Below are 72,089 nucleotides of genomic sequence, written 5' to 3' on the forward strand. Positions count from 1 at the left end.
TTAAAGTTGTTATCATGATGCGGATGACATGTGCAAGTTTATGCAATTTTTATTAAAAGTTGACAAGAGCAATATGAAGCATTTGTCACCGTGGTGGAAAGGGAAAGGGGTGCCACGGCAATGTCCCGGTTTCCGGTAACTCGATTGAGATGCCGGTGCAAAAGGAAAAGTCTCGGGGGCGTGTCAAAAGATGGTGGGGCGCTCCCGGATTCCGGGTGTCCCACGAGTTGGCGACAAGGAAACGAATGATAATTTGGACATGGTGCAAACACGAGCATCTCAACCATCGCAAGCATTTGTTCACGGGCGTCTTCTTGAGGTTATACCTTCGAAGCGTGCAATTCCGGAACGAATCAAGTCGGCGTAGAGGAAGTAGGTGTCCTCGCGACGGCGGTAGTGGAAGTAGTCGCGCCCGCTGCGTAGATGTTCACACTCCGTAGGTGTTTGGGGTCAACAAGGAACTTGCCGTCCACGGGTCTTCGAGGGTTGACGGTACATGTTCTGAAGACATTCGGGGTCGTGGGTAGTTGAGCATAGTCGTTGTTGGACTTGCCGGATCCGATGCCTCCGGGCATAGTGGTACACGTTCACGGAGTAGGTCGTACACGTCGTCGGTAGATGTTCACTTGACGGCCTTCAACGGCGATAGTTGTTCTCATTTCGTCGTGGAACTTGGCGATTCCGGAGACGGCGGAAGACGAACTTGGCGGTCCTCGTTGACCTATTACTTGGTGTTTTTCGGCATTGGACGTCGAGGTACTTGGTGGATCCGTGGTGCTCGCGGTCCGTCATGGTACTTGACGGTCTCGCGCGGGGCAGCAACATGTAGTCGAACTAGGGTCTCGGTCCTAGCGATCAAAAGGGTACTTGCGGTCTTGATGAATCCGTAGTGGTACTGAGCGAGATCACGGCCACGGCAGTCTTTGAACTTGGTTTTCCTGTATAAGACTCCACGGGTCCTGGGAGGACTCGGCAATGGCCATGTCAAAGAGGCGACGATAGATGATGAAGCACGGAGCAACAGCTCGAGTCGCGGGAGCAGCAGCTGTCACAGGCGGAGGTTAGGCTGGAGCTCCTGGCTGCAGCGGTGCGGCGCCCGAGCAGGGTCCAGCGGCAAGGCAAGGCGATGAGGAGGAGCCTGCGAGGGACCCTGGCGGGGAGGCGGTGGAGGACAGTGCGCAGCTGAAGCGAGGCCGGCGGCGCCGTGAGCCGGCAGGGTGGAGCCGAGGAGGACATCCGGCAACGACCGTTGCTGGGGCTCCGGCGAGCTCTGGCCAAAACTGTTGGGACGAGCAGTGCGGGGGATCCTGCTGGCCGTGGAGGACGAAGGATGCGGGCACGGGAACGAGGTAGGGCTCGGTAGAGGAAGCGGGAGGCGGCCATGGCGCGCGGAGGATAAGCAGGAGGAAGGCCATGGCAACGAGGAGGGGCGCGCGGGATCGGGCGTGTGCGGAGACGGCGCAGGACGGATCGATGGGAGAGGGAGAGAGCGAGAGATGGGGATCGGGCTGCGGGGACTCCTGGCGGCGCGAGGAGGTGAACGAAGGGAAAAAGAGGACCGAGGGGGATCGGGCTAGGTTAGAATTGGTGGGGGTCGGCTGGGCCTATGGGCCGGCGCGGGAGGTCTACTGGCCTCGCTGCGGGTGGCCTAGGTGGGCTGGCGCGAGAGTCCCAGTGTGGAGGGCGTCGGCTGGGCCATAGAAGGAGAATGGGCCTGCTGCTCTCTCTCACTCCTCTCTAATTTGCTTTAACAAAAAAACAAATAGAGAGAAGAGAAAAAAAAAGAGAGGGTTAGGGAAAGAATATTTCAGAAAATAAAATATTCTTGCAGCGCCGGAACTTGGCACAAATAGAATAAAATGGTTTGGCAATATTTTAGAGAAAGAAAAATAATTCAAGTTTGAATTATATTCAAACTTGAGCCATTTTTGAATCCAACCAAAACAAGTCCAAAGGATGTGAAAATTGGAGGAGGTGTTCCTGGCACGGTCTAGAATTTATAGGAAAAGAATGGACATTAATAGAGAAGGGTAAAATGGGACTATCAAAAGACAGGAAATAGAAGGAAAGGAGAAGGAGATGATGCATGGGACGAAGGCATGAGGAAATATTTTTGCAAGTGTGTTCATGGGTGATTCCGAAAATGGAATATTTAATATAGCTCCCTAATATCGGGAGGATATGTTATAAAGAGAGCTCACCCTGTGAATTCCCTCGATTTAAATGGATCAGAGATCCATGCCATTTATTTAGTTGAGTTAAGAAAAGAAATGACATGATGGCATAATGACATGATGCAATGCACATGATGAAAAGAACCAAACAATTCACACGACGAAACCCAGAAATCCTGGAAGGCATCTGAAGCTCCGGTCTTGGGGTGTCACACCCCGAGGGAGAACTACTCCCTCCTCGTCATGGAGAGCACCGGGATGATGAAGATGGCCACCGGTGAGGGATTTCCCCCTCCGGCAGGGTGCCGGAACGGGTCTAGATTGGCTTTTGATGGCTACGGAGGCTTCTGGCGGCGGAACTCCCGATCTATTGTGCTCCCCGATCGTTTTAGGGTATATGGAGATATATAGGAGGAAGAAGTGCGTCAGGGGAGCCACGAGGGGCCCACGAGGGTGGAGGGCGCGCCCAGGGGGGTGGGCGCGCCCCCTACCTCATGGCTTCCTGGAAGCTTCCTTGACGTGGACTCCAAGTCTCCCGAGTTGCTTTCCTTCCAAAAATAAGTTCCGTGAAGTTTCAGGTCAATTGGACTCCGTTTGATTTTCCTTTTCTGCGATACTCTAAAACAAGGAAAAAACATAAACTGGCACTGGGCTCTGGGTTAATAGGTTAGTCCCAAAATAATATAAAAGTGTATAATAAAGGCCATAAACATCCAAAGTTGATAATATAATAGCATGGAACAATCAAAAATTATAGATATGTTGGAGACGTATCATGTAGCAGTACACCCCGCATGGTGTCAGGAAGGCTGTCTTCTCCACATCCTCCACCGCCATCTTGATTTGGTGGTATCCTGAGAATGCATCCAGGAAACATAGCAAGTCGCACTTGGCGGTGGAGTCGACGATTTGGTCGATGCGTGGAAGCGGGAACGGATCCTGGGGGCACACTTTGTTAAGGTTGGTGAAGCCGACGCACATCTGTTCCTTCCCGCCTTTCTTCGGTACCACGACGGGGTTCGCCAGCCATTCGGGGTACCGAACTTCTCGGATGGTACCTGCCGCCTCCAGCTTGCGTGTCTCTTGGACGATGAAGGCCTGCTTCTCTGTGGACTGTCGCCTTGCTCGCTGCTTCATGGGGCGTACGTTGGGGCACACCCTCAGATGATGCTGGATTACCTCGCTCGGGACCCCTACCAGCTGATTGGGCTCCCACGCGAATATCTCCTTGTTCGCGCGCAAAAACCTCACCAAAGCTTCTTCTTATCCCGGGTCAAGGCTGGTTCCTATGGTGAAGGTGGCTCTTGAAGACCCGTCCTTGTCGACCGGCACCTTCTTGGTCTCCGCCTTGTCTTGAGTGAAAGCTGCTTCTTCTTGGTGGGCACGGTTTCCTTGGCCTCGGGTGTACCAACGTCGGCTGGCTCTGCTACTGTCGCGGTCTTGAAGGCGAGCCTGAGCGCCGCCACGGCCTCCTTAGCGCCCCCCTTGATGGTGAGGATGCCCTTGCTCCCTGACATCTTCATGAGGTTGTAGGTCGGGTGAGTCGCCACCATGAACTGAGCGAGAGCCGGGTACCCGAGGATGGCATTGTACGGGAGACCGATGCAGGCGATGTCAAAGTCCACTAGCTCGGTGCGATAGTTGTCTCGCGTGCCAAAGGTGACAGGGAGGTGGATCTGCCCTAGAGGGTGAGCAGCTCCACCACCCACTCATGTGAAGGGCTTGCTGAGGCCAAGCCGTTCGGGCGGCACATGAAGAAGGCTGAAGGCTTCCACGGAGAGCAAGTTGAGGCCGGCGCCGCCGTCGATGAGGGTCTTGGTGACGGCCGCCGTTGCAGATGGTGGGCGTGCAAAGCATCGGGAGCATCCCGGAGCCGACGGTGGAGCCGGGGTGGTCTTCTGAGTCGAAGGTGAGGTCGGCCTCCGGCGCAGCCCAACCTGGCGGAGCCCCCGGGCGCTTGCAAGCTGCCCCAATCTAGCGGAAGAAAGGCTTGATGCGGCGATCTGAAGGAGGCGCTTGGGAGCCACCCAGCAGTGCCGCGACTGCGTGGTGTGCCGGCGCCGCATAGCGCGCAGCGAAGAGGTCGCGGAGTTCCCCCTAGGATGTCACCGTGGATCCCGGGAGGTTGAGCAGCCAAGCGCGCGGCTCGCCGGCGAGGGCCAGGGGGAACAAGTTTGCCATGATCTTGTCGTCGCCTCCGGCTTCGAGGACGGCATCCTCGTATGCTAGCAGGAACGGCGCCGAGTCTGCCACGCCATCGTAACGCGGCGGCATCTCCGGCCTGAACTTGGCCGGCCACTGCACTCGCGGTAGAGCGGGGGCCAGGGCTCGGTACCCAGACTCCCTGGTGTCGGCCGCAGAGGTTGGTGGCGGGGCACCTGCCATGGGAGCGTAGTGCGGCAGTACGGGGAGCTGGTTGGTGGAGAGAAGCCCCGGCGCACCCCTACCTGGCGCGCCAAATGTCGGATGTGGGGTTCCGGCAAACCCTTAAGGTTCGAACACCGGGGTGCGCGCGAAGTCTTTCCTTCCCACCAATCGACGCCCTAACTCACTAAGATCTCGCAGATGAACTCAACGAACTCGCAACACAGAAAGACACAAGATTTAGACTGGTTCGGGCCACCGTTGTGGTGTAATACCCTACTGCAGTGTGGTGGTGGTGGATTGCCTCTAGGGCTGATGATGAACAGTACAAGGGAAGAACAACCTCCTGAGGTTGAGGTGTTCTTTTGAGTAGGCTCTCGATCGGGTTGGATCAAGCTAAGATGAGATGCCTCTACGATGGTGGCTAGCTCTACTTATATAGGCCCTAGTCCTCTTCCCAAATATCAAGCGGGAAGGGGGCCAACAATGGAGGGCTAATTCAAAGGGGGACAATTAGTACAAGCTATCCTAACAAAAGTGGTCTTCGTCTGCCAAAGGCTCTGGTGGTGACGCCGTCTTGGGCTCCACGATGACCTCCGTCTTGCCGTCCTCCTCGTCTTGGTCTCGTTGCACCAATATAGCAACCTTTGCCTGATGCCTCGGTACTCTTCACCTGCGCTGGCCTCCTTAGCACCAAAGAGGAAACAAGGACACTGCGCGCGCTAGCGCCCGCCTGGTGTCGTGCGTCATGGCTCACATCACGAGGGTCTCGTGAGGTTTGCCCCGCCTTGATATCTCCGCTCCTCGTGAGCCTGCCTAGCTAGGCTACTCCCGAGGAGGTCTTGTGTCGTCCCCCTCGCGAGGCTTGTACCCTCGCGAGGGTCTTGGATGCTTTGCTGGCGAGGATGGGTCGTACGCCGCGGACCGCAGGCAGGCAAGTCTGGGGCCCCCATTCCCAGGACACCGACAAGATGTACCGGGACTCTTTGTTTATGGTCCTCTCTACAATGTGTGGAGAATCGAGACCTATTTACGGAGGTGCGTACACGATTGGAGGATATGGCGAGGGATACTTTTACCCAACATGGGTGGCAGTATGATCTTCGGATTGCCCCCCCCCCCCCTGCTTTAGGCGTTATACGGACTCTACATGTCTCTTTTTATTTCGCCTTTCTTATTTTTCGTTTCTATAAAAGGACCTTGTTTGACTGTGTACATCTTAGTTATGCAGAGGTCGGGTGCAACGCTTAAACCTTTTAAGTAATACAGTGCCTCTTTTTGAAAAAAAATTAGCACACCTACCACCATCAATCATCAACTTGCATGTTCTGCCCTTTGTATGAAACTGAGTTTGAAATAAAGTCCAACATTGACCTTTGTCAACTTCCATACAAGTGTCATCCCGTGCCTTCTTGAGTTGCACATTCAACCCACTCAATGTTGCAATCTCCTCTGCCTTGATTTCTGTGGATACTACCGTGGTTGGTGCAACCAAAATCGTGTTAATAATATTCTTCTCTGGGAAGTACTCAAGGGTGTTATTGCCTTGCTGTCCTTCTCCATCCAAACTACTGCCTTGTCCTTCTCGGATGATGAGGACATCACTACCATGGATACATCCATGACTACATTACTTACTGTACATTTGGTTAAGAAATGATAGAAAAACAAAGGGACATGATTATGTGATGTGCAAGGTCTCCACATGACCTTTGGCCCAACAGAACTTAGAGACCAAGTCCGTCTAGACATGGACTCAGATTCTAACTACACAGACATACCTGACCTCAAACATTTATAACTTTCACCCAATTTGGATATTTGTTCAGATCAAATGAATCTCGTGAACCTTTCAACCCAATTAGATTCATCTTCATATTCGTCTTAAGCAAACCGCTACTACCAAAATGGTTCGGTGCTATTGCAGAATCCGAGTAAAAAAATCTTGGTTAATAAGTTAAGTGTCACCTATACGACCTAGGGTTGAGTTTCGCTGCCTTGGGACGTGCGTCCACCCCATTGGTCGCCACCTCTCAGTCTTATAGAAGTAGATCAATCTCGTAGCATTTTCTTTGGGTTTTGTTAGTTACTACCTTTGTTTTGGTTTATTGGTCCCCATTGTATTCTATGCTAAATTTTGACCATAAGTTTAACTTACAAAATATTCATGCATGTCATATAAAATTATATTACTGAAAACTATGTTTAAATATAAATCCAACGATATAATTTTTGTTGGCATGTATTAACATATTGTTAGTTTAATATTTTATCAAAATTTAATACAAATTACAAAGGGGACCAACGAACCAGGACGGAGGTAGTAAAAGTTAGTGATAGTTATTGTTTGTTCTTCGTCAAGTTGATCATACTCCGACACGATCAATAACTTCTTAGAGTTGGCTTAATGATTGCTAAGACACGTTGTAGTCAGATAGTCAAAGTCTACTCCAAAATTGATAGTTACCATCTCATCGAAAGATATTAATCTTTGATAGGATCTACTCATCTTAAGTTGGACGTTTTTTTCTTTCTATTTTGCTATAAAACCATGCTTTATTTTTTGTTGTGTTGGACGTGTCGGATGTTTGTCTGTGTTATGCGGGCCGGGTTCAACTCGACATATCGATCGAATAAAGATGTCCTTTATCAAAGAAAAAAGAGAGCAATTTTTCGGTATTTGATCTGATCGTCACTACTGCGAGGTTCATCTCGCTATAACTCTTAGTATACAGCAAAGAACAACAAAGCAACTTCAGTATTTGATCTGATCATCATTACTGCGAACTTCATCTCGCTATAACTCGTAGCATACATCGAAGACTGATTCAAGCCCTACCACAGCCATAGAAAACAACAGCTAGATAGAAAAAGGAAATAGCATTAAGCAGGCACACGACAAATTGCCCAACATTAGTCAAAGGGATCTATACGTGGGTCATGCTCACTTGCCATTGCCATTCCCGTGCACAAGCATGTTGGGCACATCACCTGGAAATCACCGACAGGCATGAATTAAGATAGACTGTGTGCTCAAGTATGATAGACCATTTGGTTGTTTTTCTGCTGAATCTTCCAGAAAGCATCAAATCGAGTATTGTGAAAATAGACATAGATTAGACACCATACCTTCCCAGCTCCTGAACAATTGGAACAGCGTTCAGTTGTAGAAAGTGAAAAGCGTTTGGTGCCCAACAACATTTTGCTGGCAGAGCAACGGGCACATGGCAGGTATCCTGTGGTACGGAATCAAGTTTAGATAGGCAAATGAAGTAGAGTACAAAAAGCAGGGTCTTTGCTTATGTGCCAGATAGTTGAAAAGGAATATACTCATACCTGTCCCATGGCAATATGTGCATCTGTTCTTTTCTTGCTGCCTCACATTTTTCACTTCAACCAACATTAAGGCTGAAATTACACCAACTGCACCACCTGAAAAGGACGCCACTATGGGATCTACCTGACTGATGGACAGCCAAGAAGAAGTATCAAATTATTATTCTATAAACATCGCTGGATAATCCTGTAAGAGGACAAGTTTCTTTAAATCACCTTAACTGAAGAGGTAAATACATGTTCCGTATAAAATCTTCATAAGAGGTACCACCAAGCCCTAATTTCAGTTCAAGCTGCACCAAATAATCATTTTTTAAGAAGAGTTATTATTTCAAATTACCAACACAGTCTCTGGTTTTAAGAGGACAAGTAACAACAAATTTACAGAGAGATGAAGCTGGCACTTACTATTGGGGCTATTAAGCCACCAAAAATGATTATCCCAGATATGAAAGAGAATGATGTCAAGTAGAGTTGCTTCATTGTCTTTGGTGACTACTTCATACAAAACAAAAGAAATGAATATTACCAAGAAGAACTCAAAAGGCCATTTGCACATAAAATAATTCAGCGTCGGGGGTCGGTCACCGTATAAGGCAAAAACGGAATGGTAGATGGCATCTCCGGCATCTCATTTTCTTCACTGCTGGAACATCTGCTTTCAGCAGCTCTGATTCGCTGCTGCACCCGCAGTCGTCTGACCTGAGAACATTACTCATATTGAGGTAAGCTAAGTACGCTGTTAATTACCAAGCTAGAAAAAAACTACAAGTGCGGAAAACAGGCACCTCTTCCATCAAAAGGAATATTTTGCTGCGCCGACTCTTGATGTTGTCTTGAATCTCTTGTGATTGCATCTGAACGAAGTCTTGTATTGTCTCTGGGCCTTCAATAATGCAAAAACTAGAGAAGAGAACCATGAGTGAGTGGTCGTGGATCTAGCGGTTTCTTGTAAACTAAGTTTACAGAGAATGTTTGTAGATGTTAGTCTAGTACTCCCTGTGTCCCAAAATAAGTGTCTTGACCTTAATATAACTTTGTACTAGAGTTAGTATAAAGTTAAGACACTTATTTTGGGACGGAGGAATATAAGCATTCCAAAAGATGTACATAAGAGATAAGAAGTATATCTACCAGTTTGATGCAGAATTTTGCGCTTTAGCACACTAATCATACTGTATCCACTCACGAGTCAAAGATAAACATTGAAAACTTGTACTCCCTTCGTTTCTTTTTACTTCGCATATAAGATTTGGTCAAAGTCAAACTACACAAATTTTGACCAAATTTACGTAAAAAAATATGAACATCTACAATACTAAAACTGTATAGTATGAAAATACGTTTCATGGTGCATCTGATGATATTGATTTCATATTGTGAATGTTTATATTTAATAATATAAAGTTAGTCAAACTCTACAAAGCTTGACTTTGACCAATCCTTATATGCGGACTAAAAAGAAATGGAGGGAGTATATACTAGATCAGGAAGTTGTGAAATCTCAAGTACAAACCATGAATTGTCGTACAAAGCAGCAAGTACAGTACTAACTTAACAACCCTGTCATTCCATCAATTTTGTACACCGCAAATAAGGGGAATTTTGATTTGATGTGGAGGCTGATGTAAAAGGCAACCTGGATAGGCTGCCGTCTCCGGGCGCCCTGGAGTCGCCGGCGGGAGAGCACCTCCGTAGCATCGTTAGAGCCCGGGGGCCTTCACTCCTCCATACAGCGCAATGAGGCTCAACGGACCGCCAACGGGGAGGAGCGGCCACCGCAACAAACAGACGCTGGGCCGTAGGCCTTGACGCTGGCGGCGTCGCCGAGGACGCGGCGAGGCAAGACATCGCCGGTCTGCGACACGCAGTGCGGTGAGGGCGTAGGAAGAAGGCGGTGTTTGGATAAATGCCGGGCGGCTCGGGGAGACGGGCGGTTGTTTCGCGGTGGGATACGACGAGGCGAGCAGTAGATGACAAACGTGGAGAGACGAAGCATCTCTTCACTCCCCCGTTCACAGTGAAGGATGATTCTGCATAAAAGAAAGATTTGGCCCTACCGGTCAAATCACTATTCCATGGGAAATAAATTTAGATCCATTATAACTGAACGTCTTTCCAGCCATCTCAGTCTATTAGCATTTTCAGCCTTTAGATCAGCAGTTTGGGATGATTTTGGCCGTTAGATTTCCACTTAATCCCGTGCCACGTCACTTCGTTAGCTATCCTGAGCAGAATCTGTAGTGGGCCGCTACTCCGGTGACAATTTTCGAAGCCTAGTATGAAATTGGGCCTGGGCTTCTACCCAGCCAGAAAAGGTACAATAAGCATGACAAGGACAACCTTATTCACCCTTTCCGTTTCTTCATCCTTGCCACGACCAGTCGCTCATGATCTCGTGATTAGGGTTGTGTCTGCCGCCTAATCGGATCACAGCCGCGCCCCACGATCCCCTCTTGACCCGAGGGACAAATATCATCCTCCTCCTCCTCACCCCCGTTCCCGTGGGTAGAGCCGCCGCTTCCTCCTAGTCATCTCCGTCGTTCCCTTTTGGCTCACATCTCTTCGCGGAGCAGTCCTCTATCATCCCTATGCTTCGTGGCAAAAGGACTCCTCCGTCTTCGCCCAGTCGCCGCCTACTTCCTCTCCTATCTTTTCCCCTCAAGGTGCAGCTCTAGGAGAGAGGATGGGATGGAAGATCTATATGATTTAAGAGCGACATCCCACGTCGACATGGTAAATCCTTACCCAAGATCCCCGTGCCATTCTCGATCTGGCAGCCTTGAATTTTCATTGATGCCAGCGTGCACCCGCTTGCAGAGTTGCAGGTACATCTCGCCTCTGTTCTCTTGTGTGATGTACATCCCAGGAGAGAGTCATGGTGTTATTGATGAGATCCCTCCGGCAGATCTGGTACCAACCACGGTGGCTGCTGATTAGGAGCTGCACTACATAACGTGATGCACCATGATGTGGTTTTGTGGTATTCTTCCTTGTATTGAGGAATTAAATATTGTGGTTTACAAGTTTATGCAAATGTGTACATATAATTGACAAGTCTAGGCTCATTCCAAGCTCCATGGCTCATGATGCGAAATTTTGTTGCTAATAGGATTTCATCAATGGCAACTAGTATTTTTCAAGTTGTAAGACTGGTGGAAAGAAGACCCACATAAATTCACGTTGATGTTTTTTTTGAACCGAAAGCATAGAACAATTGTTCTATGGTATAATTATATTAAAGTAAAGTGCAGTATGTACAAAAGTAAAATTTACAAGGAGTCAACCAACTCCAGTTTTATGGAACCCAAAAGGCAACATGGCAAACTAATTTAGAAACTATTCAGTCCAATTAACAAGCAGAGCTTCAAATTTATTCTTGATGCGATGTTGGAGGAGCAGGAGGGAGAACTACTCCCTCCTCGTCACGGAGAGCACCTGGATGATGAAGATGGCCACCGGAGAGGGATTCCCCCCTCCGGCAGGGTGCCGGAACGGGTCTAGATTGGCTTTCGGTGGCTACGGAGGCTTCTAGCGGCGGAACTCCTGATCTATTGTGCTCCCGGATGTTTTTAGGGTATATGGAGATATATAGGCGGAAGAAGTACGTCAGGGGAGCCACGAGGGGCCCACGAGGGTGGAGGGCGCGCCCAAGGGGGGTGGGCGCGCCCCCCTACCTCGTGGCCTCCTCGAAGCTTCCCTTACATGGACTCCAAGTCTTCTGGCCTTCTTCTGATCCAAAAATAAGTTCCGTGAAGTTTCACGTCAATTGGACTCTGTTTGATTTTCCTTTTCTGCGATATTCTAAAACAAGGAAAAAAACAGAAACTGGCACTGGGCTCTGGGTTAATAGGTTAGTCCCAAAAATAATATAAACGTGTATAATAAAGCCCATAAACATCCAAAACAGATAATATAATAGCATGGAACAATCAAAAATTATAGATACGTTGGAGACGTATCACATTTCCATAGCCATTCCGGGATAGATTGCCATGCAACTTTCCACCGTTCTGTTTATTATGACACTCTTCATCATTGTCATATTGCTTTGCATGATCATGTAGTTAACATCATATTTGTGGCAAAGCCACCGTTCATAATTCTTTCATACATGTCACTCATGAGTCATTGCACATCCCGATACACCGCTGGAGGCATTCACATAGAGTCATGTTTTGTTCTAAGAATTGAGTTGTAACTAAATAAAGTGTGATGATCATCATTATTAGAGCATTGTCCCATGTGAGTAAAGGATGATGGAGACTATGATTCCCCCACAAGTCGGGATGAGACTCCGGACGAAGATAAATAAATAAAAAAAGAGAGAAAAAAAGAGGCCATAAAAAAGAAGAGAAAAGGCCCAAATAAAAAAATGAGAGAAAAAGAGAGAAGGGATAATGTTACTATCCTTTTACCACACTTGTGTTTCAAAGTAGCAACATGATCTTCATGATAGAGAGTCTCCTATGTTGTCACTTTCATATACTAGTGGGAATTTTACATTATAGAACTTGGCTTGTATATTCCAATGATGGGCTTCCTCAAAATGTCCTAGGTCTTCGTCAGCAAGCAAGTTGGATGCACACCCACTTAGTTTCTTTTGTTGAGCTTTCATACACTTATAGATCTAGTGCATCCGTTGCATGGCAATCCCTACTCACTCACATTGATATCTATTGATGGGCATCTCCATAGCCCGTTGATACGCCTAGTTGATGTGAGACTATCTTCTCCTTTTGTCTTCTCCACAACCACCATTCTATTCCACCTATAGTGCTATGTCCATGGATCACGCTCATGTATTGCGTGAAGATTGAAAAAGTTTGAGAACATCAAAAGTATGAAACAATTACTTGGCTTGTCATTGGGGTTGTGCATGATTTAAATATTTTGTGTGGAAGATAGAGCATAGGCAGACTATATGATTTTGTAGGGATAACTTTCTTTGGCCATGTTATTTTGAGAAGACATAATTCGTTTGTTAGTATGCTTGAAATATTATTATTTTTATGTCAATATTAAACTTTTGTCGTGAATCTTTCGGATCTGAACATTCTTGCCACAAGAAAGAAAATTACATTGAGAATTATGCTAGGTAGCATTCCACATCAAAAATTCTATTTTTATCATTTACCTACTCGAGGACGAGCAGGAATTAAGCTTGGGGATGCTTGATACGTCTCCAACGTATCTATAATTTTTGATTGTTCCATGCTATTATATTATCTGTTTTGAATTTTTATGGGCTCTATTATACACTTTTATATTATTTTTGGGACTAACCTACTAACCCAAGGCCTAGTGCAAATTGCTGTTTTTTTGCCTATTTCAGTGTTTCACAGAAAAGGAATATCAAACGGAATCCAAACGGAATGAAACCTTCGAGAGAGTTATTTTTGGTACAAACGTGATCCAGGGGACTTGGAGTGGACGTCAAGAAAGAAACGAGGGAGCCATGAGGCAGGGAGGCGTGCCTGCCCCCTGGCGCGCCCCCACCCTCGTGGGCCCCTCGCAGCTCCCCTGACGTACTTCTTCCTCCTATATATATCCATATACCCCAAAAACATCCAGGAGCACCACGAAACCCTATTTCCACCGCCGCAACCTTCTGTACACAAGAGATCCCATCTTGGGGCCTTTTCCGGAGCTCCGCCGGAAGGGGAATCGATCACGGAGGGCTTCTACATCAACTCCATAGCCTCTCCGATGATGTGTGAGTAGTTTACCACAGACCTTCGGGTCCATAGTTATTAGCGAGATGGCTTCTTCTCTCTCTTTGGATCTCAATACAAAGTTCTCCTCAATCTTCTTGGAGATCTATTCGATGTAACTCTTTTTGCGGTGTGTTTATCGAGATCCGATGAATTGTGGGTTTATGATCAAGTTTATCTATGAACAGTATTTGATTCTTATATGAAATCTTTTATGTATGATTAGTTATCTTTGCAAGTCTCTTCGAATTATCAGTTTGGTTTGGCCTACTAGATTGATCTTTCTTGCAATGGGAGAAGTGCTTAGCTTTGGGTTCAATCTTGCGGTGTCCTTTCCCAGTGACAGCAGGGGTAGCAAGGCACGTATTGTATTGTTGCCACTGAGGATAAAAAGATGGGGTTTATATCATATTGCTTGAGTTTATACCTCTACATCATGTCATCTTGCCTAATGCATTACTCTGTTCTTATGAACTTAATACTCTAGATGCATGCTGGACAGCGGTCGATGTGTGGAGTAATAGTAGTAGATGCAGAATCATTTCGGTCTACTTGTTGCGGACATGATGCCTATATACATGATCATGCCTATATACTCATAATTATGCACTTTTCTATCAATTACTCGACAGTAATTTGTTCACCCACTGTAATACTTATGCTATCTTGAGAGAAGCCACTAGTGAAACCTATGGCCCCCGGGTCTATCTTTTATCATATAAGTTTCCAATCTATTTTACTTTGCAATCTTTACTTTCAATCTATATCATAATAATACCAAAAATATTTATCTTATTATTATCTCTATTAGATCTCACTCTCGTAAGTGACTGTGAAGGGCTTGACAACCCCTTTATCGCGTTGGTTGCGAGGTTCTTATTTGTTTGTGTAGGTACGAGGGACTTGCGTGCAGTCTCCTACTGGATTGATACCTTGGTTCTCAAAAACTGAGGCAAATACTTACGCTACTTTGCTGCATCACCCTTTCCTCTTCAAGGGAAAACCAACGCAGTGCTCAAGAGGTAGCGAGGGACTTGGTGGAAAATTGGCCTGACGACTCCATACGCCATCTCACCAGGTCCTGGCCGGCATCCATGATAGGTTCGTGAAGCGCAACGCACGCCAGTAGCTCATGCCAGGCGGCAGATTCCAGAGGCCCAAATGGCCTCCGGAATGCGAGGTGCCCTAAGTCAATAAGGGCCCTCTCAACTACGATCGAAGGGTCGATAGCGATGGAGAAGACGTCGGGGAAGCGCGCAGCAAAGGGGGTGTCTCCAGCCCACCTATCAAACCAAAACAGAGTCGTAGCCCCAGATCCAACCGAGATGGAGGTCCCAATGCAGAGGACGGGGAGGAGCTCGACGACCGACTACCAGAACTGGGAATCACTAGATCGCTGACAAAATGCAAGGGGTTGCCCACGTAGATACTTGTTCTGGATGATGTCGAGCCAGAGGCCACCATGGCCTTGCGAGATGCGCCGGAGCCAATGGGATAAGAGGGCGATATTCATGCGCTTAGAGCACATAATACCGAGGCCTCCTTGTTCCCGGGGCTTGCAAATGTCAGGCCAGCTGACCATGTGGTATTTCTGCTTATTATTGTCTCCAGCCCAATAGAAACGAGACTGGACCTTGGCGATCTTGTGGTGCAGAGTCTCGTGAAGGTTGTAGAAGCACATGAGGAACAAGAGGAGACTGGATAGGGAGGAGTTGATGCGAATCGTCCGAGCCGCCTTAGACAACCACCTACCCTGCCAAGGTTCAATGCGCGTTTGCAGCTTGGCCACGGTCGGACGCAAGTCTGCAATGGTAAGCCGGGAGTCACTAATGGGCGTTCCCAAGTAAGTCGTGGGGAAGGAACCCAAGCGGCAGTTGAGCCGGTTGGCTATGTCCTGGCACTCGGCCGGGGAGTAGCCCATCACCATCACATCACTCTTGTCGAAGTTGATCTTAAGGCCAGACATTTGTTGGAAGCAGAGGAGAAGGAACTTGAGATTAGAGATGTCCGTCTCCGAGCCTTCGACCATGATGATGGTGTCGTCGGCGTACTGGAGAAGGGAAATCCCAGAACCGCCGGCCAGATGGGGCGTTATCCTGCGAATATGGCCAACCGCCTTAGCCCTATCCAAGATGGCGACAAGCGCATCAGCCACCATGTTGAACAATAATGGGGAGAAGGGGTCGCCTTGTCTCACCCCACAGAGAGTGGGGAAGTAAGGGTCTATCTCCCCATTGATGTTCACAGCAGTATGACCGCGGGAGACCATCTGCATCACTCTAGTGATCCACCGGTCGTCAAAGCCTTTCCGAAGCTGGACTTCCCGAAGGAAGGGCCAACTAACAGTGTCATACGCCTTATGAAAATCAATCTTGAGGAAAACCGCCTTGAGGTGTTTAGATCGGACCTCATGGAGAACTTCATGAAGAACAAGCACCCCATCCAGAATATACCGCCCTTGGATGAAGGAGGATTGGTTAGGGTGAGTAATGTGGTCCGCAAGGAGGGTCACCCTATTGGCGTACCCTTTTGCCAGAATCCGGAAAATCACATTGATGATAGTGATGGGGCCGAATTGGCAGATGTCGGAGGCCCCAAGAACGTTGGGGATGAGCGAGATGATCCCATAGTTAAGGCGCCCAAGGTCAATCACTCCGACGAAGAATTCGTCGAAGATGGCCATGATCTCAGGCTTAATCACGTTCCAGAAAGTCTGGAAGAATTTAACCGGGAGACCATCAGGACCCGGGGCCGAGGTAGGGTTCATGCCGCTAATGGCTGTCCATACCTCGCCCTCGAAAAAGGGGGCTGTAAGGGCCACGTTCTCCGAAGCGGAGACCAGCTGGGGCCAGTCCAACAATCATGGGCGAGAGAAATGCCGCTCCTAGGAGCGGCCGAGAACAAGGACCTATAGAACCCATCGACATGGATCCAAATGTCATGGGGGGTCTACAGGAGGGTTGCGCCATCCCAGAGGAGGGGGATGGTGTTACGTCTACATCGGCCATTGGCGATGGCCTGAAAGTAAGCCGTGTTTGCGTCTCCCTTCAGCACCCATTTTTGGGCACCATGAAGATGCCAGTAGGCCTCCTCATCGGTGTAGATGACGGAGAGTTGGTCTTCTAAGTCGTATCGAGAGAGCCACTCATAGGGGAAGAGGCCGGTCGCGTCCGCACGCAGATCTAGAGCCTGGATGGCGGTCAACAGAGCCTTCTTGCGCTCGCGGAGGTCCCGCTCCAGGTTGGCCCCCCATCCCTTCATGAATTGTCGGCTATACTTGGCACAGAATTGCCACTTGTCGATGGCCGAGGGGGGGCGAGGATGGGGGTGCGCACGGGCCTCCACCCAGAGAGCGCCAACAACCTCCACAAACCCGGTCTAGGACAACCAGAATGTCTCAAACCGGAATCGGGGGGGGGGGGGGATCGCCGGTCGCTCATCAGCGGAGGACAGGAGGAGGGGCGCGTGGTCGGAGCCAATCCGGGTGATGCCCCGAAGGGAGGCTAGGGGGCAACGGAGGTCCCATTCCAGGGAGACTAGGACCCTGTCCAGGACGGACTGGGTCGGGGACGAGTGCCGATTGGTCCAGGTGAACCTGGCACCAATCCTATGTAACTCACGGAGACCAAGGTCAGCAATGCAGTCGTTAAACATTTGCATCCGTGCAAAGTTTACATTCGCATTGCTCTTGTATTCAGTGAATCGGAGGAGGTTAAAATCGCCTCCCACCACCACCAGAAGAGAGGCGGCATAGATCTTCCAGTGGAGCTCCTCGAGGAAGGCGGCAGACCTACTATGGTCTGCCGGGCCATAGACGATAATGATCTCCCATTTGAAATTAAGCGCCCGTTCGTAGAGTTCCATGCTAACAAAGAACTGGCCCCGGTCCATGATACCCACCTCGAAGGTGGCATCCTTCACGCCTAAAAGGATGCCACCCGATTGACCGGTGCTCCCACTAGAAGGGAGCCAATGCCAAGCAAAGAGGTGAGAGCTCAGACGATCGAGCTCCGGAAGAGAGAATTCCGTGCGCATGGTTTCTTGGATGGTGACAATGTCAATGTGTTCATCACGCCTGTACTCGATGAGTTGGCGGCGACGGCCATCATGACCAAAGCCGCGGATGTTCCAGAAGAGGGCACACATTAAGGGGCCATTGGGGGGATGCTTGACCCTAGGACGCGAGATGCGCTGTGGGCGCGAAGGGCGGCGGTACGAGACCGCGTGCGACCACGGAGGTCGGCCGCGGCGAGAGGGAGAAGGCCCCCGGTCCGCCTAGGCAGCGCGGGGGTGGCGTCCACCTCGGAGGGCGGGGGAGCAGGGGGAGAGAGCAGAGCCGCTCGGGCTTCCGCTAGTCGACCGCCGAGAATCTCATGGGCCTTGATGGCCTCGATCTGGATTAAGAGGGGAGCAGCCTCCCCCTAAAAATGATCGCATAATCTGTCGCAACTTTCACAAGGTGACCCAGCGGAACCAACTCGAGAGCAGAAAATGAGCAAGTAGAGGTAGAGGCGGGGGGGGGGGGCATTAGTGGTACCTGGCTCCAGGTTCTGAGCTTTGCCCGGAGCTTTGCCCGAGCGGGGATGGGCAGAGCCGGGCCGCCATCGGGACGGGCAGCGTCGAGCCGAGCGCTCCGGCGGGAGGCCATCACCGGGGAGGAGGCAGACCTGCCGCGGCGGGAGTAGGCGGCGGACCGCGGAGGGGGAGGCTGGGAGGCCACGGGAGTGGTCACCCGGGTCTCCCCGTCCGCGTCAGGGGCCGCCGCGGGGATGAGCCGGAGGGCTGGCGCAGAGTAGTCGAGGAGCGAGGGAGTCGAGGGAGGAGCTGTCGGAGGTGCGGGTCGGGGTAGAAGAATAGTGCAGGGGGCTGGGGTGACGACACCGGAGTCAAGTGGGGGGAGGGGGCTGGCTCGGACCGACCCAGTGAAGCGAGCAGGCCGATCGGAGGAGCCAGCGGTCCTGGCTCGGTAGTGGAGCAGGGGCCGAGGAGGGGGAGGCCGACGGGAGAGAAGTCAGCCCCCAGCTCCACAGCGCTGTCCACGCCCCCCAAGGCTAGGGCGCGATCGACGGCGGAGGGTCCCAAGCCAGCCAGCGGAGGGAGCGGAGCCTCTCCCAAGGCCGGCTCGGCGACGGAGAAGCCGGTAGGGAGCGTGGCGAGGACACCGGGAAGACCACCAGGCCTACACTCGACGCGTCGCTCCCCTCCATGGTCTCGCAGTCCGGGGCCGGGGAGTCGTCCCGAGGCTGCGGAGGGTCGGGGAGGGGGGCAAGTGCAGCCTGGCGGCCCTGTGTCCCAGCAACAGGTGGAGGAGGCGAGGGCAAAGGAGAGCGGGAGCACGAGTCGTCGGAGGCCACATCATCGTCAAAGCAGTGGGAGCGGTGGTGGTGATGGCCGTGGTAGTCTCCGTCGGCCCCGGGATTGCCACCGGGAGGCCCATCATCGGAGAAGCGAGGGCGGCCCACGTGGTTGGGAGGCTCGGGAGCGATCCGGAGGTCAAAGGCCTGGTCGTTGAAGAACACCCGGATGGTGGCACGCAGCTTGGAGGAGTCGAGGCACTTGACCTTGACTCGAACCTCCTCCTCTTTGCGGAGGGAGAGCTCGTCCACCACCACCACCTTGCCCAGGATCTGGGACATCTGGTGGATGACGACCTCAGACCGAGCAATGTCTGGGAGGCCACCCACAAGGATCCAAGCCATATCCAGGACAGCTACCGCCTTCGGGTCGAGGACCGGCTCAGTGATGTTGACGACGAGCTGGTGGAGGGTGAGAGTGATCTGACCACTGCGGGTGGCATAGCCGTAACTGATGGCGTCGGGGAAGATCACGATGAAGACGTTGCCAGCGGAAAGAGTGACCACCCAGTCCCACTGGTGCTGGTAGAGGTGGTTGAGCTCGGCCTCGATTATCTCCGGGGAAGCCACCCCATCCACCACCGTGACAATCGCCTGGAGCGAGGGGGTGGGTGGCAGAATGTTGGGGACCTCGAGGTGGAAGAACCCCAACCCCTCGATGTCGTGGCCGTACATTATGAGCTTAGCAGGAACGGGGCGATCCGGGCACAGAAGGGCGGGGTGGCCCGGGTCCTTGCATATGTAGCAATAGTAGGGGTTGACAAAATGGAGTTGGGAGTGACCCGCCACACCGCAATTGAAGCACGGAGGACGGGGAGACCGGACACCGGCTCCGGGGCATACGAAGAGCCCGGGGCAAGCATAGCGGCGGTGGCTAAGATGCCACGGCCCAGACCCCACCGTTTCTTCTTCTTGTTCTGGCCTTGGCGGCCGTGGGCCGGAGCACCACCCGCCACCGCCATCGAAGCCGAAGGAGCCGCGGCGGTAGCGTCGGGGGGGGGGTGTAATTCCGGGCCGCGGCAGGCGGCTGAGGAGGTTGGGGACGGGGTGACGGGAGGCGAGGGGGCCGCAAGGGAGAGGGGAAGCAGCCGCGGCGAGGGGCCGGGGAGAGCGAGCGGCAACGGTCGCGCCAGTCGGCCGCGGCACCGGCCGGAGAGCGGGAGCGGCCGCGACGGTCGGTGCGACCCGGGGAGCGGCGGTCCTCCCGACGGCCATCACGAAGCTCGCGGAGCTCCCGCCGGAGTTCCTCCTCACGGCGGACTGCGTCCGAGGAGGGGTGGGGCCGATCGTCATAGTGCCTTTTGTGCCGAGCCTCCCTGTCATCCCATTCCCGCGGCATGGCCAGCCGCACCGAGGGAACAAGGGAGGGAGGAGGGGGCGGGGACGCGGGTGACGGGGAGCAGGGAGGCGGCACAGGCGACAGAGGCGAGGCGGCAAGTGGAGCGCAGAGGGGAGCAGCGACCAGCAAGCTGGAGGCAGCGGGGAGGGGAGTCAAGGCGAGAGGGAGGCCATATTCCTGCAGCGGCACGGGTGGGCCTAGGGCACCTGGGAGGCCCAGCCGGGTTGGGCCGGCCCAAGCCACAGGGGAATGGCCCAGCAGGCGCAGGGGGGACGGGCCTAGGCCCAGCAGGCCACGACCCCGAACGGCAGGGCCCAACGAGGGGCGCGGGGTGGCTGCCCGAAGGGTTTCCCCTCCACGGGCTACCGCCACCGCCACCGCCATCGTCGGAGCATCGTTGCAGGAGAGGGCCAGCCACGGGCGGCTGAGGTGTACAGGCGACCAGAAACGGAGAGTAGAAGATTCGAAGGCTGCAATGAAGGGGCGGAAGGGGGAGGAGCGCGCAACGGGCGCGGCGCAATCATCGGCGTGGCGAGCCAACGGCAGGGGCGGCGCCAGCGAGGACGAGGGGGCGGCCGGGGACCGGTGCCACGACACCCGAGGCCTACCCACCTCCGAGCGGCCGACGACTCCCCAGGAGCGTGGCCGGCGGCGACGGGAACCAACACCTCCCAAGGACGAGCCTTGCGGCCTGGCACCGGAGCAGAGCACAGCAGCCGCCGCGAGCCGGCGGCAGAACCTCGCACGGGGGAGGCTGAGCTGCCGGCCACGTAGGATGGCGCAGCTCGCCGAGGGGCCGGGGAGGAGCGGCACATACGAGTGGCAGAGGGAATGGGAAGGGGGGAATCGTTGTCATCCTCGGCGAGATCATCCCAATAGAGCCGCGCCGGGGAGGAGGGGGGGGGGCGTGACGGGGACAGGGGAGGGGAGATCGGCGAAAATGGGTGCGACGGAGGGGCCGAGGGCACGCCGGGGCAGGTTTGGGCACCGGGCGCGCCAGACGTCACGGACGAAACCACGGGCGGGGCGCGTCACCAGAGCCAGCGCAAGATATCCCTTCTGTCTTTCTATTCCTTAGCTGAAATTCTCCTAGCAGAATCTGTGATGTGGGTATCCTGTTCCTAGGTTTGCTTCACCACCTCTTTAAAACCTTGCACTTTCATCCAAAAGTTTACAAACCTGGAAATTTTGGACTTAGGAATGTGTGTACTAATTTGGATCAAACATGGGGTGTGATCAGAGATTGGTTTGGCAAGAGGTAAGGCCAAAGTATTGAGGAATTCATTGGTCCAAGATTCTGAAGTAAAAACCCAATCCAACTTCTCTAAAAGAGGGGTATCTTGCATATTACTCCAAGTTTAATTTCTTCCCTTCAGTGGGATTTCAACCAAAGCTAGGGCAATAGCCTCATTAAATTGTAATATATCTGTGAAGTTGCCTCCTGCCCTGTTTCTATCACTTGGAAATCTGACATAGTTGAAACCACCCATGATAATCCATTTGGTATCTACTCGCATTTGGATATCCTTGAACCAATCTAGAAATTGAGTCTGGTCCTTGACTGGGCACATAAATATTTGAGAGAATGAAAGACTCTCCAGACAGAGCATATGTAAAATGAACAGACAAGAAAAAATCATTATGGAAAAGATTTTCCCCTGCAAACAGAGAGCCATTCCAAGAAATTAGTAGTCCTCCCGAAGCACCTACTAAGGGGAGAAACTCAAATTGATTAATCCTTATGGGACAAAAATTCTTGAGATATCTAGCATCAAATAATTCTCTCTTGGTTTCTTGAATGCAGATGATGTCAGGATTGGACTCAACAATTTTATTCTTCAGAGCTAGCCATTTATTAGAATCATTAATGCCCCTAATATTCCAATTCAATATGTTCCAGTTTCTGTTCATTTGTGTCATGAGGAAGTAGAGTTGTAAAGTCTGTGATTATGCCTTTTAACTGTAAAGTTCAACAAACTATAACCAGCACATTGGTCCAGACAACTGTCAAAAACCCATAGAGTCTAGCAATAGAAAAAACCAATCCCTAACTGATCCATCACTTTCAAAGAAATTCTCAATTCATGAGAGATAACCAAATAACAATCATGCACAACACACATTCCGCTCCAAATAACACAGGTGCACCAAATAACTCCCCAAAACAAGGATTTAATAGGACTGAGATAGGACAAGCTTCCAGCCATATCTTGTGACATAGTTCCTACAATAACTGAACAAAATGAAGCCCATAGTGCAAGGTTCCAAAATAAAGCAAACATCCCACTGTCAAAAGTGCTAATAATCAGGTCTAGCATCATTATATGGTAGTAGAACTGGAACTATATTTCACTAAGGCCTGAAGATGGCAGGCTTCTTCCGCACCCCCTTAGGCGCACCCTTTGTCTCCTTCTTCTTCTTGGGCTGCTGAAGCATCTCCTCTGTGCAATACTTAGCGTTGGCCTTGCAAAAGGAAATAGAGAGATTTTTAATAACTCTTGAGGCTAAAGCAGGTGGATCAATACTGCAAGGGAGACAATTTTTATCTTTACAGACTTTCCCTCTAAAACCTTTGTTAGCTTCCTGCAATCTGTAGCTTCTCCTTACCTCAGTTTCACAGATGGGTGCCTCATCCTTCCTTTTCTTTCTAGCATAAACAATAGAGGTGCTTGCGGAGCGTACTCCTTGATCTTCCCCACCAATGTTGTGCGTAGGGGTTAAAGCTTCTTGGGCTGAAGAAACTTCCTGCTCTAGACTTATCTGTTGACATGTAGGTATATGACCAGAGATGCATGAGTCAGGTAAAGCAAAAGGAATGAGCTTCTTGTTAACAGATCCTTCAATGATATAATTCTAGAGTTGAGAAGATAACAGAGATTTAGCCTAGTCAAAATTTGCAGGTGTTAAGAGGGCAACAGTGACAAACTTAAACCATTCACAAGGTACCTCAACCACTATGTTCATTCCATCAGTAGGCTTAAAGTGGTTTTTCCACAACTCTAGACCTTCCTTAGACATAAAATCATCCCCTGCATCTAACATAGAGGGACCTGCTATTAAATCTCTGAGTTGAGGATCCAACTGCTCTGGTTTTTGCACATTAGTAGAAGTAGTTGCAAGATTGAAAATAGGGAAAGGGAATCAGGAGGGGCCCCAAGACTGGTACCTTCAAAGCTGTCAGTAGCAGTGTGTGCATTCTGTGGAATAAAATCAGCAGCAGCTGTGCCTCCCTGTGCCATAGTGTTGTTCTCAGACATTAAAGGTGGAATACTGAAACTGTTGTCTAACTGTAAACCTTCTGAGGCGCTTTGGTGGTGCACTATCAATATTTTGATTGACCTCCACAGTTGTATCATCAGCAGTGGCAAGGTTGACATCCACTAGAAGAATAGGTAGTTGAGGAACATCCTGGTCTACTTGCAGCATTTCTGCAGTGGCATCTTCCTATTGAACTACAACAAGTTGTTATTGTGGGGCTGTAAAGAAGTCTGTTCCAGAACATGAGCCTCTGGAACTCCAACTAGCTCTGGTATTGGCAGGTTAAGATCAAAATTTTCCTGAATTTCTGGGTGTTGATCTGGGCTGACCAGAGGGGCTAGAAGTTCTACAAGATTCAGTGGGAGAGGACCTCCAACTACAGAGCTGTCAGACTTAGCTTCCCCAGGAGACACTACAATTTTTAGGCCTAGAGATAGGGTCAAACCACCGCACTACAAAAAAAATACACTTCCGTGATGGTACGTGTTTGTCACAGTAGGTCGCGTTTTCTGTCATGCATGTACATCCATGACAAATTTATGACAGAATCAAGATAGTCATACCTGTGCTGTCGTAGAGGTGTTCCATGACATTGCCAAAATTATCATGATGGAAGTGTCCACTTCCATGACGATAAATCGCGCGTCACAGAAGTGCTTTTGTCAAGGGTGACCGACACGTGGCATCCACCGTAACGGAACGCCGTTAAGCTATCGGGTCAGATTTTGGATCCGATAACCCGTTAACAGCCACGACCAATGCCGATTTTCCACGTGTAAAATTCTCATTGGCTGACGGGTCCACGCGTCAGCTCCGCGTTGGCACAGGTGTCACTCATCCAATGGTCGAGATGGGCCTATGATATGTTGACACGTGGACCGGCCCAAAAGTGGCCCACAAAGATTAAATGGGCCGGCCCAACCGAAGGCCCATAAGATTTAGCGGACCATAATGGGCCATCCAAGCTAAAGGCCCACAAAATTTAGCGGACCATAATGGGCCGGCCCAGCTAAAGGCCCACACGATTTTGCAGACCATAATGGGCCGACCCAGCTAAAGGCCCACAAGATTTTGCGGACCACAATGGGCCGGCCCAGCTAAAGGCCCACTAGATTCTGCCAACCATAATGGGCCGGCCCAGCTAAAGGCCCAACATTCTCTGTCAAATCAGCCTGTCAACAGCCTGTCCTAAACTTGTCATCAACGCGGCCCATGGTCACTTCTGGCCCGTTAACAGTCCGCTAAGTAATTGGGCCGAATTACAGCCTGGTGTATTTCCGGCCTATTAAAGGTCCGGCTTCATTTGGGCTCATTTACAGGCCATCAAAACTTTCGGCCCATAAATGACCGTGAAGGATTTGGGTCATATTCGGCCATGTCTGAGATTAGGCCTGTTAGAGGCCCACTATAGCTTTGGGCCACTTTCGGCCTATTGTCATTTTCGGCCTGTTAGCGCCAGACGTAAACCATGGGCCATATGTGGCCCAACGTCATATCGAGCCCATTAACGGCCCATATAAAAATGACGATAATCTAGCCTGACCAAAGTTCCGGCCTGTTAAAGGCCCGTGTATTAGGTCGGCGCATTTACGGCCTGTCCAAATTTCGGCCTGTTAAAGTCCAGTGGGTTATTTGGCACAATCAGGGCCCAATCTCACTTTCGGTCTATTAAAGGCCCATGTATTTTATGGGCTCGAGATATTTACACCTGTAAACGGCCTATTTTTACTGAAGGCCCAAATTATGTTTAGGCCTGTTAAAGGCCCACTATGGGCACAGGCCTACCAGAAAAATATGAAAGCTTATGCTGATTTAGGCCCAGATATTTTTAGTGGGCTACATGCCAATTTTGGCCCGTAATCGTTTTTAGCCCAATTGGAATGGGCCCGACGAATGTTGGCATGTTGGGCTCCTACGAAGGTTTCGGCCGAATACATTACTAAGATAAACCTACACTATACAAAAATAGCGTCGTAATTACTGCAGCCTGAGGCAGCATCATAAATGTTGTATCACAACAAAATAAATTCCAACCATACAACAAAAGGCCTGTTGGCATAAAGTTTACAGTCCTTCCAGATAAAAGCACCATCAGATGTATAGAAGCACATATCATTTGACCTGAGTGCTAATGTTTCAGGCTGTAGAATCTGATGGAACAGCATGATCTCCACCTTTTTTCCGCCATTGCTCTTGAACAACGAAGCGAATGTCTGATAGTCTGGTTTCAAAACCATTCATATCTTGACGACATTTCTCAACCACTATTCTTGTTTCCAAAACAACGTCCATTAGGGATTGGACTTGTGTCTGGAGCACAGATATATCACTCTGTCTAGCAGGAAGATTTTGTTCAGTAGGCGATTTGGACGAGGTTACCTTGACAACCAACCCAGAATTACGCAGGAAGGTGCTTTTTGCACTGTTAGTGGAGAGATACTGACTCACTGCAGCAAGAGGTGACATTGTGCCTGTAGTAGCCTCGTCACCTTCAGGTGGTTGTGGCTGTTCAATCATTTGTTCCATAGCTTCCTGAAAGTTTGAACTTGTAGATTAGTGTACCAGATAAGTTATTAATGAGACAAAAATAAACAAAATAGGTTAAACGTTTATACATAACTTATTTTGGTGAACTACTGTAATACATTAGCATGTATTGTAGTGCCAACTACATAATAAAATCACTTTCGGAACATATGTCCATGTAGCATGCCTACTGTATTGTCTATTTCCTCACATTCGTTGACATCTAAGGATAAAGAGACATGGTTTAAAGTAGGATGAACATAGTATGACATCATTCATATCATGGGCAAACAAATATAAAACAAACAGACTATTTTATCATTGTGTGCGCACATGAACATAACAACTAGATTACAGATCAAGACCAAAAGAATATCCTTCATCTCTTTTAAACCATGTAAGGTGAAATGATATGTTAAGACAACTGTGAATAAAAGTGAACAGAGTAACTGACATTGGCTGCAAACCAAGTAGTTAAATGAACACATCACAGTACCAATCAGTTCAAGGCAGGAGGAGTAAGGACTTACAACAGCGGCTTGAACTGGTGTGCTCATGCCCTTCATCTTGCTAGTGTGGCAATCCTTGAAGATTTGTACTGCATTCGGTTCAGGTTCTTTTTGGTCCGCACGGGATTTCCTCTATATTTGGAACAAGTCAATATAGATACGATAATATGGCACAAAAAAAGAAGGAAGTAGCAGCTATTTACAAGAGCCTCACAGTGTGCAATATAGCTACGAGATCCTGTGGTCTGTTGGAATTTCACTTTAGAACGGTTGGTTTTGTTCTTCAAACAGTTAGCCTAGAAGAAGATACACTTGTAAGGCACATACATAAATACAAGTTCAATATGTGGTCTGATCAAATACATATAGCATACCTGATACTTTGGATCAGACCAGTGTTTAACGAGGGCTGTCCAGTCTTCATCTGTAATATATTCCACTGGAGATGTTTAGGCGATTGCATTGTTAGCCTTGCCTTCAAAGTGAGATTTTATAAGGTGGTACCGATATTGTCGTAGAGTAGACTGAAAAACATGAGTGCATGCTTGTCTAGTTGCATCGTCTTTCGGATCCAACTTGAACCTCATCTGTTGAAAAAAGAATGTGAGTCTTATTAGGAGGAAGCTAGAAAGTATGGGATAGAGCAAGACAATATTACTAATTGCGATGAATAACATTACTTATGGATAAATGGTCAAGGAAGGTGTTAAACTGGGTATTGTCTTTCTCATTCCTGTACTGGATCCACGTTGGGAGGATACGTGCATGACACCTAACGGCAACGGCTGCCTCTGATACTAACTTGGCTGACTCTGTAGCATCACGTGGCCTTTTTAAACCTGCCTCAAAATGGATCTCCATTCTTCCTCCTTTAGATTTTGTTAATCTGTCAAGCATTATCCCTGATGTCTGTTTCCGCTTGCACCGTGGTGCTAGTTCAACAACGAATATGGAAAGTGTTAGTGTACATCAAACTGTGAGAGTACATATAAAGGAGCATGCAACTGCAACTTGACTCGGTCAGGTATCGTCTTGGTGTTGATGCCCATGAGGTTCATCTGATCTTGCCAAGTCCTGTTGTGTCAGTAGTGCTTCGGAAGTAGTGTTAGGTGTGAAGGCAGCTTGGGAACTGGCCAGTTCCGGAGCAAATGAACGAGTAACTGGTTGATATGCTGGTACAGTTGAAGCAGATGCTGCAGCTGGTGGAGCAGGTGATACTGTGTTTATAGATTTAGCTGGTGGACTTGGACCTTCTACTGCACTATAAATACCAGCAGAATCTCAACGGCAAAACCTTTTCCGTTTCACCCGACGAGTAACAACACTCCCTACTATATTATTTTCCTTACTCTTTTTTGACTTTGCCATGTCAAGTTGTACCCACAACACAAAAGAATAAAATCACTCTTCAGAACTCATTGATGCATGATACAGACAAGCAATACTTTGATGTAAGACAACCGTATGAGGATGGAATATGTAAGAAAAATAGGACGGCATGACATATTCACAGATACGATGTGCAAACAAAGCAGAAGGATTTTCAAGAAAATAGAAGTAATGCAAGCTAGACACCATATGAAAGATGCAACCAATATTACTCTGCCAAGTTAAAAGTGTCTTGTCATAAGTGGCAATTCGAAAAATTAGAAGCAGTACAATGTAGAAATCAATGCAAGATGCAACCACTATCAAGCTGCCATGTTAAAAGCGTCCAATCATGAGTGACTGATGCAGGATACACAACAGCAGTACTTTGATGTAAGAACATGGTATGATAGATAGATGCAGTGTATTCTAGACACAGAAAGCCATGTCATATGCACATGTATAACGTATAAACTCAGCAGGTGCAATTTAATCAAAATAGAAGAAATACAGGCTAGACAACATATGCAACATGAAACCAATTATCACACTGTCAACTTAGAGCAAGCACCTGCGAGGTGGAGTACGGGAGATGAACTCATCTTGTAGACTTGGGACTTCAACTTCATTAGCAGTAGCAGTGGAAAATCTATAGAGTCTCTGTTTGCGTCGGTGCGGAGGACCACCAACATCCTCTAACTTACTCTTTTACTTCCTATTTTCTGATATTGCCTTATGAAGTCAAAACCACAAGAAGATGAATAAAATTAGCTCTGCATAACTGGTTGATGCATGATACAGACGAACACTACTTTGATGTAAGGCAAGCGCAGGATAGGAGGATGGAATATATACAAAAAAAGACAGTGTTTCATATTCACATGTATGATAGGAGGATGGAATATGTATGAAAAAATAGTAAGCAGAAGGCATTTCAACAAAATTAGAAGAAATGAAAGCTAGGCACCATATGAACATGCAACCAATATCACTCTATCAGGTAAAAAGTGTCTCGTCGTAAGAGCCATTTCAAGAAATTAGAAGCAGTACAAGCTAGAAGACAATGCAAGATGCAACCTACATCACAGTCCCAAGTTAAATGTGTCTTATGGGTAAGTGATCGTTGTAGGTATAAGTTGTAAGCTACGCAGATGCAATTCAACATAATCAGAAGCAATACAAACTAGACATCATACGGAAAACGCAACCACGTATAACAGTTCCAAGTAAGAGCAAGCACCTGTGATGGTGGAGTAGGGGAGATGTGCTCATCATGTACACGTATGTTCTAGAAACAGGAACACGTGTCATATTCACAGGCATTATGTGTAAAGTAAGCATATGCAATTCAAGTTAGAAGCAATACAAGCTAGACATCATACGCAACATGCAACCACGTATAATAGTGTCAAGTTAGAGCAAGCACCTGTGATGGTGGAGTAGGGGAGATGTGCTCATCATCTACACAGCTACGTTGACTGTCCAGCCTTGTGTTGTCTTGCGAATCTTGTTGGGAGGATGGCGGAGTAGAATCTGTAGAGACCCCCTGTTTGAGTTGCTTCGAAGGGCCACCATCATCCACTGCCGGACTAATTTCCTTCAGTTGTAATGATTTTGCATTGTGAAGTCAAACTGTTAAGAAAAAGGAATAAAATTCGCTCTTCATAACTCATTCATGCATGATACTGACGAACACTACTCGGATGAAAGGCAAACACATCATGCGAGGATGGAATATGTATGAAAAACAGGATGGTGTGACATATTCACACCTATGATGTGGTAACTAAGTAGAAGGCAGTTCAACAAATTAGAAGCACTGCAAGCTAGACGCCATATGAAAGATGCAACCAATATCACTCTGCCAAGTTCAAACTGTATGGCGTTTCAACAAATTAGAAGCAGTACATGCTACAAATCATATGCAAGACACAACCAATATCACATTGGCGACTTAAAGGTGCCTTATCATAAGTGACTGATGCGGGATATGCAAGAATAGTAGTCTGATGTAGAAACAGGAACACATGTCATATTCACAGGCATTATGTGTAAAGTAAGCAGATGCAATTCAACAAAGTTAGAAGCAATACAAGCTAGACATCATACGCAACATGCAACCACATATAATAGTGCCAAGTTAGAGCAAGCACCTGTGATGGTGGAGTAGGGGAGATGTGCTCATCATCTACACAGCTACGTTGACTGTCTAGCCTTGCGTTGTCTTGCGAATCTTGTTGGGAGGATGGCGGAGTAGAATCTGTAGAGAACCTCCGTTTCAGTTGCTCGGAAGGACCACCATCATCCAATGCCTTGCCAATTTCCTTCAGCTTTATTGATTTTGCATTGTGAGGTCATACCGACAAGAAAAAGGAATATCATTAGCTCTTCAGAACTCATTCATGCATGATACTGACGAACACTACTCTGATGAAAGGCAAAGTCATGATATGAGGATGGAATATGTACGAAAAAATGGACGGCTTGACATATTCACACCTATGATGTGGTAACTAAGAAGAAGGCACTTCAACAAATTAGAAACACTGCAAGACACCATATGGAAGGTGCAATCAATATCACTCTGCCAAGTCAAAACTGTCTCGTCATAGGTGGCGTTCATCAAACTAGAAGCACTACATGCTAGAAATCATATTCAAGATGCAAAGCAATATCACACTGCCAACTTAAAGGTGTCCCATCATAAGTGACTGATGCAGGATACACAAGAAGAGTAGTTTCATGTAAGAACATGGTGTGATAGACAGATATAATATGTACCAAAAACAGGAAAGCGTGTCATATTCACATGTATCATGTGTAAGCTAAGCAGATGCAGTTTACACTAATTAGGAGCAATACGAGCTAGACACCATATGCAACATGCAACCAGATATCACACTGCCAAGTTAGAGCAAGCACCTTGGATGGTGGAGTAGGGGAGCGGAGACTTGGACCTTGTAATGCACTATCAGTACAAGGAGAATCGGTACAGATGCTCCGTTTACGTTGCTGCAGAGGACCACCATCATCGCCTTCCTTACTCTTTTCCTTCCTCTTTCTTGATTTTGCCTTGTCAAGTCAAACCCATAAGAAAAAATAATAAAATTTGCTCTTCAGAACTCATTGATGCATGATACTGACGAACACTACTTTCATGTAAGGCAGCCGCATGATAGGAGGATGGAATATATATGAAAAACAGGACGGCGTGACATATTGACATGTATGATGTATAAAGTGTAAACTAAGCACAAGGTGCTTGAACTTGTTAGAATCGATGCAACCTAGAAACCATATGAAAGATGAAACCAATATCACTCTGCCAAATTAAAAGGGTGCCCTAACAAATGTATTTGACCAAATTAGAAGCAATACATGGCAACAGGCTAGAAATAATATGCAATATGCAACAAATAAAGGTGACTCATCGTAAGTGATTGATGCAGGATACAGAAGAGAGGTAGTTTCATGTAAGAACAAGGTTAACACATAGATGTAGTGTGTACCAAAAATAGGAAGGCATGTCATATTCACAAGTATAGTGTGTAAACTAAGTAGATGCAATTTACCCTAATTAGAAGCATTACAAGCTAGACACCGTATGCAACATGCAACCACATATCAAACTGCGAAATTAGATCAAGCACCTGTGATGGTGGTGTAGGGGAAGTGCGGTCTTCAGGTACAGAGCTACATTCAATATCTTCATTTAGGCTTGTTGTTTCTTGAGAATCATGTGGAGAGGATGAAATTGCATTATTTATAAGAGTATTGCATCTCATATTAACCCACGCGCGTGACTGTCTCATCATAAGCGATAGACGCAGGATACACAAGAACAGTAGTTTGATGTAAGAACATGGTGTGATAGGCGGATGTAGTATGTACCAAAAACAGGAAGGCGTGTCATATTCACATGTATAATGTGTAAGCTAAGGAGATGAAATTTAACAAATTAGGAGCATTGATGAGGGATACACAAGAAAAGTGCCTTATCATAAGATATAGTATGTACCAAAAACAGGAAAGCGTGTCATATTCACATGTATCATGTGTAAGCTAAGCAGATGCAGCTTACACTAATTAGGAGCAATACGAGCTAGACACCATATGCAACATGCAACAAGATATCACACTGCCAAGTTAGAGGAAGCACCTTGGATGGTGGAGTAGGGGAGCGGAGACTTGGACCTTGTAATGCACTATCAGTACAAGGAGAATCGGTACAGATGCTCCATTTACGTTGCTGCAGAGGACCACCATCATCGCCTTCCTTACTCTTTTCCTTCCTCTTTCTTGATTTTGCCTTGTCAAGTCAAACCCACAAGAAAAAGGAATAAAATTTTCTCTTCAGAACTCAATGATGCATGATACTGACGAACACTACTTTCATGTAAGACGACACTACATATCACACTGCCAAGTAAGAGCAAGCACCTGCGATGGTGGTGTGGGGGAATTGCGGTGATCAACTAGAGAGCTACGTTGACTATCTTCATTTAGCCTTGCTGTTTCTTGAGAATCATGTGGGGAGGATGACACTGCACTCTTTAAACGAGTATGGCGTCTCACAGAAACCCACCCGGGTGACTGTTGATAACCCACAAGTATAGGGGATCGCAACAGTTTTCGATAAGTAAGAGTGTCGAACCCAACGAGGAGCTAAAGGTAGAACAAATATTCCCTCAAGTTCTATCGACCACCGATACAACTCTATGCACACTTGACGTTCGCTTTACCTAGAACAAGTATGAAACTAGAAGTACTTTGTAGGTGTTGTTGGATAGGTTTGCAAGATAATAAAGAGTACGTAAATAAAAAGTAGGGGTTGTTTAGATAAAGAAACAATAAAGTAAATATAGCGAGTGTGGAAAAGTGGTGGTAGGAGTTGCGAAATTGCCCCTAAGCAATTGACTACTTTACTAGACCGATAGCAAGTATTATGTGGGAGAGGCCACTGCTACCATGTCATCCCTGACTTGGAATTCTATGCACTTATGATTGGAACTATTAGCAAGCATTCGCAACTACTAATGTTCATCAAGGTAAAACCCAACCATAGCATTAAGATATATTGGTCCCTCTTCAATCCCGTATGCATCAATTTCTATGCTAGGTTGAAGCTTCTGTCACTCTTGCCCTCCAATACATAGTCCTATCAACATACAACTAACCCTATGGTGTGATCCACGCGCGCAATCATATGATGGGCACCAAAGGACAGCAACATAACCACAAGCAAATTAAATCAATCATAGCAATTCATCAACCACCGATAGGACAACGAAAATCTACTCAGACATCATAGGATGGCAACACATCATTGGATAATAATATGAAGCATAAAGCACCATGTTCAAGTAGAGGGTACAGCGGGTTGCGGGAGAGTGGACCGCTGTAGATAGAGGAGGGAAGGTGATGGAGATGTTGGTGAAGATGGCAGAGGTGTTGGTGTAGATCGCGGTGATGATGATGGCCCCCGGTGGCACTCCGGTGCCACCGGAAGCGAGGGGGAGAGAGCCCCCTTCCTTCTTATTCTTCCTTGACCTCCTCCCTAGATGGGAGAAGGGTTTCCCCTCTGGTCCATGGCCTCCATGGCATGGGAGGGGCGAGAGCCCCTCCGAGATTGGATCTGTCTCTCTGTCTCTCTCTGTTTCCGCGTTCCCAGATTCTTCCCTTTCACCGTTTCTTATATTCCCAGAGATCTGTAACTCCGATTGGGCTGAAATTTTAGTACGATCTCTATCCGGATATTAGCTTTCTTGCGGCGAAAGAAGGGCATAAACCGCCTTACGGGGTGGCCACGAGGGTCAGGGGCGCGCCTGCCCCCCTGGGGCGCGTCCCCTACCTCGTGGGCCCCTCGAGCATCGTCTCGCGTGGATTTTTCTTCCCAAAAATCATATATATTCAAAAAAAAATCTCCATCAGTTTTTATTCCGTTTGGACTCCGTTTGATATGGATATTCTCCGAAACAAAAAATATGCAACAAACAGGAACTGGCACTGGGCACTGGATCAATATGTTAGTCCCAAAAATAGTATAAAAAGTTGCCAAAAGTATATGAAAGTTGTAGAATATTGGAATGGAACAATCAAAAATTATAGATACGACGGAGACGTATCAACATCCCCAAGCTTAATTCCTGCTCGTCCTCGAGTAGGTAAATGATAAAAAAGATAATTTTTGATGTGGAATGCTACCTAGCATAATCTTGATCACATATCTAATCATGGCATGAATATTAAGACACGAGTGATTCAAAGCAATAGTCTATTATTTGACATAAAAACAATAATACTTCAAGCCTACTAATAAAGCAATCATGTCTTTTCAAAATAACATGGCCAAAGAAAGTTATCCCTACAAAATCATATAGTCTGGCTATGCTCCATCTTCACCACACAAAATATTCACATCATGCACAACCCCGATGACAAGCCAAGCAATTGTTTCATACTTTTGACGTTCTCAAACCTTTTCAACTTTCATGCAATACATGAGCGTGAGCCATGGACATAGCACTATAGGTGGAATAGAATATGATGGTCGAGAAGACAAAAAGGAGAAGATAGTCTCACATCAACTAGGCGTATCAACGGGCTATGGAGATGCCCATCAATAGATATCAATGTGAGTGAGTAGGGATTGCTGTGCAACAGATGCACTAGAGCTATAAGTGTATGAAAGCTCTAAATGAAACTAAGTGGGTGTGCATCGAACTTGCTTGCTCATGAAGACCTCGTGCATTTGAGGAAGCCCATCATCGAAATATACAAGCCAAGTTCTATAATGAAAACTCCGACTAGTATATAAAAGTGATAACTCAAGAGACTCTCTATATGAAGAAGATGGTGCTACTTTGAAGCACAAGTGTGGAAAAAGGATAGTAGCACCGCCCCTTCTCTCTTTTTCTCTCATTTTTTTTGTTTTTTTGTTTTTTATTTTTGGTGGGCTTCTTTGGCCTCTTTTTTTATTTGAGCTTCTTTGGCCTCTTTTATTTTTTGTAAAGTCTGGAGTCTCATCCCGAATGGGGGAATCATAGTCTCCATCATCCTTTCCTCACTGCGGCAATGCTCTAATAATGATGATCATCACACTTTTATTTACTTACAACTCGATATTACAACAAAGATATGACTCTATATGAATGCCTCCGGCGGTGTACCGGGATGTGCAATGATCTAGCGTAGCAATGACATCAAAAAATGGAAAAGCCATGAAAACATCATGCTAGCTATCTTACGATCATGCAAAGCAATATGACAATGAATGCTCAAGTCATGTATATGATGATGATGGAAGTTGCATGGCAATATATCTCGGAATGGCTATGGAAATGCCATGATAGGTAGGTGTGGTGGCTGTTTTGAGGAAGGTATATGGTGGGTTTATGGTACCAGCGAAAGTTGCACGGTACTAGAGAGGCTAGCAATGGTGGAAGGGTGAGAGTGCGTATAATCCATGGACTCAACATTAGTCATAAAGAACTCACATACTTATTGCAAAAATCTATTAGTCATCGAAACAAAGTACTACGTGCCTGCTCCTAGGGGGATAGATTGGTAGGAAAAGACCATCGCTCGTCCCCGACCGCCACTCATAAGGAAGACAATCAATAAATAAATCATGCTCCGACTTTGTTACATAACGGTTCACCATATGTGCATGCTATAGGAATCACAAACCTCAACACAAGTATTTCTACAATCCACAACTACCCACTAGCATGACTCTAATATCACCATCTTTATATCGCAAAACTATTGCAAGGAATCAAACATATCATATTCAGTGATCTACAAGTTTTATGTAGGATTTTATGACTAACCATGTGAATGACCAATTCCTGTCATCTCTCTAAATAGATATAAGTGAAGCAAGAGAGTTTAATTCTTTCTACAAAAGGTATGCCCACGCTCTAACAAATATAAGTGAAGCAAAAGAGCATTCTACAAATGGCGGTTGTCTAAGTGAAGAGAAACAGGCAATCCAAACTTCAAATGATATAAGTGAAGCACATGAAGCATTCTATAAAGCCATACTCAAAGAATATAAGTGAAGTGCAAAGAGCATTCTAATAATCAACCAAGGACTATCTCATACCAGCATGGTGCAAAAAAACATGAAAACTACAGCAAAGACGCTCCAAGATTGCACATATTGCATGAACAAAACGAATCCGAAAACATACCGATACTTGTTGAAGAAAGAGGGGATGCCTCCCCAGCATCCCCAAGCTTAGATGCTTGAGTCTCCTTGAATATTTACTTGGGGTGCCTCGGGCATCCCTAAGCTTGAGCTCTTGCCTCTCTTCCTTCTTCTCACATCGAGACCTTCTCAATCATCGAACACTTCATCCACACAAAACTTCAACAGAAAACTCGGTAAGATCCGTTAGTATAATAAAGCAAATCACTACTCTAAGTACTGTTGCAAACCAATTCATATTTTGTTTTTGCATTGTTTCTACTGTAGTATAACTTTTTCATGGCTTAATCCACTGATATAAATCGTTAGTTTCATCAAAACAAGCAAACTATGCATCAAAAACAGAATCTGTCTAAAACAGAATAGTCTGTAATAATCTGAACATTCACCATACTTATGATACTTGAAAAATTCTACCAAAATTAGAAAAATAAACAATTTGCATAGGAAGACAGTGCAAAAATAATCAGAACCATTTGACGTTCCAGCTAAAAATGTAAAATCACGCACTACAGCCAAAGTTTCTGTCCTGCACCGTACAGACCATCAAGCAAATGTAAACATCCTAAAGGCAAACCTTGGCACATTATTTTTATAATACAATGGAATTGTACAAGGGGATAATTATTTTTGTTGAAAAGTTTCTGTAGTCAAGATTCACAAAGTTTCTGTGAGCATGAACAAAGTTCAAGGCTAGCTCCCACTTCAACAATGCTTGTCTTTCTCACTTTCACTTTCCTTTTTGAAAAAGTTTTGGGTTCCCCTCTTTATTTTTGTTGTTTTTAAACTATATAAAAGCACTCAACAGAAATAAATGACTCTCTAAAACTTCCGGGTTGTCTCCCTGGCAGCGCTTTCTTTAAAGCCATTAAGCTAGGCATATAGTGCTCAAGTAATGGATCCACCCGGATCCCAAGGTATATCAAAGCCAATTTTAATTAACAATGATTTGTAATTTAGTGGTGAGCACAAGGTAACATATATCATGTAATGACAAAGTCTAACTCTCTTCCTATGCATCAGCATGTCATAAAATAACAATTCATGCACACCTAGTAAAGGCCAATGCATAGTATAAACAGTTTCTTGCAATTTTATCATGTTGGAAACATAGAGAGGTGGAGATATAGTTCCTCTCTCATAATAATTGCAAGTAGGAGCAGCAAGCACATGCATATTATATTTATCGAAATCATCATGTGCAACGGTAAAAGGCAACCCATCAATATAATCCTTAATAAGGGCAAACTTCTCCGATATAGCGTAGTCGCGAGAATTCAAAAAGATAATAGGACTATCATGCGTGGGTGCAATAGCAACAATTTCATGTTTAGCATAAGGAACTATAGCAAGTTCATCTCCATAAGCATAATTCATATTGGCATCTTGGCCACAAGCATAGCAAGCATCATCAAAAAGGGATAATTCAAAAGAATCAACGGGATCATAACAGTCATCATAGCAATCATCCTTCGGTAAGCACGAAGGGGAATTAAACAATGTATGAGTTGAAGAGTTAATCTCATTAGAAGGTGGGCACGGGTGATCAATCCGCTCTTCCTCCTTTTGTTCTTCGCTCTTATCCTCATCTTTTTCATCCAATGAGCTCACAGTGTCATCAACTTCTTCTTCCATAGATTCCCTGCAAAATATTAGTCTTTTCTTGGACAGCGTAGACTTTCTTAATAAGTGCATTAATTTCATAATTGTATTCATAATTCTCATAGCAATATTTGAGGATAGCTAAATTTTCAGATCTATAACAAGCATCATCAATATCATCAAACTCTTTAAACATAGATTTAATTTCATAAGCACCCATAAAAGCAACAAATTCTTCTATTTGTTCCACGTCATAGTAATCATATATACCTCTAGCATAAGAAGCCAAGGTTTCATTATCATTAAATTTGCATGAAAAGGGGAGGTGTGGAGAATTCATCCTAGAGCAACAAGTATAATCATATTCCAAGCATAGTTGTCTAGCATACCACTTCAATATATTAATTTGAACCCATAATAGTTTCCCTTTTTGTGTCAAGCGGTAATCCCTAAAGTATTCACGTTGATCCAACGTTACTCCCATTACATAATTGAATGGGGTTTTCTCAGGATTATTAAAGTAGTACATACTATCTTTCACATAACCAGCATCGAGGGTTTTAGGAGGTTCCCCATCTCCATGAGTAGCAAGTACACCTAATTTTTTTTGGTATTTCATGTTCCATATCCATAACTAAAGATAAAGAACAACTAAGAACAGCAAATAAAAATTACTTAGTGATAAATCAAACAAGCACACACGAGAATATTCACCCCACGCTATTGCTCCCCGGCAACGGCGCGAGAAAAAGGTCTTGATAACCCACAAGTATAGGGGATCGCAACAGTTTTCGATAAGTAAGAGTGTCGAACCCAACAAGGAGCTAAAGGTAGAACAAATATTCCCTCAAGTTCTATCGACCACCGATACAACTCTACGCACGCTTGACGTTCGCTTTACCTAGAACAAGTATGAAACTAGAAGTACTTTGTAGGTGTTGTTGGATAGGTTTGCAAGATAATAAAGAGTACGTAAATAAAAAGTAGGGGCTGTTTAGATAAAGAAACAATAAAGTAAATATAGCGAGTGTGGAAAAGTGGTGGTAGGAGTTGCGAAATTGCCCCTAAGTACTTGACTACTTTACTAGACCGATAGCAAGTATTATGTGGGAGAGGCCACTGCTAGCATGTCATCCCTGACTTGGAATTCTATGCACTTATGATTGGAACTATTAGCAAGCATCCGGAACTACTAATGTTCATTAAGGTAAAACCCAACCATAGCATTAATATATATTGGTCCCCCTTCAATCCCGTATGCATCAATTTCTATGCTAGGTTGAAGCTTCTGTCACTCTTGCCCTCCAATACATAGTCCTATCAACATACAACTAACCCTATGGTGTGATCCATGCGCGCAATCATATGATGGGCACCAAAGGACAGCAACATAACCACAAGCAAATTAAATCAATCATAGCAATTCATCAACCACCGATAGGACAACGAAAATCTACTCAGACATCATAGTATGGCAACACATCATTGGATAATAATATGAAGCATAAAGCACCATGTTCAAGTAGAGGGTACAGCGGGTTGTGGGAGAGTGGACCACTGTAGATAGAGGGGGGAAGGTGATGGAGATGTTGGTGAAGATGGCGGAGGTGTTGGTGTAGATCGCGGTGATGATGATGGCCCCTGGTGGCACTCCGGTGCCACCAGAAGCGAGGGGGAGAGAGCCCCCCCCTTCTTCTTCTTCCTTGACCTCCTCCCTAGATGGGAGAAGGGTTTCCCCTCTGGTCCATGGCCTCCATGGCATGGGAGGGGCGAGAGCCCCTCCGAGATTGGATCTGTCTCTCTGTCTCTCTCTGTTTCTGCGTTCCCAGATTCTTCCCTTTCACCGTTTCTTATATTCCCGGAGATCCGTAACTCCGATTGGGCTGAAATTTTAGTACGATCTCTATCCGGATATTAGCTTTCTTGCGGCGAAAGAAGGGCATCAACCGCCTTACGGGGTGGCCACGAGGGTCAGGGGCGCGCCCCCTACCTCGTGGGCCCCTCGAGTATCATCTCGCGTGGATTTTTCTTCCCAAAAATCACATATATTCCAAAAAAATCTCCGTCAGTTTTTATTCCGTTTGCACTCCGTTTGATATGGATATTCTACGAAACAAAAAACATGCAACAAACAGGAACAGGCACTGGGCACTAGATCAATATGTTAGTCCCAAAAATAGTATAAAAAGTTGCCAAAAGTATATGAAAGTTGTAGAATATTGGCATGGAACAATAAAAAATTATAGATACGACGGAGACGTCTCAACTGTCTCATCATAAGTGATTGACAAGGGATACAAAAGAGCATTAGTTTGATGTACGAACATGGTTAATAGACATATGTAGTATGTATCAAAAACAGGAAGGCATGTCATTATCAAAGGTATAATTAGTAAAGTAAGCAGATGCAATTTAACCAAATTGGAAGCAATACAAGCTAGACACCATATGCAACATGCAACCACATTTGACAGCGCGAAGTTAAAGCAAGCACGTGGGATGGTTGTGTGTGGCAATTGAGATCATCAACTGCAAAGCTAAGTTTACTATCTCCAACTGCTGACACTGCACCCGTTAGAGCACTGGAATGCTTAGTGCTTATCTTCGAATTACACTGGAGCGACTTCTGTCTTTTCTTTTCTGCATTCATCAACACTGCGTCAGAGTTTGAAATACCCATGCATAAAAAAACAATAGTGTGAGTATGGGTGAAGTGTGTGCACAATTAGTACAGTGTAAAGGTAGCAGATAGCAGGTCGGTGAGAAATAAATGACAGGAGACATATGATAGCTCTACAACATGCATGGCACACTAAATTACTACAGGATTCTATGAAAATAACAGTCGACTGAAAGAAAATAGGTCAGTCCATTTTTTCTGCACCGTCCGATGTACAAAGAACGGGCAGATCGCCTTCATCTACCTCCAGTGAGTCAGTGTTGACAATCTTCCTCAAAATGCCAGCGACCACCGGCCCAGTATTCCTCCCTTGCCTGGGCCCTCCCCTCGACCTCACCGCACCGCCGTGCTTGGCACCGCCCCCCCGGCCATCCATTCAAGCCCCGCCGACCTCCAGATCAGGCGCAAGCAGCTCCTGCGCCCCACACCCCTATGATAGACACCGATGCGCCGCTTCCCCGGGGAACAGGCGGACTAGGTGCTCCGTGCACCTAAGCGGGTGCTGCTTCTTTTAATTGCGGTTCGACTGACCCTGAATTGAAATCCAGGCGGGCTACTAACGTCTAGCAAAGGTGAAATAGTAAAAGGGAGGAAACCTTGTGCATTTAGTATCACGAAGAAGATGCAGCAAGAAGCGCTCAACTAGTTTCTTTCGTGGGATGAATACTGTGTGAGCGGAGACGTAAGATTTGCACGAATAAGGGAAGAGGAGTACCTCTTTCTGCTAGCAGTGTTGTGTCCTCCTTCTGTTTTTTCGACGATCTTCTTGTTGTTCGCCGGAAACCAGAAGTTGTGGAGGACGGTGCAGCCTTGGACGAACCCATGGCGAAGTTGTTGAGTGTGGTTCGGTGGCCGTCTGTCGGCGGCGGGGAAGCAGATCCGAGGCGGTGAAAGATGGCGTAGCAAGAACAGCTCCGGTGCGGTGGACGGTTGCGACAGTGGAGCCACAGCAGTGAGGCGCATGACAGCGTGGTCGGAGTGGTTCTGGTATGGCGCACGTCGGCATCGGCGTCGTGGAGGCAGCTCTGCCTCGGCTTCAGCTGCTAAGTCCTTGAGGGCGTTGCGGTTGTGGTTGCGTTGGACGACGATGTCGGGGTACCGGCTCCGGCGTGATGGAGGAGGGCGGCGGTGGATTGGCCGCTATGGGGTGGAGGACGGAGGAGACTGGGGTTTCGCGGCTGGTGGAGAGGGCGTTTTCGCACCCACGGAGTATGAATGGGGAAACGGAGGGAGGCGGGGAACTAAGGGGGAACAATGTTTCGGTTTGAGACGTGCTTGTTTGAAATTTGGGGAAAGTTACAAACTTTCCCCCCATCTAAAATTTCGGACATATTGCGGGTTGGGGGTAGGACAGTCATGTAAGGTGTCCCAAATGTGGGCGGGATAGATTTCGGCCAAGCGCATGGGTAGGCACCCACGGCGTATGGGTGCTTCTCTGGCGTCTTGGTGAAGTTACAAACCTACCCCGGTTTAGACCTTTGGACATCGGGCCGATAGGCTACACGGGCCAGAGTCAGGACAGTAATTTCCTACCACCAAAACATTAGTCTCTCGCGGTTTCGGGTGACCAGAGGCCTATTTGGCGCTTCGTTCAATATTTGGGAGCAGAAGCATTAGGCCTCCTATGGTTTGTAGGATTTTTGTAGGAATTCTATAGGATAGGATTTGCAAAGGAAAAATTCCTTTGAAGCCCTTTGGTTTGTAGGAATGGATTCCTATTCCTATGTAGGATAGGAATCAATCCTTCATGTTTTGGAGGAAAAAACATTAGCCTAGACTCAATGGAAAAAATCCTATCCTATGCACCAAATGACATCTCTTTCTCTATAGGAATTTACATGCATGTCATCTCACTTCCTATGATTTTCCTATTCCTATAAAATTCCTATCCTAGGAACCAAAGAAGGCCTTAACGTTTTCGGTTTTCTTGAATTGAACTTTCAGGATTTGTCAAACTTCACAAATCTTTACTCTTGAAAATCCTAAAGCTACGATTATTTTGGAATGGAGGGGGTACATTTGAATATACATTGTACACGAGTATATATTAAAAAATATGCAACTTACCTCAGTCCATGCATGGTTCCAGATATAATCTCCTTGGTTGCAAAAAAAGTTAGATATGCGTATGAATATATATAGCATGTTAAAACTCACAGCAAAGATTGATGCCCCCTTTTACATCTGATTTACAAATGCCATTATCTCGGGTTCAAATAGATGAATGCACTTCCTATGAATTCGAATCTTCGAAAACCCCTTTATGTTGAATTCGACATGTATTCTATTTCGTAGCTAGCAATTTGGAATGTATCCATGCAAGTGACAAATGTATAAAGTGCTTCACACTAACAACATGGAGTGCACCAATTAATGTTTATATATGAATTGCAAAAGCATCCATGGCCTGTATTTCAAACCGCTCTCACTCTATGGATCGATAATATGAAATAAACACATGCACATGCTAGAATTCAATTGCAGTTGAAGAAAGAGCCTACTCCTGGTACTGTATATTAGTGATAGGGGTTTGTACAAAGTACATGTGAATACCAGGCATTGTGCGTGTGTGTATACTATCGACGAACTAGCCCCCAAGCTTGTATAACATACTAAGGGCCTAGGGTTACAAATCATATATAGTCGGCTTATCACCAGTGGGGATAGAGTCCTCCGTGACTCTGGTAGCTTCGTGTTGTATGCCGATTCCTCCACATGGGTCTTCGTATAACACGTCTCGGTCCAACCTATATGTGGCACAGGATGGAACTGACCCATGAGTCTTCATGTTGACCCACCACAACTAGAAATGATGTACCCACCACACCACACACGCAATCGGCCACTAAGAAAATAAGCATATACAATAGTACAACGGTATCTAGCTCACGATACGTCTCCATATTTTGTTGATGACACTGACGGACTTTGCATTTGATGCGTGCTTTGTATTTTGTTGACGACACTTACGGTCATTGTATTTGAAGCGAAAGCACAATATGGTCACTGGACTTCAGAATAAGCTCATCACGGTCACCACATACATTTTGTCGTGCTAACCAACATGTGGTTGGATGGTTAGATGACAGTGGTTTCTCGAGCCCACCAAGGTTAAAGTCCCGGTGCTCGCATTTATCTTGTGTTAATTCAATATTTTCCGGTGACGTACGTTCAGTGGGAGGAGACGTTCCACTCGACTACGAGGCACCTATGGTGACTTCGTAAAATCTCAAGATCATATATGCTGGCCCACTCTCTCGAAGGTGCTCATAGGGGTAGGGTTCGCATGTGTGCGCTTATAGCGGTGAGTGCTTGCGCGTATATATGAGCCCTTGCGTCTGTACCGTGTTAAACAAATACATATCAGGATTATACGGTCACTGGCTCACCCGTACAACTCCGTATTTTGTTGATGACACAATCAATTGACCAGTCAAACGTTCCACACGGCGCAACTAGTGTTGCACCATCGGGGCACGTAACCGTGGGGCCCACCTGTCAGCCCGTATATGAAAGAAAGAAATGGTAGTTTGAGTCTGTACTGTGTTAATAAAATAGGAGTACATTTTAGGGTGATCATACGGTCACTGGCTCACCATACAGCTCCGTAATTTGTTGATAACACGATCAATTGACCAGTCAAATGGTCCACATTCAGCAGCGCACATTACCATAGGGCCCACCCGTCAGCACGTATATGAAGGACAGAAATGGTAATAAATTAGTGGTCGGTGGGTATTCAAAGTCGTGAGACCTCTGGTTGGCAGTCACCGGTGGTTGGGGGGCGTTCATTGGGCGGTGGGGTGGGGATCCCCAGAGAAAAAGCTCGGCGGGGGGGGGCCTAGAGGGATGGCCAGTGCGGTGGCGGACCGGCGGTGGGGAGTGGTTTCGGGGAGGGCGGGCCGGCCGCAGGCGGCGGGGGCTGGCAGTTTGGCCGGTGGTGGCTGGCGGCTCAGGGGGGGGGTGGAGTTTGATGATAAACTAGAGGCCCTTGATTTCGTATCCAACGGCTGGAAAATCTAATGACCAGAGATGAAATAGTCAGTCGACTGACGTGTAGCTACACCCCGCACGTACACATGCACGCACGCGAGACACGCACACATGTAGGCGTGCAACACTGACACATACACACGCACGCATGCTGGCATGCAACACTTACACGTACACATGCACTCACGAACACACGCACATACGCACCCATGCATGCAACACTGAAATGTACCCTTGCACGCACGCAACACTCGCACGCCTGCATGCACACAGCACACGACGCAAGACACATGTTCAACCTATACGTGCATGCACCCTTTGTTACGGACATGGATTGTTACGGGTACTAATCAATCTTATCTGTGATAAGCAGAACATTGATGTTTGCAACGGTCTTTATGAATCACAATGTATCGAACGGGCTATCAACATAGTAGGCTTATCTACATGAAAAAGATGATGTCACACTCAATGAACAATCATCGGTTTATGAAATGCCCGCTTCTGACGCCCTGGCCCACCAAAGGTTCCTCTGCTGTGCGCTGCCTGCATTGGGTCACTGACATGCATGCCATGCACCCAAAGAGCCCACATGTCAGTGGAAGAACAGCACAGTGTCCTAGGTCAGAGTCGAGGGCGCCACTCGCGGCACGCCCGGCTGAACACGCCTCCGTGCCGCATTGAAACGTCTCCATGAAACCCGCCCGTGTGGAAGCCGAGAAACCCACTCTGGACACACGTCTGTTCATGACCAGGCCGCTCCCCTATCTCCTCCACCATTTTGTCCACTCTTACAATGGCTTACGAAGAGTAGTTATTCCGCATCCAAGCCGGCTGGGTTGCCCGCCGGATACGAGCTATGCAGCTCGCTGATCCACCTCCCTCCCCTCGCCCGACGGAGCCAGTTGCCGCCCCAAGTAGTGGAATTTTTCCATGTGTTGTTTTCATGGACTAGCAAGATGCCCGTGCATTGCACGGAACATCAAGATGCATTTTTTTACAAACTCCCGCATGCATGCAAGGGATAATTAATGTCCTCCTTTGCTAGTACCACGAGGCAAACACCATTAATATTGCATCGATTAGTGTTAGTGGCCTTGTATATCTGCAAATTGTAATTTTGATAGTGGCCCCTTGTATATAACAATGGAGGGAGAAAGATGAGAGATAAGGTGAGGAGGAGTGGGGCGTGGTGGTGACTGGTGGTCGGACTGTGCGGAGGCATGGGGATGGATGGCGCATTATGTCTAGGTTTGTATCTCTCTCACACACACCCACGTAGGTGGGGGGCGTGCACGAAGAGAAGAGGTGCACGCACGGCGCACGTACTCCCGTTTCTTTCCCAACCACACCCGCGCGGGTACACGTTGGAGCTCATTTCTGTACGAAAAAGGAAGCCCACGTGGTAATTTGGCACGTGTGCTGGTTAGTACTCCCTCCATTTACTTATACAAGGCCACTATAAAAAAATACATTTTGCATCTATACAAGGCCACAAATAGTAATCGAGACAAAAGTTACTACTCCCTCCTTTCCAGTTTATGGCTCAATTTCACAATCTCTCCAACCAAGGTAGACGGTGAGTGGTCGAATTAATTTCGTATTTTGCACAAGTAATCAGTATGCTCGTTTTTCTCAAGAAGTTATGTTTACCGAGGCATTAATTAGAACGAATGCATGAATTACCACTAAATTTCCATGAACTTGTACATGCATTGGTTAGTTTCCTCTTGACACTGCTTGCGTCGGGTGATCTAACGCACCTCGAAATCCAACATGTAATGGTACTACTACTAGTATAGTAGAATTGAGACTTATCAAACGGAAAAACGAATGTTTTTTAGATGAGCCCTATAAACCCTAGTGGGTACGTACTCCGTAAACACAAATTTTTCCAAAACTAAGTCGCTCCCTTTCATGAATTCTGTAGTATACTCCTCCGTCGATGCTCCCTTTCATGAATTCTGTACTTCCTGTCACCGACATGTGGGACATATAGCAACCGGGTCGACATGTCAAGCACCAAATAACAGTGCAGAACAGTAGGGGGACGCACCCCACTCGTACCGGCCAGTAGTAGTAATGAGCAATGATACGTCAAATCACAATGCCGCACTTTCCCAGATGGACGAAGCAACCATTATTTCACACTTCGGTTCGCCATCATCTCAAACCACGTACTAGTATTGCTTCTGCCTCAAGAGGGACACGCGCATCGCCTTGGTACATCATGACACGTGGGACCGCATGACAGGCCATGCTCCCCCGCCGATCGCTCGGTAAAATCACCTCATTTTTACTATACTTCCTCCGTATCGGTTTACTACATGGCATGCACGTCGTTCTAGGTTGAGAATTTAACTGGCTATATATGTGATGAACAGTACTCTAGCATTTTAAAAAATGTATACTTTTGTACAGTAGTACTATCGATGGATTGCGCCATGGAGCAAAAATTGAAATTAAAAAAAGGTGGCACATATAGAGAGCGCTCGTCGCCAAATTATGCATATAGTACTATTAAAAAGCCTAGTCACAATAATGGTGTCCAGCACAACCCACCCCTCAAATAAAACTAAGAGGGTGCTTGGATACGTTTTAGTCCCATGACTAGAAGTAGTGGGACTAAAACATGCTAGCCTCACCCATGCTTGGATCCAAATACTAAAAAGGCTAAAATCAAGTTAATGAGCATTTATTATCCTCCAAACCCTCCAATCCAGAACTCGCCTGTGTTAAAGGAGAGGAGTTAAATGAGTAGAGAGAGAGAGGACTAATCCACATTTTAGTAGGGGTACCCCTGACTAAAATTTTTTAGTCTCAAGACTAGTTTTAGCCCCTCTTTAGTCAGGGGTGCTTGGAACTTTAGCCTCTTAAAGAGACTATTTTTAGTCAGACTAAAATAAGTCCCTTGGATCCAAGCACCCTCTAAGCATCCTGGAATTCTTTGACAAAACTAAGCACCCTGAAATTCTTTGACAACTAAACTGCTGGCTATATGATGTTGGCCATATATATTGTACATATATAATGTGAAGAAACGAGTGGTAGTACTATACAGACTAAAAGATGAAATGTAAGAAATACTAGTATGTACGTACTGAAGAGTTAAAGTAACGAGAAGAAACATAACATAGTTCTGCTGGGGGCTCAGCACAACACACCCCTCAAATTAAATTAAGCACACCTGAAATTAAACTTTGTAACTATTCCGGTAGACACTGCATTAGAACCACCATGAGCAACGACACTGCCACCTTACTCGGAGTCCTCGTCCACGTCCTCGACTTCGTCCTTGTCCCTCTTCCTCTTGGCCGATACTTCTTTGCTTGAACCGCACACTTGGCTGTTGCTCTTCATCCAACCCTTGTAGATATTGAAGCAAAGGTAGCCATCCATTGCAGCGTAGTGTATGTGGTCTATATCTAGTACATTCCGCTACCATGCATGACGATGAAACGTGTAATGAGGTTTCTCCAGTTTACCGTATGAAGGATGAACCATGGCTCCTGCCAGGGTCAGCATTGAAGGCTGACGAGAGGACACCAGCCGATTCTTCTGGAGGTCGAAGGTGTTGCCTACAACGAGGCCTATCCGACGCAGGACTTCTTTGTCGTTAGCAAAGTTTACAGTAACGAATTTCACTGTTTTGTTCTTGAGGAAGTTCTTAAAATCTTGCCACTCAACGTCAGCATGGCATATGTGGTAGACCAAGCAAACATTATGTACGCAAACCTGGAGCACGGCGGGCTTCTTCCTCTCTTCGTCCTTTAGATCCTTCTCTCATCCCAGGACTGTGGTGTACTCAACATCTAGCCCAGCGACCCACTCATCATCTGAGTTTTCAAACATGCGGCTGAAGCGAGAAAGGCATCCTTTCACCATCGCGGAAGAACGGGTGTAGATGACGTCGAACTCATCGCCGGTGATGGTTCTAACCTTGTACTCACTGCCGATCATGGAGATTTGGGACGCCATGATTTGGGAGGAGGGTTAGGATTAGTGGAACTGCCGTAATGTGAATGGATGGGACGACTAGGAGCGAACCATCGTAGTATTAAAGGACGTGCAGGGACGAGTAGGAGCGAACTGCCAGCATGCGAACGGCAGGGTAGTGGCTTTCCATTCTCCCATGATACGGGCTTCCGAGAGCCCTTGGATCTGAGATCGAACGGTTGCATGGTGTGATTCTAGACCTATGGTTGAATATCCTATCCCGGAGGGTTATTCTGCAAATTTTTAGCAACTTAGCATGCGACCGTTTGATCTCAGATCCAAGGGCTGCCAGCAGCCCGTATCATGGTCGCGCCTACCATGACCGTCGCGTCGCTCGCACGGTCGCGCCCTTGGAGATTTAACATGGTGTGTTAGGCTATCTGATGTTGGCATGTCATACATAGTCATCACTTAGTCACTCATACTACAACAAGGTTGGCTATAAGTGTATTTTTTTACTCCTCTCTATCTCTTTCTTCGTACTCAAGGAAGAAATGGTGCTAAGCGCATGTATTTATTGCATTTGCCAAGGAGTGACCTCTTCCAATGAAATGGTCTTGCTAAGTTTGCTTCATTTAATTAGCTATAGACTCAAAATTGTCTTTTCACCTAGGTACACGCGCTTAGCACCGTTTCTTCCTTGGGTCACCAAACTAGTCTCTCTCTTCTTGATTAACTTGCCACATCAGACTTTATGCCTATGTGGCAAGCTTAAGCACCTATAGGAGCAAGTAAAAGTAAGTACAATAGTGCGTTTTACATGGCATTTTTGCATATGTGGAGGAAAGAGAGGCAAGGAAAAAGTGGAGAAGTGGGCTCTCATGCAAGAGCCAGCCTCTACTACATGGTGGAGCATTGGGAGAGGCACCTGTATGGAGGTGGTCAGGAATCTGGGAGACTCACGCCGGTCGTAGCCCCGCAGTTAAAATGATAACGGCAAGTCAAATCACGGGGCCCCACCTGTCCAGTAGTAACTCATTATCAAATCACACAGCCCTACGTTTGCAGGAGCCTACTCCCTCGTCTTCTCGCGTCTCTGTTGAACCGACTAGGCGGAACTGCCCCGCCGCCTACCGTGCAGGAAAAGCCCCGCCCTCGACTTTTAAATACAACTACATCCGCTTAAGAATCCAATGATATACTTTTTGTGACATAGTAACTCATATTTAGTTAGTCAAATGGATGACCTAGAACTACGTGCAGGCCCTACAAACTGAGATGCCTAAAAATAAAAAAAACCGAGACGGCGAGGGTAGTTCAGCACGTATCTTTTTAGATCAATATAGTCGGGATTCACCAAGGAGCAAAACCAAGTGGTAGGCTGCTCCTGTCGTGTTGGCATAGCAACTCAAGCAGGGTTAGTCCGCACACGAAATGGCGACACACTTAACAGGACCCCTTTGGCCGACATGTGGCTCATCCACCGTCTTGTTCCACATGCGATGCACCAAATTATAGTTCGGAGCAGCGGTTGGAATTGGAGGCACCCCGGTCGTAGCGCCGCAGTAGTAGAAAATGAGCGACGAGGGGTCAAATCACAAAGCCCCACCTTTCCCGCATTAAGCTGGACGGATGAAGCAACCATCATTTCACTCTAGGATGCAAGAGCATAAAGAAAAGAGAAAACAATGGTGCGTGCGACAGCTACCTAGGGCACCCTAGGGTAGGGGTCTCCACTACAGATCCTTTTTTTGAAAGCGCCTCCACTACAAATCGGCTTCTCCCTCATCCTCTTGAAGAAAACCAATGATGAGTGCAACGGTAGGGTTTGTAGGAGTACTACGGCGTGCGGGGCCACATCGTAGTAAACGGGTTCGAGCCAACGCCTTAAATATGTGTGGGCCGCTTGGTTTTACGGGAACGAGGCAGCATTTTGGGTTCGGGGACCAGTGGAGATATAGTACGTACAAAAAATTGTGGACATAGGTTCGACCGAAAGGCAATGATGCATGGGCCCTGCATTTTGATATACCCGGGGCCGCGTGAAATTTGCTACTCTACTCAAAACTAGTAAGGTACACATGTATTGAACGCATGAGATTTCGAAACCAAATTATGAATAAATACACACTATAGGATGTAAAGCTTTGAGTCATATATGCATGATGTAGATGTTCGTTTAGTTCTTATAGTTCATCTCATTCAAAATCAATAAGTTTTATAAAAATGTTAAGATTCATGGGGTTGTGCATTGTACTCCCTCCGTTCCAAAATAGATGACCCAACTTTGCACTAACTTTGTACAAAGTTAGTGCAAAGTTGGGTCATCTATTTTGGAACAGAGGGAGTAAATCATAAAGTAAAAAACAAATAATGGCAATTCATATAGAAAAAAATCAATTATGATACAGAAGATTCTAGAACAAAGGAGAAGTGCTTGTGTTTTGAGGTTTGTGCATTATGCTTAAGTTCAACCATGGGGTCTTCTAAATTGTACATGTGGCAGATCTGGTGGAATGTTGATGATATCCAACGGCCAGTAGTGCTCGGATTTGCCTATCTCTGCACTGTCGGGTTAGCTTCATCTAGCGACCATCTTTCAAAGTTATTGGCACACTATATAGTTCTTGTGCCATAGTTGCATGTTTTGGAAAAAAGCTACTACTGGGTTGTACTATCTATTTAGGAATAGAAGATGTATACATGGAAGTTGTAGGGAAAGAGATGACATGGAGCATCTCAATTCCTATGAGTAGGGATTGGAAAAGAGATGTCATTTGGTTCACATCATAGGAACTTTTCTATTGAATATAGAGATGACATGTTTCTCAATTCCTATGAGGAGGGATTAGAAAAGAGATGCAATTTGGTTCATATCATAGGAACTTTTCTATTGAATATACGCTAATGTTTATTTCCTTTGAAATTAAGGGAGTATAGGAATCCATTCATATGAACCAAGTGGCTCTAAAGCTATAGAAATGATATCATGTTTATTTCCTTTGAAATGTGGAGTATATGAATCTATTCCTATGAACCAATTGGCTCTAAAGGAAAAAATCCTATAAAAATCATATCATATAGAGTTCCTATGATATTCCTAGACACTAAAGGATGCTTGAAATTGCTGCGGGTGATACGATGGTCTTTCTTTGTAGACTCCTCACCCAACTTTATAGTTACCTCTCGAAGATGAATGAAATGATATATACATGGTATTCTACATGTGCAATTTGGTACACGAAAACTCGGTAAAAGTTTGCGAGGTTCGAATTTTCAATAAAGCTATATGCACTGCATTTCGGAACGGACGGAGCATACGGCAGTTGCTAACACTGACGTGGAAGATTTGTGTGTAGGAGGAGTGGCTGTTCTGTTAAATTACATGGCAAAACTGACACTATCGGATGCCGATCTAACGGTCCTTACGGCGTTCGTCAGGAAAAGGCTTGTGGCAAACGTTTGTCGGATAATGATTTACGAACACATGCATTGCATTGATACGTCCCCCCTCTCTCTCACGCACACGCACCCTCACGAGTCACGACTCTCCCGAGTCCTCTCGCAGACTCGCACGTCGCACCCACCGTCTATCTGCAGGTAGACGTCACGCACATATGTGCTCTTCACACCCTACCCTCAGAACTTCTAAAAAACAAAAGACGGCGCACACATTTTATTTTAGCTCACATGTCACACACTTGTACTATTACTCTTGCGGTGAGCGTTCTTTGGGCATAGTATATTGTACTCTCACGAAGAGAAGCAGTGCACGCACGCACTAGTTCTCTCACACCCACTCACGGGTACACGTAGGAGCGCATTTTTTTGAAGCTGGTACAACAAAATCACTCCACTATATATAAAAGCAGGAGCCTTAGCGCTTGCTTTACTAGGGTTCCTCTCGTTCACTCTCTCATGCTCTCCAGATCTAAGCAACACATAGGTGGCCACACTCTCTCTCAGCTCACGGCTGGTCACAAATCCGGCCGGACAACCTCGACCGGGGCAGGGGTGTAGGTGCATCGTTCACGCTGTCGTCGGCGGTGAGGGAGGAGACCAACGGCTGCCCGCGCGTCCAGATCGGCGGCCATGCCGTTCTCTCCAAGAGAGCACCGGAGGGCCTCCGACCCCTTCTTCCTCCTTGCGGTATTGTGGCCAAGATGTGGCCTCTCGACGCAGTCTTGGCGACGTGCCGACGACCCTCAAGTATATATTCCTTTGAAACCTGCCTTGCTCTACTGCCCCAGCTCCCTTCGTGTGGATCCTTTTCTACTTCCGTCCGCTGTTCTAAAGCCACCTAGACTTCTACTAAGGCACGTGCTTTGCACGTATGTTCTGTATGATAGATACTCATATACCTTCTTTTTAGAGAGAGAAATGGGTACTCGTATCTTGAGTAGATATCATAGTGTGTTTGTTTGCATGATCTAAGGACTATTCTGAAATAAGAAGCAAATCACTTGCACAAATCAAACTGAGTTCCAAGTAAGAATTTGATTACAAGATAAAAGTTGTAGTTTTATTATATGCTGTTTCCTGGGTTCCACTGATGTATAGTTCCAGAGTTGTTTGGCGGTTTACATGCATGTTTATGGACTATTTTGTGCAACTAAATAAGTCATTTAGGTCTGACAAACACTCATGTCCTGTATTAGCTTGAGGTATAGCTTATGTATGACTGAAATAAAATATTACACTTTTTCTGCGAATAATAAAAATATTACATTTCTCGATGAAGCAGAATAAAACTTTAGCTAGCATCAGCCATGCAATGTTATGTTATGTGAACAGTGTAAACTTTGCAGTATAGCGGCATCTAAAAAATCCATTTTTACAGTAATCTAAAAAAGTTAAGTTAGTAGTAGAGTGTTTATTTCCCAGGTGACAACGGGGAACCAAAATGTGCTAGCTATTTGCCAACTTGTCGTACTTGCATGTGAGGAGGTGGCAGCAGTTTCTAGACATTTCTCAACTTTAGTAGGTGCAATCCAGATTCAACGGGGACTTCTTTATTTGTTTACTTGGAGAGAAGAGTCGGCCATGTGCACAAGGAGCGGGAGCAAATCCTGCAGCTCTTAGCCGTCAGATCATGTCATCCTTTGTTTGATGGACGGCAGTGATATGCATGAGAGGGGAAATGAACGGTGGATTTTGAGCCAATGCTTGTTTGGGCGGGAGAACCGAAGATGGAGTGGTAAATCCAATTTCAAAACTGCCGCATTATAGTAGATTAGAAGTAAAGCTATTTCATACAGTCGACTCAAAGCGTTGGTTCAAACAGGGAAGAAAGTGGGAAAGCTATAGCATGAATCTAGGACTTGGTTCTAAGAGGAAACGGGGGAAATTAGTAATATCTTTCACTGTTTAAATAACCTTATATCTTATTTGCGCAAACAGGGATGTCTGTCTCCATATCGTTTCAGGATGTCTGTCTCCGTATCGTTTCTATCCGCGCAATAAAAAGCACACACCTTAGTTTTAGTACAACTGCGCAAAATGAGATGGCTATCCCTCGCTGCCGTCATCTAACCTCCCGTCTTCAAGGTATCCCTACATTGGTAGTAACTAAGGTAGAATGACCAACGCAATCTAAAAGAAGCTGATTCGTACATTTTACTTCCTGATTGCAGTGCAGGGATGAGCGAAAACAACTGCATCCTAGTCCGGAATGCACTTTCTACCAGTTCATCCATGAACCAAGGACTAGCTGGCACGGCTGCACGACGGTCTTTTGGACAGGTGCGCGGACAAGAGGCATTGTGGTCTGCTTATTTCTGCAAATAGTGGTGCTTAAATTTAGTGGAATGCACAAGCATTTCAGCTGGTCAGTACACTGCATGGTTCAGTTCAACATTCCAGCTGATACCACAATTATAATTGGTTATTCTGGAATGAGAGAACCTAACCCTGAATGGCGGCAACAAGAAAAAACCAGAGTGAACTCCAGGAAATTTAAGCCTGCCGGGAGGCCCTTTGCTCAGAGAGAAGCCTTGCTTGTTTTTTTTCCTGATTTATAAACCTTCTCACAACTTTGTCTTTTGCTGTGAACTAGTATATGTTTGTTATGTTCTATGAATCATTGAGATGTATAAAATTGCTTAACTTATGTTTTTCAAGTTTTTTATGAAGACGAGTTTAATGTGAGTGTTCCACATGAGCGCTGGACTAGCGTGTGAACGTTTGGAATTTATTACATTGTGGCCTCAATTAACTGCATGAACCACTGTAACAAGATACATAGTTGCTTATATGTCAGACAGCGGATTGTTGATTGTTAGCTGGTCGATAGCCTAGTGTTGAAGCAAGCTGAGGCAATGTGCCATGTTTTGCACAACTGCTTACAAGTGGGGTAGCACCAACAGTGTTTACAAGTACTTATGTATACATCGGCGCATGGTTCTCGAACGAGTGCTCTATTTCATCAAAACACACACTGCTCGTATGATAAACCGTGATAACTTATGTCTTACCATGCCATATTCATGAAAAAACTAGTGAGGACGCATCTGTTTCGGCAACAATTACGATGGTTCTCACATGATTCACGGGCACACAAAAGTAGCAGCAATTCCCATAGACGGATTCAAACAGAGTACTAGCCCCAGAGGGGTCGATAACAAGCAAGGTTCAGATAATTAGACACAAGCCAAACTACTATTAAACACTAGCTGGGGCAACTATTTCATGCCTCGATCTAATTTGGGCTGGACACAAGACGGACCTTGCCATGAACATCATCGAGGATGTCCCGCAGTAGCTCAATCCTGTGAACCTTCATGCAGACAACCTTGTGGCCTTGCCACTGATAAACTTGTTTGTGGAGGCATGCCACGTCATCTTCCTGCGTAAGCTTGACAAGAACAGTATTCCTCACAAACGAAGGAGTAGCTTTGAACTTCTTGTGCTTCAGCACACCCTGGACAACACGCCTGACAACAATGAGGCTGGAATACAACTCTTCATTGGTATAATCTCAAATGGCTTCCAAGATCCAACAGCCTAAGAACTCTGTTTTCCCAGTGCGTATATTCAGGTCGTCCGCCTCATAGCGAGTGACATGTACAACCACACAATCCTTGTCTGCATTAGGGCTCTAACTGAAACAGAAACAAATTCTGAATTACTTTTCAGTATAAGAAACACAAGTTATTTAAACCACTATGTATACCATGGCATCGAAGCTAATAAAATTTTGCATTATTAATCACCACATACTTCCTTTTCTAAAAAAATCACCACATACTTAGATGAAAAACCACAATCGAGATCGGCAAAGAAGGAAATCACCTTGGGCAGCTCAGCGGGGGGGGGGGGGGGGGCACATCCTCGAAGGGGGAAAACTGCTCCTGCAGTGCCATGGGGGCTGTAACCTCAAACGGGGCGTTGACCATCTCAGTATCTGGGGTCGCCTTGGTGATTGCCTCCATGTTCTTGGAGCTCTCTGTCTCGTGGGGATCAGCCTCCCGCGTCTGCTCCAATATCGGCAGATCTTTGCGTGGTTCTCCTTGGTCCATCATGAAACTGATGAATACTAGGAGTCCACTAAAAGGAAAACACAATCACAATGACAATGAAACAAAAAAGAGAGTGAGGATCGGTTACTGGTTTGCAAAAGTTCCTTTTTTCCTCTGAACGAAAATATACTAACATCATGGATCCGCTTACCTTCCCTTCGTTCGGAGAGAAGAACAATGGCAGATGCAAGTGTTGCCTTTCTTGAAGACGGTGAGGGAGAAGGGGATTCAGCGAAGAGTGAAATGATGGTTGCTTCGTCCGTCAAACTTAGACTGCGGGGAGGTGGGGTTTTGTGATACGATGGCTCGTTACTGCCGCACTACGACTGGGGTGACTCTCCGCCTGCATACTGCCTTCTAATTTGGTGGATGGCATTTGGGCCCCGCGCTGCATGGCCCGCATGTCAGTGAACAAAAGTATAACAGAATTCAGTAGAGGGAGACGTTTCAATGACCTAGGAGGAGCCAGAAGTGGTAGAGTGTCTCCACTGTACTAGTAGTAATTGTTTTTCTGGGTAGCTGTAGAGTGTCTCCTCTGTACTAGTAGTAATTGTTTCTCGGGTCCCAAGACAAAACAACCCATCCACACTAGTAAATAGTAAAATCAATTCAAAAACCTGGGTGCTCTTCTTCCTCCTCGTTCCCACCCACCTCACGTCAGCTCGCTCCACTCATATCCTCCTCGCTTCCCCCTCAGGTTCATATATCGGAGGCCTCATTGCACAGCATCGTCCACTCCAGTTGCCCTGCGCTGGAGTGCTTGGTGCTTGTTTTCACAGTTAGAATTGGTTGTCTCCAAATAAAGTCGCCTAACCTTGTAAGAATTGGAATTTCTTTTGACGGAAGGCAGATCATCATCCAAGATGCCCCTTCACTTCAAAGGTTGATCCTTGATTCTAGTTATTCACTGTTGCAAATAACTGTCCTCTCTGCGCCTAAACTGGAGACCTTGGGTGTAATACATGATCTCTGTGCTCATTTCAATATGGTGTTTGGCTCCACAGTTCTTCACGTACTTTATATTATCATCTACACTTGTAACCATAAGCTGCATTTTAAATTTCTGCACATAATTTATATATCATCTTGGAGTACACATTTTGTACTAATATTATGTTCTATGCTCAATGAAGAGTTTCTCCATGGATGTCCTATCAATGGTGCTGGATTCTGTCAAGATCTTATATATCCAAATGAATAGTTTTGGTCTGAACAAGATTATTGGCTTGCTGCAATGCTTTCCATGTCTGGAGAAGTTGTATATAAAGGTGATAATTTCACGCACATTGGAAACCCGCATATAGTGTACTAGAATTAACCGTTCAGTTGTTGCTCTTTCGACACTCTTCTTTTAGACCTTAACTATTTTCAATCTTCATGTCTATTTAGGCAATAGGATGGGGTAAGAAAGTTATAACCAATCGGTGGATTCGTAAGCATCAGGATTTTCTCACTTCTCATGAGATTCGATTGAAGACAATAACGCTAGAACGATATGTAGCCAACCGTGCAAACACAAGATTTGTCACATTCTTCCTGCTGATGTGAGGTTACTATTGTCCATCAGGCTTAAGTTTATCAGCAACATGGTTTTGACGGATGGGTATGTCAAAGAGAAAAAAAGGAGTTTCAGGTGGGCAAAAGAGCTTCTGAACGTGTCGGGCTTCTATTTATAACATATTGTGGTCATAATCCAGTAAATTTTACGACCCAGGATGTTCATTCTACGGACCTGACCGATCCATTTGACCGTGACTGCCGAAAACAGTGCTGGAGTTAGATGTTGTTGCCCTTTTCAATCTGGTTTTTTTGTAAACCTGATGAACAATTAACCCTCATGCTTTTGTACAGTTTGTAAGCTGGAGTTAGATGTTCTTGCCCTTTTCAACTCGGATGTGACTGTCATATTTTCTTTGAAACAAGGCAAATGGCTTGCCATTCGTTTAATTTAGAGTGAAATATTGTAACAAATCCAAACCAAGGGAAATAACATCACTCTTGCCGGCTGCTTGAGCTCATTGTGCATTACAGAAGCCAAGTGTTAGCCCCCACCAGCACCCACAAACTTCTTTCGAACTAGCACATCAAATGGGCTGTAAATTTTCATAGGAAAGGCTGCATGACCGTGACAGATTTGGATTCTGACATTTGGGACCTGCAGGAAATAGCCTATCCAAGGTGGTGTCGACTTACTAGCCAGTCAACAAATGATTCTGCCTACCAGCCGTTGGATTGACATCCAACATCTGTCGTGTATCTTCTATCTCTTGTCTTCTTCTTCCTCCAATCACCCAAACCAAACCACCCCGTCGGATCCGCCTGCTCCTGCCTCCCATGGCTGGCTGCGCCTCCGCCGCCCTACCGTACGTACCCTCCAACGTTGGCCAGTTCCTCCCTCTATTCCCCCACATGTCCTATTATTCTCCGGCGACGTCAGCCCCAACACGCACCCGTGCCCGAACCAGTCAACCCTCGTACTCCCCTCTGCCTGCGACTGGACCGGCGCATCTTCAACGACTCATGTTCGTTCCGTCCGAGGCCTCGCCGTCGTCCTCCGCCTTGCGGCCTTGGTTCGCTCGCCGTGCGCGGTGCGCCGCCCTCTTGCGTTGTCAACGTCATCAACAACCGAGAGGAACAAGGAGATGACTGTATGTGGAGAGGATGACAGTAGGGACCCACCAGCGTCATGGAAGTACGCAAGCAAGTGCCGTAATGGTTGGACATCTGGGGCTCACGCCATTGTCAACGTAGTCAATAAATGAGAGAATTACACTACGAGCGGCTGACACCAGGGACCCAGCAAGTCGCGCAGTTTTTTTTTGAGGAACAAGCAGTTGTTATTTATACTAGTTTTAGCGACGGATCAGGGTAACAACGGGGCTGTGCAGGGGCTGTGGCCCGTCTAGCCAGGGTTTTATTTATGTTTACCACATCATGAGCCCAGTTGTGTTTTTTTCTTGCTGAAAATGGCTAGCCCAGTTCTATGTTTTTTTTAAAGAAATACCCAAACAAGGCCTACTTGCTTTATCGGCCCTGCTGGGCTGCAAATCTTTCAAGACGAGGAGAGTTTCATTCGGTTTGCCCAGAAATGGGTTGTACATTTTGAAGACACATCAAACCGGGAATTAGTTTCAATTTTTTTTCATTACAAGATCTTAAATTCCATTAATTTTTATGCATGGACAATTATTTGGATTTTATATTTATATAAATTATTTTTCAAAATAGTTTGAATGTGAATCGATATTTTTGGATTAAAAACAGTTGACCGCACCGAAATATGCAAAATTTTGTATACTTTTTAACCATGGCCACAATATGGGGCGTGATGCTAACAAAAAGAAGATGGGCTCCAAAAAAATTCTTAAGAATTAGAAAATGGGCTGTACATTATTAGAAATAATGGCAGATGGGCTGTATGCTCTTTTCCACAGATTTGAGGCTGACTTGTGCGCCTACTACAGGTTGAGGCGTATGCTTTCATAAAAAAAAGGTTGACGCACACACAACGCCCTGTCAACTTAGTCAACACACGAGAGCAGTGACTGTTGGATGTCCATCCAACGGCTGTCGTGCTTATTCAATCTCTGCTCTTCATGCTCAAGCCGCTCAAACAAGCGCCGGCCGGACTGCATGCTCCCTCCTCCCGTGACCGGCTATGCTGCCGCACAGGCCTCACGGCCCCACCGTACTCCCATTGCTGGCCTAGCGATCCCTCTACTCACCACACATGTTGTTAATCTCTAGTGACGGCAGACGAACCAGTAAACCCTCATACTCCTTCGCGTGGGAAACAACTGTCGAGTATTCCCTGGCTCCGTGTCATTCCCTTCCTAGGCCTCGCCGTCATCCACCGCGCCTGGTGCTCTCGGCGCGGCCTGGTCAACGTGGTCAATGAACGACATCCATCGGAAGTGGACTGTACATGGAGAGGCTGACAGCTGGGTCCACGACCGCACGCAAGGAAATGCCTCCTTATTACGCGCAAAATAATGATTCCTCCACCTGACAGCTAGGACCCACAGGAAGGGCCTCTGTATTTCGCGAAAAAATGTTCCCCTTGCTGACAAGTCGGACCCACCAGCTATATCTTCGCACGCAAGGAAGTGCCTCCTTATTACGCCCAAAAAAATGAATACCCCCCTGCTAGCTGGGACCCGCCATATGGTTGGGCTGACTTGTGGGCCTACTAAGTTGACAGGGACGGAGAGCTTTGTCAACTTAGTCAATACTCCAGTGACCGTATGATGTCCATCCAACGGCCATATTGCTTCTTCAACCTCTGGTCTTCTTGCTCCAGCCGCCCAAAGCAGCGCCGGTCGTGCCGCCTGCTCCTGCCTCCCGTGGCCGGCTGTGCTACTGCGGAGGCCTCACTGCCCCCATACTACTCCCACCACTGGCCATGCCATCCCTCCACTCACCCACACCCCCTGTTATTCTGCGGTGATGGCAGCCTCACACCGCAGCCGAACCAGTGAACCCTCGTAGTCCTCTCCGCGCGGGCTTCCGCTGTTGCGTCGTCCACCGCCGTGGTGCTCTCCGCGCGGCGTGGTCAACATGGTCAAGGAACGACTTCCATCGGAAGAGTACTGTACGTGGAGAGGCTGACAGCTGGGTCCACGGCCACAACCTAGTTTTTTTTTGTGATTTGCCAACCAAGTCGCTTTGTCAGGCCTGTTGGGCTGCAAATCTTTCAAGACGAGGAGAGCTTTCATTCGGCTGGCCGAGAAAATGGCCCATCAGTAATGAGAAATGGGTTGTACATTTTTAAAACACATGAAACCTGCAATTAGTTTCAAATATCCTTTTTTCCATTTCAAGATTTTAAATTACATTAATTTTTATGCGTGGAGAATTTGTTGGATTCTATATTTATATACATTTATTTTTAAAATCAGTTTGAATGTGAGTCAAAATTTCGGTATTAAAAACAGTTCGGACCGCATCAAAATATGCAAAATTTCGTATAATTTTTTAACCGTTGCCACAATATGGGCTGTAATGCTAACAAAAAGAATATGGGCTCCAAAAAAACCTTAAGAATTAGCAAATGGGTTGTAAATTATTAGAAATAATGGCAGATGGGATGTATGCTGTTTTCCACAAATTTGAGGCTTTCCTAAAAAAAGGTTGACGCACAAGCACTGACTGTTGGATGTCCATCCAACGGTCGTCGTGCTTCTTCAATCTCTGCTCTTCCTGCTCCAGCCGCTCAAACAAGCGCCGGCGGGACTGCCTGCTCCCTCCTCCTCGCGGCCGGCTGTGCTGCCGCGCAGGCCTCACCGCCCGACCATACTCCCATCACTGGCCTAGCCATCCCTCTACTCACCCATACCTGCTGTTATTCTCCAGCGACGGCAGACGAACCAGTAAACCCTCGTACAGTCGTACTCCCCTCCGCGTGGGAAACAACTGCCGAGTCTTCCCTGCCTCCGTGTCGTCCCCTTCCTAGGCCTCACCGTCGTCCACCGCCCTGGTGCTCTCGGCGCGGCCTGGTCAACGTGGTCAACGACCGACATGCATCTGAAGTGGACTTTACGTGGAGAGGCCGACAGCTGGGTCCACGGCCGCACGCAAGGAAATGCCTCCTTATTACGCGCAAAATAATGATTCCTCCACCTGACATCAGGGACCCACCGAACGGCCTCTGTATTTCGCGAAAAAATGTTACCGCCGCTGACAGCTCGGACCCACCAGCTATATCGTCGCACGCAAGGAAGTGCCTCCTTATTACGCACAAAAAAATGAATACTCCCCCTGTTAGCTGGGACCCAGTATATTGGCAGGCTGACTTGTGAGCCTACTAAGTTGACGGGGATGGAGGGCTTTGTCAAGTTAGTCAATATGCATGATTCTAGCTCCAGTGATCGTACGATGTCCATCCAACGGCCGTAGTGCTTCTTCAACCTCTGGTCTTCTTGCTCTAGCCGCCCAAACCAGCGCCGGTCGTGCCTCGTGCTCCTGCCTCCCGTGGTCGGCTGTGATGCGGCGGAGGCCTCACCGCCCCCTACTACTCCCACCGCTGGCCAGGCCATCCCTCTACTCACCCACACCCCTTGTTATTCTGCGGCGACGGTAGCCTCACACCGCAGTGAACCAGTGAACCCTCGTACTCCTCTACGCGTGGGCATCCACTGCCGCGTCTTCCCCGGCTCCGAGTCGTCCCCTTCCTAGGCCTCGCCGTCATCCACCGCCCTGGTGCTCTCGGTGCCGCGTGGTCAACGTGGTCAAGGAACGGCTTCCATCAGACGTGGTCTGTATGTGGAGAGGCTGACAGCTGGGTCCACGGCTGCAGCAAGGAAGTGCCTCCTTATTACATGCAAAATAATTATTCCTCCACCTGACAGCGGGACCCACCAGACGGGCCACCATATTTCGCTGCCCTGACTGCCGGGACCCACCAGCTACATCTTCGCACGCAGGAAGTGCCTGACAGTCGGGACCCACCTGGTCGAAGCGTACGTGGCGTTGTCATTCTGGTCGCGAACGTGTACGTACATATATACTGGTCGATGTAGAGGCACGCACGTGTCGTAGTAGAGGCGGCCAGGGTGCAAGAAAGAAAATACGGCCACGTATGTGTACATACGGGCGGGGTCTCAAACTGTTGGGGAACGTTGCAGAAAACAAAAATTTTCCTACGGTTTCACCAAGATCCATCTATGAGTTCATCTAGCAACGAGTGATCGGATGCATCTACATACCTTTGTAGATCGCGAGCGGAAGCGTTCAAAGAACGGGGATGAGGTAGTCGAACACGACGTGATGCAAATCACCGGAGATCCTAGCACCGAACGGACGGCACCTCCGCGTTCCACACACGTACGGTCAGCGTAACGTCTCCTTCTTCTTGATCCAGCAAGAGGGAAGGAGAGGTTGAGGAAGATGGCTCCAGCAGCAGCACGACGGCGTGGTGGTGATGGAGCTGCAGTACTCCGTCAGGGCTTCGCCAAGCGCTATGGAGGAGGAGGAGGTGTTGGAGAGGGAGAAGGAGGCAACCAAAGGCATAGATGAAAAAGCCCTCCTTCCCCCACTATATATAGGAGGGCCTAGGGGGGGGGGGCGCCGGCTCTAGGAGATCCAATCTCCTAGGGGGGGCGGCGGCTAAGGGAGGTTTCCCTCCCCCCAAGGCACCTAGGGGTGCCTTCCACTTGTGGGACTCTTCCCCTTTGGAAACCCTAGGCGCATGGGCCCCTTGGGGCTGGTGCCCTTGGCCCATGTAGGCCAAGGCGCACCCCCTTACAGCCCATGTGGCCCCCAGGGCAGGTGGACCCACCCGGTGGACCCCCGGGACCCTTCCGGTGGTCCCGGTACAATACCAGTGACCCCGAAACTTGTCCCGATGTCCAAAACAGCACTTCCTATATGTAATTCTTTACCTCCGGACCATTCCAGAACTCCTCGTGACGTCCGGGATCTCATCCGGGACTCCGAACAATATTCGAGTTACTGCATATACATATCCCTACAACCCTAGCGTCACCGAACCTTAAGTGTGTAGACCCTACGGGTTCGGGAGATATGTAGACATGACCGAGACGACTCTCCGGTCAATAACCAACAGCGTGATCTGGATACCCATTTTGGCTCCCACATACTCCACGATGATCTCATCGGATGAACCACGATGCCGAGGATTTAAGCAACCCTGTATACAATTCCCTTTGTCAATCGGTATGTTACTTGCCCGAGATTCGATCGTCGGTATCCCAATACCTCGTTCAATCTCGTTACCGGCAAGTCACTTTACTCGTACCGTAATGCATGATCCCGTGACCAGACACTTGGTCACTTTGAGCTCATTATGATGATGCATTACCGAGTGGGCCCAGTGATACCTCTCCGTCATAGGGAGTGACAAATCCCAGTCTTGATCCGTGTCAACCCAACAGACACTTTCGGAGATACCCGTAGTATACCTTTATAGTCACCCAGTTACGTTGTGACGTTTGGTATACCCAAAGCACTCCTACGGTATCCGGGAGTTACACGATCTCATGGTCTAAGTAAAAGATACTTTGACATTGGAAAAACTCTAGCAAACGAACTATACGATCTTTAAGCTATGTTTAGGATTGGGTCTTGTCCATCACATCATTCTCCTAATGATGTGATCTCATTATCAATGACATCCAATGTCCATAGTCAGGAAACCATGACTATCTATTGATCAACGAGCTAGTCAACTAGAGGCTTACTAGGGACATGTTGGTGTCTGTTATTCACACATGTATTACGATTTCCGGATAACACAATTATAGCATGAATAAAGACAATTATCATGAACAAGGAAATATAATAATAATGCTTTTATTATTGCCTCTAGGGCATATTTCCAACAGTCTCCCACTTGCACTAGAGTCAATAATCTAGTTACATTGTGATGAATCGAACACCCATGGAATTCTGGTGTTGATCATGTTTTGCCCTAGGGAGAGGTTTAGTCAACGGATCTGCTACATTCAGGTCCGTATGCACTTTACAAATATCTATGTCTCCATCTTGAACATTTTCACGAATGGAGTTGAAGCGACGCTTGATGTGCCTTGTCTTCTTGTGAAGCCTGGGCTCCTTGGCAAGTGCAATAGCTCCAGTGTTGTCACAGAAGAGTTTGATTGGCCCCGACGCATTGGGTATGACTCCTAGGTCGGTGATGAACTCCTTCACCCATATTGCTTCATGTGCTGCCTCCGAGGCTGCCATGTACTCCGCTTCACATGTAGATCCCGCCACGACGCTACGCTTGCAACTGCACCAGCTTACTGCCCCACCATTCAAAATATACACGTATCCGGTTTGTGACTTAGAGTCATCCAGATCTATGTCGAAGCTAGCGTCGACGTAACCCTTTACGACGAGCTCTTCGTCACCTCCATAAACGAGAAACATTTCCTTAGTCCTTTTCAGGTACTTCAGGATATTCTTCACCGCTGTCCAGTGTTCCTTGCCGGGATTACTTTGGTACCTTCCTACCAAACTTACGGCAAGGTTTACATCAGGTCTGGTACACAGCATGGCATACATAATAGAACCTATGGCTGAGGCATAGGGGATGACACTCATCTCTTCTATATCTTCTGCCGTGGTCGGACATTGAGCTGAGCTCAATTTCATACCTTGTAACACAGGCAAGAACCCCTTCTTAGATTGATCCATATTGAACTTCTTCAATATCTTATCAAGGTATGTGCTTTGTGAAAGACCTATGCGGCGTCTTGATCTATCTCTATAGATCTTGATGCCTAATATATAAGCAGCTTCACCAAGGTCCTTCATTGAAAAAATCTTATTCAAGTAGGCCTTGATGCTGTCCAAGAGTTCTATATCATTTCCCATCAAAAGTATGTCATCTACATATAATATGAGAAATGCTACAGAGCTCCCACTCACTTTCTTGTAAATGCAGGCTTCTCCATAAGTCTGCGTAAACCCAAACGCTTTGATCATCTCATCAAAGCGAATGTTCCAACTCCGAGATGCTTGCACCAGCCCATAAATTGAGCGTTGGAGCTTGCACACCTTGTCAGCATTCTTAGGATCGACAAAACCTTCCGGCTGCATCATATACAATTCTTCCTTAAGGAAACCATTAAGGAATGCCGTTTTGACGTCCATTTGCCATATCTCATAATCGTAGAATGCGGCAATTGCTAACATGATTCGGACGGACTTTAGCTTCGCTACCGGTGAGAAAGGCTCATCGTAGTCAACCCCTTGAACTTGTCGATAACCCTTAGCGACAAGCCGAGCTTTATAGATGGTCACATTACCATCCGCATCTATCTTCTTCTTAAAGATCCATTTATTTTCTATGGCTCGCCGTTCAACGGGCAAGTCAGTCAAAGTCCATACTTCATTTTCATACATGGATCCTATCTCGGATTTCATGGCTTCTAGCCATTTGTCGGAATCCGGGCCCGCCATCGCTTCTTCATAGTTTGAAGGTTCACCGTTGTCTAACAACATGATTTCTAAGACAAGGTTGCCGTACCACTCTGGTGCGGAACGTGTCCTTGTGGACCTTCGAATTTCAGTAGGAGCTTGATCAGAAGTATCTTGATCATTATCATTAACTTCCTCTCTATTCGGTGCAGGCACCTCAGGAACATTTTCTTGAGTTGCGCCATTTTCCGGTTCAAGAGGTAATACTTCATCAAGTTCTACTTTCCTCCCACTTACTTCTTTCGAGAGAAACTCTTTCTCTAGAAAGGATCCATTCTTGGCAACAAAGATCTTGCCCTCGGATCTGAGGTAGAAGGTATACCCAATAGTTTCTTTAGGGTATCCTATGAAGACGCATTTTTCCGACTTGGGTTCGAGCTTTTCAGGTTGAAGTTTCTTGACATAAGCATCGCATCCCCAAACTTTTAGAAACGACAGCTTAGGTTTCTTCCCAAACCATAATTCATACGGTGTCGTCTCAACGGATTTCGACAGAGCCCTATTTAAAGTGAATGCGGCAGTCTCTAAAGCATAGCCCCAAAAAGATAGCGGTAAATCGGTAAGAGACATCATAGATCGCACCATATCTAATAGAGTGCGATTACGACGTTCGGACACACCATTACCCTGAGGTGTTCCAGGCGGCGTGAGTTGTGAAACTATTCCACATTTTCTTAAGTGTGTGCCAAATTCGTGACTCAAGTATTCTCCTCCACGATCTGATCGCAAAAACTTGATTTTCGTGTCACGTTGATTCTCAACCTCACTCTGAAATTCTTTGAACTTTTCAAAGGTTTTAGACTTGTGTTTCATTAAGTAGACATACCCATATCTACTCAAATCATCAGTGAGGGTGAGAACATAACGATAGCCACCGCGAGCCTCGACACTCATTGGACCGCACACATCAGTATGTATGATTTCCAATAAGTTGGTTGCTCGCTCCATTGTTCCTGAGAACGAAGTCTTGGTCATCTTACCCATGAGGCATGGTTCGCACGTGTCAAATGATTCGTAATCAAGAGACTCTAAAAGTCCATCTGCATGGAGCTTCTTCATGCGTTTGACACCTATGTGACCAAGGCGGCAGTGCCACAAGTATGTGGGACTATCATTATCAACCTTACATCTTTGGGCACTCACACTATGAACATGTGTAGCATTACGCTCGAGATTCATTAAGAATAAACCATTCACCATAGGAGCATGACCATAAAACATATCTCTCATATAAATAGAACAACCATTATTCTCGGATTTACATGAGTAGCCATCTCGAATTAAACGAGATCCCGATACAATGTTCATGCTCAAAGCTGGCACTAAATAACAATTATTAAGGTTTAAAACTAATCCCGAAGGTAAATGTAGAGGTAGCGTGCCGACGGCGATCACATTGACCTTGGAACCATTCCCGACGCGCATCGTCACCTCGTCCTTTGCCAGTCTCCGCTTATTCCGCAGCCCCTGCTTTGAGTTACAAATGTGAGCAACTGCACCGGTATCAAATACCCAGGAGCTACTACGGGTACTAGTAAGGTACACATCAATTACATGTATATCATATATACCTTTTGTTTTGCCGGCCTTCTTGTCTGCTAAGTATTTGGGGCAGTTCCGCTTCCAGTGACCACTTCCCTTGCAATAAAAGCACTCAGTCTCGGGCTTGGGTCCATTCTTTGGCTTCTTCCTAGTAGCTTGCTTGCCGGGCGCGGCAACTCCTTTGCTGTACTTCTTGAAGTTCTTTTTACCCTTGCCCTTCTTGAACTTAGTGGTTTTATTCACCATCAACACTTGATGATCCTTCTTGACTTCTACCTCTGCTGATTTCAGCATTGCAAATACCTCAGGAATGGTCTTTTCCATCCCCTGCATATTGAAGTTCATCACAAAGCTCTTGTAGCTTGGTGGAAGCGACTGGAGGATTCTGTCAATGACCGCATCATCCGGGAGATTAACTCCCAGCTGAATTAAGCGGTTATGTAACCCAGACATAGTGAGTATGTGCTCACTGACAGAACTATTTTCCTCCATCTTACAGCTGAAGAATTTGTCGGAGACTTCATATCTCTCGACCCGGGCATGAGCTTGGAAAACCATTTTCAGCTCTTCGAACATCTCATATGCTCCATGTCTCTCAAAACTCTTTTGGAGCCCCGGCTCTAGGCTGTAAAGCATGCCGCACTGAACGAGGGAGTAGTCATCGACACGTGTCTGCCAAGCGTTCATAACGTCTTGGTTCTGTGGGACGGGTGCGTCACCTAGCGGTGCTTGTAGGACATATTCTTTCTTGGCAGCTATGAGGATGATCCTCAGGTTCCGGACCCAGTCCGTATAGTTGCTGCCATCGTCTTTCAGCTTGGTTTTCTCTAGGAACGCGTTGAAGTTGAGGACTACGTTGGCCATTTGATCTAGAAGACATATTGCAAAGATTTTTAGACTAAGTTCATGATAATAAAGTTCATCTAATCAAATTATTCAATTTACTCCCACTTAGATAGACATCCCTCTGCTAGTCATCTAAGTATAACATGATCCGAGTCAACTAGGCCGTGTCCGATCATCACGTGAGACGGATTAGTCAACGTCGGTGAACATCTTCATGTTGATCGTATCTTCTATACGACTCATGCTCGACCTTTCGGTCTTCTGTGTTCCGAGGCCATGTCTATACACATGCTAGGCTCGTCAAGTCAACCTAAGTGTTTGCATGTGTAAATCTGTCTTACACCCGTTGTATGTGAACGTTAGAATCAAACACCCGATCATCACGTGGTGCATTGAAACAACGAACTGTCGCAACGGTGCACAGTTAGGGGAAACACTTTCTTGAAATTATTATGAGGGATCATCTTATTTACTACCGTCGTTCTAAGTAAACAAGATGCAAAACATGATAAACATCAAATGCAATCAAATAATAATAGTGACATGATATGGCCAATATCACATAGCTCCTTTGATCTCCATCTTGGGGCTCCATGATCATCTTGTCACCGGCATGACACCATGATCTCCATCATCATGATCTCCATCATTGTGTCTCCATGAAGTTGCTCGCCAACTATTACTTCTACTACTATGGCTAACGCGTTTAGCAATAAAGTAAAGTAATTTACATGGCGTTTCTCAATGACACGCAGGTCATACAAAAAATAAAGACAACTCCTATGGCTCCTGCCGGTTGTCATACTCATCGACATGCAAGTCGTGATTCCTATTACAATAGCATGAACAACTCATACATCACATATATATCATTCATCATTCATCACAACTTTGGCCATATCATATCATATCACAAAGCACTTGCTGCAAAAACAAGTTAGACGCCCTCTAATTGTTGTTGCAAGTTTTACGTGGCTGTAGTAGGGTTCTAGCAAGAACGTTTTCTTACCTATGTGAAAGCCACAATGTGATTTGTCAACTTCTATTTACCCTTCATAAGGACCCTTTTCATCGAATCCGCTCCAACTAAAGTAGGAGAGACAGACACCCGCCAACCACCTTATGCAACTTGTGCATGTTAGTTGGTGGAACCGGTCTCACGTAAGCGTACGTGTAAGGTTGGTCCGGGCCGCTTCATCCCACAATACCGTTGAAGCAAGATAAGACTAGTAGCGGCAAGAAAGTTGACAACATCTACGCCCACAACAAATTGTGTTCTACTCGCGCAAGAAGAACTACGCATAGACCTAGCTCATGATACCACTGTTGGGGAATGTTGCAGAAAACAAAAATTTTCCTACGGTTTCACCAAGATCCATCTATGAGTTCATCTAGAAACGAGTGATCGGATGCATCTACATACCTTTGTAGATCGCGAGCGGAAGCGTTCAAAGAACGGGGATGATGTAGTCGAACACGACGTGATCCAAATCACCGGAGATCCTAGCACCGAACGGACGGCACCTCCGCATTCAACACACGTACGGTCAGCGTAACGTCTCCTTCTTCTTGATCCAGCAAGAGGGAAGGAGAGGTCGAGGAAGATGGCTCCAGCAGCAGCACGACGGCGTGGTGGTGATGGAGCTGCAGTACTCCGTCAGGGCTTCGCCAAGCGCTATGGAGGAGGAGGAGGTGTTGGAGAGGGAGAAGGAGGCAACCAAAGGCATAGATGAAAAAGCCCTCCTTCCCCCACTATATATAGGAGGGCCTAGGGGGGGGGGCGCCGGCCCTAGGAGATCCAATCTCCTAGGGGGGGCAGCGGCCAAGGGAGGTTTCCCTCCCCCCCAAGGCACCTAGGGGTGCCTTCCACTTGTGGGACTCTTCCCCTTTGGAAACCCTAGGCGCATGGGCCCCTTGGGGCTGGTGCCCTTGGCCCATGTAGGCCAAGGCGCACCCCCTTACAGCCCATGTGGCCCCCAGGGCAGGTGGACCCACCCGGTGGACCCCCGGGACCCTTCCGGTGGTCCCGGTACAATACCGGTGACCCCGAAACTTGTCCCGATGTCCGAAACAACACTTCCTATATATAATTCTTTACCTCCGGACCATTCCGGAACTCCTCGTGACGTCCGGGATCTCATCCGGGACTCCGAACAATATTCGAGTTACTGCATATACATATCCCTACAACCCTAGCGTCACCGAACCTTAAGTGTGTAGACCCTACGGGTTCGGGAGATATGTAGACATGACCGAGACGACTCTCCGGTCAATAACCAACAGCGGGATCTGGATACCCATGTTGGCTCCCACATACTCCACGATGATCTCATCGGATGAACCACGATGTCGAGGATTCAAGCAACCCTGTATACAATTCCCTTTGTCAATCGGTATGTTACTTGCCCGAGATTCGATCGTCGGTATCCCAATACCTCGTTCAATCTCGTTACCGGCAAGTCACTTTACTCGTACCGTAATGCATGATCCCGTGACCAGACACTTGGTCACTTTGAGCTCATTATGATGATGCATTACCGAGTGGGCCCAGTGATACCTCTCCGTCATACGGAGTGACAAATCCCAGTCTTGATCCGTGTCAACCCAACAGACACTTTCGGAGATACCCGTAGTATACCTTTATAGTCACCCAGTTATGTTGTGACGTTTGGTATACCCAAAGCACTCCTACGGTATCCGGGAGTTACACAATCTCATGGTCTAAGGAAAAGATACTTTGACATTGGAAAAACTCTAGCAAACGAACTATACGATCTTTAAGCTATGTTTAGGATTGGGTCTTGTCCATCACATCATTCTCCTAATGATGTGATCTCGTTATCAATGACATCCAATGTCCATAGTCAGGAAACCATGACTATCTGTTGATCAACGAGCTAGTCAACTAGAGGCTTACTAGGGACATGTTGGTGTCTGTTATTCACACATGTATTATGATTTCCAGATAACACAATTATAGCATGAATAAAGACAATTATCATGAACAAGGAAATATAATAATAATGCTTTTATTATTGCCTCTAGGGCATATTTCCAGCACGAACGCCTACTCGCGCATACGTACGGCCAGGGCTCATGTACATGGCTGGGTCGAAACGGAGAAACAACGTCGTTGTCGTGTTCATGGGGAGGCAACGGAATGAGTCGTGTCCATGGGGAGGCAACGGAATGCGTCGTGTTCATCGGGAGGGCTTGGACGGAACAGGCATAGAAACGAGGCCTGGCATACTGCAGAACGGAGGAAACGGCCTTGTGTTCGACCCGCCATGTTCGAAACGGGATCCTGTTCATCGGGAGGGGTCTAGCGTACCGCAAAACGGAGGAAACAGACCTCCTATGGTCAAAACGGGGGTCCTGTTGATCGGGAGGGGTTTGGCGTACCGCAAAACGGACAAAACGGACTTGTGTTGGAGCGCTACGGTCGAAACAGGGGTCCTGTTCATCGAGAGGGGTGTGGCGTACCGCAAAACGGGACTCCACTGGATATTGTTCATCTCCACCGTCGACCCCCTCCAGCCTCCACGAGCTACTGTTCATCCACCATCGACCTCCTCCAGCCTCCACCTGCGACTGTTCATCCACAGGCTCCTGTTCATCCAGCCTCCACCGCGCGCTACTCCACCGGCTACTGTTCAACCAGCCCTCTCCATGGGCTCCTATTCAACCATCCCTCCATGGGCTACTGTTCATCCTGCCCTCCACTGTCTACTATTCATCCAGCCCTCCACGGGGTGGTCCTGTTCATCCAGCCCTCCACGGGGTCCTGTTCATCCAGCCCCAACCGGCTCGATCGATCGGGGTCCTGTTCATCCAGAAGCAACACCACAAGGTCCTGTTCATCCACCCCCACTGGGAA

The 72,089-nt window shown here is 46.8% G+C and overlaps 3 protein-coding genes across 3 annotated transcripts; all 3 read right to left on the reverse strand.

Moving 5' to 3' along the window:
• Positions 1-7,277: 7,277 nt before the first annotated feature.
• On the reverse strand, positions 7,278-9,872 carry LOC125512577 (chaperone protein dnaJ-like protein). Its single transcript, XM_048677668.2, has 8 exons — positions 9,514-9,872; positions 8,663-8,777; positions 8,463-8,576; positions 8,283-8,369; positions 8,091-8,167; positions 7,875-8,002; positions 7,668-7,774; positions 7,278-7,529 (listed from the first exon to the last, which is right to left on the reverse strand). Exons 1-8 carry the CDS (start codon positions 9,723-9,725, stop codon positions 7,452-7,454), a joined length of 918 nt encoding a protein of 305 aa, XP_048533625.1. The 5' UTR covers positions 9,726-9,872; the 3' UTR covers positions 7,278-7,451.
• Positions 9,873-16,537: 6,665 nt separating this feature from the next.
• On the reverse strand, positions 16,538-17,734 carry LOC147965145 (uncharacterized). Its single transcript, XM_087530314.1, has 2 exons — positions 17,132-17,734; positions 16,538-16,843 (listed from the first exon to the last, which is right to left on the reverse strand). Exons 1-2 carry the CDS (start codon positions 17,732-17,734, stop codon positions 16,538-16,540), a joined length of 909 nt encoding a protein of 302 aa, XP_087386440.1.
• A 905-nt stretch (positions 17,735-18,639) lies between these two features.
• LOC147965146 (uncharacterized) lies at positions 18,640-20,235 on the reverse strand. The gene has a single exon (XM_087530315.1). The coding sequence runs from the start codon at positions 20,233-20,235 to the stop codon at positions 18,640-18,642; it is 1,596 nt and encodes a 531-aa protein (XP_087386441.1).
• Positions 20,236-72,089: the final 51,854 nt, after the last annotated feature.

This window comes from Triticum urartu, chromosome 6A (genome assembly GCF_056163025.1).
Source record: "Triticum urartu cultivar PI428250 chromosome 6A, HENAU_Tu73, whole genome shotgun sequence".
Lineage (NCBI taxonomy): Eukaryota > Viridiplantae > Streptophyta > Magnoliopsida > Poales > Poaceae > Triticum > Triticum urartu.

Bases quoted from the DNA above. Each gene is read 5' to 3' on its own strand.
- LOC125512577 (XM_048677668.2), bottom strand. From the start codon at position 9,725: ATGTCTTGCCTCGCCGCGTCCTCGGCGACGCCGCCAGCGTCAAGGCCT. The intron at 8,577-8,662 runs GTGCCTGTTTTC...TAATGTTCTCAG, and splicing joins TATTCCTTTTGATGGAAGAG to GTCAGACGACTGCGGGTGCA. The intron at 7,775-7,874 runs GTATGAGTATAT...TCCGTACCACAG, and splicing joins CACATATTGCCATGGGACAG to GATACCTGCCATGTGCCCGT.
- LOC147965146 (XM_087530315.1), bottom strand. From the start codon at position 20,235: ATGACGATCGGCCCCACCCCTCCTCGGACGCAGTCCGCCGTGAGGAGG.
- LOC147965145 (XM_087530314.1), bottom strand. From the start codon at position 17,734: ATGTGTGCCCTCTTCTGGAACATCCGCGGCTTTGGTCATGATGGCCGT. The intron at 16,844-17,131 runs GTCCTAGTCTCC...CAATTCATGAAG, and splicing joins CCCAGTCCGTCCTGGACAGG to GGATGGGGGGCCAACCTGGA.